Source organism: Pan paniscus, chromosome X, assembly GCF_029289425.2.
Source record: "Pan paniscus chromosome X, NHGRI_mPanPan1-v2.0_pri, whole genome shotgun sequence".
NCBI classification, from domain to species: domain Eukaryota; kingdom Metazoa; phylum Chordata; class Mammalia; order Primates; family Hominidae; genus Pan; species Pan paniscus.
In genome coordinates this window covers 71,333,394-71,403,158 of record NC_073272.2, presented here as the reverse complement: position 1 = coordinate 71,403,158, position 69,765 = coordinate 71,333,394, and the positions used below count along the sequence as shown (strand labels likewise).

The 69,765-nt window shown below is 48.8% G+C and overlaps 4 protein-coding genes across 5 annotated transcripts; 2 read left to right on the top strand and 2 right to left on the bottom strand.

Annotated features, from left to right (window-relative positions):
- Positions 1-9,288: 9,288 nt before the first annotated feature.
- LOC129393025 (uncharacterized) lies at positions 9,289-12,071 on the bottom strand. The gene is made up of 6 exons (XM_055106201.1): positions 12,025-12,071; positions 11,812-11,924; positions 10,707-11,260; positions 10,285-10,330; positions 9,683-9,750; positions 9,289-9,576 (listed from the first exon to the last, which is right to left on the bottom strand). The coding sequence occupies exons 1-6, from the start codon at positions 12,069-12,071 to the stop codon at positions 9,460-9,462; spliced, it is 945 nt and encodes a 314-aa protein (XP_054962176.1). The 3' UTR covers positions 9,289-9,459.
- On the top strand, positions 11,907-15,844 carry LOC129395386 (uncharacterized protein CXorf49). Its single transcript, XM_055106658.2, has 6 exons — positions 11,907-13,293; positions 13,867-14,023; positions 14,567-14,643; positions 14,926-14,971; positions 15,526-15,567; positions 15,674-15,844. Exons 1-5 carry the CDS (start codon positions 12,070-12,072, stop codon positions 15,564-15,566), a joined length of 1,545 nt encoding a protein of 514 aa, XP_054962633.1. The 5' UTR covers positions 11,907-12,069; the 3' UTR covers position 15,567; positions 15,674-15,844.
- A 41,646-nt stretch (positions 15,845-57,490) lies between these two features.
- On the bottom strand, positions 57,491-61,476 carry LOC100987917 (uncharacterized protein CXorf49). Its single transcript, XM_003820127.5, has 6 exons — positions 59,983-61,476; positions 59,307-59,463; positions 58,688-58,764; positions 58,365-58,410; positions 57,774-57,815; positions 57,491-57,668 (listed from the first exon to the last, which is right to left on the bottom strand). The coding sequence occupies exons 1-5, from the start codon at positions 61,216-61,218 to the stop codon at positions 57,775-57,777; spliced, it is 1,557 nt and encodes a 518-aa protein (XP_003820175.2). The 5' UTR covers positions 61,219-61,476; the 3' UTR covers positions 57,491-57,668; position 57,774.
- A 130-nt stretch (positions 61,477-61,606) lies between these two features.
- On the top strand, positions 61,607-66,020 carry LOC100988252 (uncharacterized protein CXorf49-like). Of its 2 annotated transcripts, XM_003820128.5 has the most exons (6): positions 61,607-63,469; positions 64,056-64,212; positions 64,752-64,828; positions 65,111-65,156; positions 65,702-65,743; positions 65,850-65,988. In XM_003820128.5, exons 1-5 carry the CDS (start codon positions 62,255-62,257, stop codon positions 65,740-65,742), a joined length of 1,536 nt encoding a protein of 511 aa, XP_003820176.1. In that variant the 5' UTR covers positions 61,607-62,254; the 3' UTR covers position 65,743; positions 65,850-65,988. The 2 variants fall into 2 exon arrangements, with proteins under 2 accessions (XP_003820176.1, XP_054962626.1); XM_055106651.2 differs by lacking the exon at positions 65,111-65,156 and having other exon boundaries at positions 65,850-66,020.
- Positions 66,021-69,765: the final 3,745 nt, after the last annotated feature.

Genomic DNA, 69,765 nt, shown 5'->3' with positions numbered 1-69,765 from the left:
GAGCTGTAGCTCCCATAATCCCCACGTGTTGTGGGAGGGATCCGGTGGGAGGTAATTGAATCATGGGGACGGATTTTTCCCGTGCTGTCCTCGTGATAGCGAATAAGTCTCATGAGACCTCATGGTTTTATAAAGGGCAGTTCCCCTGCACATGCTCTCTTTTCTGCCGCCATGGAACACACACCTCTGCTCTTCCTTCGCCTTCTGCCACGATTGTGAGGCCTCCCAAGGCATGTGGAACTGTGAGTCCATTAAACTTCTTTACTTTATAAATTACCCAGTCTCGGGTATGTCTTTATTAGCAGCAAGAGAACAGACCAGTACCTGGTGTAAGAAAGGGATCCAGTTGCAGTCTTCCATGTATGGCTAGCCAGTTATCTCAGCACCCTTTGCTGAACAGAGAATACCTTCCCCATTGCTTGCTTTTGTCAGGTCTGTCAAATATCAGAGAGTTGTAGGTGTGCGGCCTTATTTCTGGGCTCTCTATTCTGTTCCATTGGACTCCGTGTCTGCTTTTGTACCAGTACCATGCTGTTTTGGTTATTGTGGGCCCGTGGTATATTTTGAAGTCGGGTAGCGTGATGCCTCCAGCTTTGTTCTTTTTCGCTTAGGATTGCCTTGGCCACTCAGGCTCTTTTTCAGTTCCATATGAATTTTAAAATAGTTTTTCTGGTTCTGTGAAGAATGTCAATGATAACTTACTAGGAATCACATTGAATCTGCAAATTGCTTTGGGCAGTATGGCCAGTTTAATTATATTGATCTTCCTATCCATAAGCATGAATGTTTTTCCATTTGCTTGTGACATGTCTGATTTCCTTGAGCAGTGTTTTGTAGTTCTTCTTGCGGAGATCTTTCACCTCCCTGGTGTGGTGTATTCCCAGGTATCGTGTGTGTGTGTGTGTGTGTGTGTGTGGCAATTATGAATGGGACTGTGTTCCTGATTTGGCTCTCTGCTTGATTGTTGTTGGCATATAGGAATGTTAGTGATTTTTCCCATTGATTTGGTATCCTGAGACTTTGCTGAAGTTGTTTATCAGCTTAAGGAGCTTTGGGGCTGAGACTGTGGGGTTTTCTAGATTTAGGAACATGTCTTCTGCAGGCATACTGTAGTATTAAAAGAATGTAGGCCGGGCGCGGTGGCTCACGCCTGTAATCCCAGCTCTCAGGGAGGCAAGAGGCGGGAGGATAGCTTGAGCCCAGGAGTTCGAGACCTGCCTGGGCAATATAGCGAGACCCCGTTCTCCAGAAAAAGGAAAAAAAAAAAAAAGATAAAAGAATGTAGTATAGGACGTGGGACCAAAAATCATAGAGAAAACTGAGGAAAGAATGATCACAAAAGTAAATGTGTTGGTTTCCTCTTGAAGGAGGAATGAGGCTGAGATCAGGCAGAGACACCCCAGGAGCTTTGGGGAATGCTGGCGGTGTTCTCCTCTGTGACATGGGGGTGTTTCTGTAGAGATGCCCTTGATAATCACTATTAAACAACACACACATATTGTGAACTTCTCTCTATGTATGTTACATTTCAACATAAAGAGGGTCGAAATTGCTAATAACAAATAACACGCATTTGTAGTTAAACACTTCTCACAATCCACAGACCTGGAAATGACTGATTAGTTTTCTGTATGTGTAGTTTTCCAGTTTTAAGCATGTCCTACAAATGGAATCACACGTTATGTAGCGTTTCATATTTGGTGTCTTCAGCACAACAAAATACATATAAGACCGCTAGAGCTGCTACGTACTCTTTCTTGACCTCAGTACTCAATACGTGTTTTCATCACTTCACAATAGTTCATTCACAGTCGATTGGTTTTCTAAACTTGAATATATGTATAGTCTGCTTTATGTATATCATATGATATTTAACGTTATGTAATTTGTTTTATCTTCGTAATGGACTTTTCTTAAAAACAGATAGTATACCTAAGAATACCCAGTACATTTCCATTGTGAAAAAAAGAAAAAGGAATTCCATCATATGAATATACCACAATTAACTGATACAAACTATGAAGGTAAAAATTTGTGTTGTTTCCCCTTAGTGTTGTTGCCTTAATTTCTTTTTCTCAGGTCCTAAGTCGTCTGCCCCTGAGAATAAGTGGATGGGGAGGTGACAAATCTCCCGTGAGAAAAATGTACCAAGTGCATGGTGTTCCAACACATAATCACAAATTCTGAATGAAAACTTGCCACCCAAATATAAAATATTTACCAAAACATCGAAATTAATATCACAATTATGTAAGCATCATTCCTACGATGTTTGGTGAAATCTATGAGAATTTGAAATCAAGCTATCACTATCAATAAACTGATATTAGTACTCGCAAGGAGATCTGCTATAAATAGAGAAAATAAAATTTTGGTTATCCTTCTGGTTATAAAATACTTACCTGTTTAATGCAGTGTTACTTCCCTTAGCACTATTGTTTTGTCTGCTTATGGTGGCAGGCAACGTACAGAAAGAAAACATCACAGTTTATGTGCATAGTTTAATAAATGATTGTCCAGTGCACCTGTACGGGAACGCTCCCCTAGGTCCCAGAGAAGAACACCGCCAGCATCCCCCAGAGCCTCCTGGGGTGTCCCTGCCTGAGCTCAGCCCCACTCCTACTGCAAGGGGAAACCAACATCCTGACTTTTCTGATTGTCCTTTCCTTGCTCTTCTCTATGGTTTTATATCCTAAGTATGCATTCTTCAACAAGGTAGGTTAGTGTTGCCTGTCATTTGAAGTTATAGGAATGGAATCATTAAGCATGTCCGTGTTGTCCCTTGCTTCTTTCCCTCGATGTTATCTTTGTAAGATTCGCGCCTATTATTCCATGGAGGAGTACTTTGTACTTTTCCGTTGCTGAAATAGTATTCCATTGTATTAACATACCACAATGTATTCATTCCGTCCCATGAAAGTTGCGATTTTCATGGTTTCCCATATTTGGAACTGGATGATCACAAAAATACTACTCATAAACCCTTGTCGGCACCAGTAAAGGAGTCCTGAGAGGGACGTGTAGGCTGCTAAAAGCACATATTTAAAAGAGGATCGCAGACAATTAACGAGAAAACGTTCAAAAAAGAAGCCCAACGTAAGACCAAGGAAAGTAGAAGGAAGTCATCAAGGTAAAAGGAGAAACCAGTGAAAGCGAAAACAAGCATAAGGATCACAAAACCAGAAGCTGGGTGTTTGGAAGAGGAATGAAATTGGTAAAACTCTTGTGAGACTGGTCAAGAAAACAAGGGAGAAGGGCACCGCTATCAGGAAAGAAAAGGGAGAAATAAGCACAAACGATGTTACATCCGTTCTCGTGTTGCTATATAGAAATATCCAAGACCGAGTCATTTATAAAGAGAAGAGCTCATGGTTCTGCAGGCTGTACGGGAAGGGAAGCGTAGCGGCTTCTGCTTCTGGGAGGACTCAGGAAGCTTGCAATCACGGCCGAAGGTGAAACAGAAGCAGGTACCTGTTACATGATAGGAGCAGGAGCAGGAGCAAGAAAGAGAAAGGAGAGGTGTCACACACTTTTAATCGACCAGACTCATGACAACTCATTCGCAACCATGAGGACAGTACCAAGTGGATGCTGCTAAACCATTCCTGAGAAATCCAGCCCCATGATCCAGTCACCTCCGACCAGGCCCCACCTCCAACATTAGAAGTCACAGTTGGACACGAGACTTGGTGGGGACACGGTTCCAAGCCATATCATATGCAGACATCCAAAAGATAGAAAGAAGCTATTGTGGGGGAACTGGATATTCACACAGAGTGCCCATGCAGTAACAGCACATAGCTAATTAAATACAAAGAGAAGATGGCACCTTCACAATGGAGTAATCTGGAACAACGCCCTGGCCACATGGTCGGTCAAGATGAACATCGCCAGTCATGAGAGAAGCCTACATGGAGAATCTGCTGATGTCATGCACCGAGAAGGACGGCACGTCTGCTATGCAGTAGTCTTGCCAAAAATGTTAAACCTACCTGAATCTAATCACAAGGAAGCCATTCGACAAAGCCAAGTTCAAGGGCTTCCTGACAACAGCTGCAGTGATTTAAAGCACACTTTAAACATTGCTTTAAAGCACACTTTAAAGGACACTGAAGAGACTTGATGGGCCGGGAACCATGGCTCACGCCTGTAATCCCAACAGTTTGGGAGACCTAGGCGGGCGGATGGCTTGAGCTCAGGAGTTCCAGACGAGCCTGGGCAAGACAGTGAAACCCTGTCTCTACAAAAAATATGTTAAAAATTAGCCAGGCATGGTGGCACTCGCCTGTAGTCCAAGTTACTCAGGAGGCTGAGGCAGGAGGATGGCTTGAGCCTGGGAGGTCAAGGCTGCACTTAGCCAGGTTCACGACCCTGCAAGCCAGCCTGGGCGACAGAGGGAGACCCTGTCTCAAAAGAGACTTGACTACTAAATGCAAAGCATGATGTTTGGTTGGAAAGAAAATTTTGTTAGAAAGCAGCCGTGAGGGATACTATGTGACCATGGGGACAATCGGAAAATGTTTCATGTGATCATACAGTAGAAAATTGTGTGGTCTCAATGTTACATTTCCTGAGTGTCATGGTGGCATTAAGGTTTTGTGGGAGCCCATGCTTCCCTGTAGGCGATACATGCTGCAGTATTTACGGATGATGGATCTAAATGATTCCAATGGATCTCAAATGATTCCACAAAGCAACAACAACAAAAAAATACACGCACACGCTCAGAAAAAGATGGGGGCGCGGCATGGAGGGAGGGATGAAGCAAATGTGAGAAAATGGTAACAACTGGAGGATCCAGTAGAAGAATATACGTATGGGTGCTCCTTTGGCTTTCTGTGCAACTCTTCTGCGGCTTCCTAATTTTAACAAATGCAATCTGAGATGAAGGGGGATATTATGGACCACTTTATTACAGTCAGTTTGAAAACAAAGAAAAAGGTAACCAGTCGCTAGGAAACAAAATCCACCAAAACTAACACAAGAAGGAACAGCCAACCTGAACCGTTCCAGAATCATTACAGAAAGATATGAGTAGTCAAAGGCTTTCCACTAATAAACTCTAGGATTCCCCACCACATTCTGAAAAACATCCTAGGAATACCTGTCTTCCGTTTGACACGAACTCGTGCAGAAAATTGAAAAGGAGGAACAATCCTCCACTCACTGTATGAGCTTGGCATAACCTCGATACCAAATCCTGCAGGGACACTTAGAGAAATATTGCAGATCAATCACAGGCTCATGACATAGAAGTAAAAACTGGAACCAGAATCTTAGCACACGGAAGCCTACAGGATATAAAAAGGAAAATACCTAATATGGCATGACTAATATTGGCTTCATCCTAGAAATACAAACTTAATTTCTCTTCAGAAAATACAATGGTATAATTCTCCACATTAACAGATTTGGAGAGAGAAGCATGCTCTTCATAGTCACAAAAGGTATTGACTAAATGTCAATTTCCATTTGAGATGTATTGCTGACAATTTTTTTTTCTAAAAAGTCAGGACTATTGGGCTATAACTTACACAGAGGTCTGTGAGATCTCATAAATGCATATGGCTGTAAAAACACCAGCACAATATATATACATATAGAGCATCGCCATCCCCCGCTCCCCACCCCCCAGGTTCCCTTACGCCCTCTTGTAGTGAACTCCTGGTCTTAACCCTCAGACCCTGGCAACCATCAATCTGTTTTGTGTTCCTAGAGTTTTGCCTTTTCCAGAATGTCATATAAATGGAATCACACGGTACGTAGCATGTGCATTTGGCTTCCTTCAGAGAAAGACACTCGGACTGCGATTCCCTAAAGGTGCAATGTACAGTTTCATGACCTGGGTAATAGCTACCTGGCTTGATCACCTTATAACTGTTTGTCAAATGGCCAGCTTCTGAGTTCTCTCCGTGTGTGTGTGTGTGCGTGTATGTGAGACAGAGAGTGTATGGGTGTGTGCGTGCGTGGGGGGGTGTATTATGTTTCAAAAATGTAATTTTACATTTAACCGCCTCTAACTTTTATATCTTGATGATGGTTATTAAATGGCAATTATTAATCCTTTAAGAGACAGTGACTGATTGCTGGAAAAGTCAGTAGAGTCATTTCCTCTGTGGTGTGCAAAGTGGGAAGTAGTGATCAGGATGGGGCAAACAGGAGGGTTCCAAAACCCTGCCAACCTTCTGTTCCTCGCTCTGCATGGTAGTGACCTGGACTTCAACACTGCACAACCACATGGGCGCCGTTCACACTGGATCACGAGAACGGAGCACCCTGGAATCCCACAGATAGAGTTTGCACGGCCACCCTGGCGGCCACAGCCTACGCGGCCATACCTGGCAAACACAAGTGTTGGCCTCATCCTTCGAGGAAACGCATGATGAGAAAATGTGTGGGGAAAAGGAGGAGTTCTTGGGGTGGAGGTTGAGGACAGATGTGCATGAGGTTGTCCGAGTTCACCCAGGAGTGTGTTCCAGGCGGGCTGAAGTTCATGGCTGGTACTCACCATGACCACTATCATCCTATGATTGCCATCTCACATCCCCGTGTGCGGTGCCCTGGGCCTCCGCCACAGCCTGGAAGGCCACCCTTGGGGACTCTGGCTGGCGGGCGTGCTAGGAGACTCACACACCTTCGGCCCTAGCTGGAGTCTGAAGAGGAGATGCTCTTTTCTGCCAACAAAGTAAGAGGTCTCATATGGAAATGTACCTGTGGCAGTCCTGGCACCAGGTGTAGGTGGGATTCTGCACAGGGCTCCGCCACTGTGGCAGGCACGCAGCTCACCAGACCTCTGGAGCTCATCTGAGCTGAGTGGCAGGACAAGGCAGGAGGGGGTCTAAGGCTCTCCAGGCCAGACCCCACACTCCTCTTGGTGGGAGAGGAGGCTTGAGGGAAAAGCAAAAGGGGGCCACTGAATGAGGGGAAGGGCTCAACCTCCTCCTGTCCAATGGGACCCAGATGGATTCCTCTAATCCGAGGAGCCTCGGATTCTGCACTTACATCCCCTAGAACCAGAAGGCTCCGCCCGACCATGCGGTGTACCATGGGCCTAGGGTGTACATGTTACGGCCCCATTATTGTGCAGAAGGTGGTCTGAATATGGAACCGAGGGAGGCGGGGCTGGCAAAAGCCAGCAACTGAGGGATGGGTTCACGCCTTCCAGGACTCCGTCCACGGGCTTCTCCCCTTCCACACCCTGTGGACCATGGCCCATGCCCCCCGGGGCAGTGACTGGGGCTGGAGTTCTGCCCCCACCAGAACCTGCCTAGATGTCTCCGGTGGCAAAAACCCAAGCTGGAGAGTCCCTGACACATGTCTTCCCCCAGACACCAGCCCACTGTGTTATCCCCCCAAGAAACAACCACCTGTGTCAGGGTCAAAGCCTTGGCCCAAGGAGTCAAGCCCATCCTCTCCGGTGAGGGGTTAGATTCGGATGGGGTAGGTCCCCACCAGCGTTGGTTTCCAGTCTGAGGTCTGTGATTGACCCACCACGTGCGTGGTGGTCCCCCTCGCTGAGCTCACACCATGAGCCCAGCAGTGAGACACAGAGGGAGTATGGGGGAAGGCAGATACCGAGCCCAACCAGCTGTCCCAGGGCAGTCTCTCTTTCCCACTTTCCACCCTCTCTGTGCATATCCTGCCCATGTGTTGGTTAGCGGGCATCGTGGTGCCCTCCCATGGGAGCTCCCCATTTCCTAGATGAGGCACCAACCAGCGACTCTGAGGGATTATCACTGCACCCACACACGGGAGTGCTGAGACATCCCATCCATCCTGTGGAGGATCAGGAGCCTACTGTGGCACCTCCAGCATTCTGAGAGCCCCGACACCCGTCCCTGTGTTTGGGGATGTCCCCTTCGTCCCACTCCACAGCCTTCTAGGTGTTAGACTTGAACAACACCTCTTGTGAAAGGGTAGATCCCAGCCCTGCTTTAGCGAATTTGATCCTTCATGGATCCTTCACCACTGCTTCCACTCCATGAATCAGTCCATTCTCGCTCAAGGGACAGCACCCACAATTAATTTGATTCCCAAGCAGGTGCTAGCAGGGGCACACTCACACGTGCGCATGTGCGTGCGCACGCGCGCACACACACACACACACACACACACACACACACACACACGCTAACCTTGAATGGTATCTGCATTTCTATTGTTTTTGTCTGTTCGCAACACCCAGTCTCTTGGCAATGGGAGCTGGCAGAACCTACACACACCTCCTCACTGGAACCAGAATCTATGCCCGAATCTGGGGCCTGCCCAGCCCAGGATGCCGGCTGAAGGAACGAGGCGATCTCAACTGTCAGGGATGGTGAAGGCAGAAGAGAGAGCTCGAGGAAATCTCGTGTGACCTGGAGAGGCGGTCTGGAAGACTGACCAGGGACGCGAAAATATTACGTCCACAAAAACCTGCGGCCTTGGGGGTGGTGAAATGGTATTTCACAGGGACCATCGAAGACCAGCCAGGCCTAGCATCCACACTTGCCCTGGAAAGCAGCTGGCCATTTTCAAATCAAGGGTATGGAGTCCACTGGCTGCAGAAGGGGCTGCTGGCCACCTATAGAACACCAAGGATATGGAAGCCACTTTCTGTGTAGGTGCCTGCGAACAGTTTCCACCAGGTTGGCCAACAGGCGCCAGAACAGACTCGGTGCCCCCACCTCCAACCAACAGACTATCTTGCCCTTTTCTTCTGCACTCCATCTACCTTCCCTTTGACTTAGCCAGCCACCGGGATGTGGCTTCTGCCTCCACAAGGCTACTGAAACTAAAGAGGGAGACCTAACGGGATTTGATAACTGAGGTTCAAAGGTGAGGGCTAAGACGAACTGAGGATGTCACGCAGGTTACTGGCCCAGATGACCTGACCGTGTGCATGGTGGCACCGGAGGGAAATAATGGCTCCAGAAAGAGGACTGAGCTCCGTCGTGTTCCTCAACAGCACGGAAATAACCATGCAGGAACGGCCACCGGGGTCAAGCCACGGGGGAGAGCAAGGATGCTCATGATGGAAAGGACAGTGACAGGACAAACAGGGACAGTGAACTGCAGGAGGAAAGGTTGCTCAAAGGACCAGGGTGCTCAAAGGAGGCCATCAGTTCCTGCTGAAGGGGAGAGAGAATAGCACTGAAGAAGGGGACCTGTGAGACCCCAAAGTGGGAGGAGAAGAGGAGGGAGCATGAGCAGGGCGTGTACAGGAAAAGCAGGAAATGCTGCTGTGGCCGGGCAGGCCTCCCACAGCACCTAGACCCAGGGCACTATGGTGAGCCCGAGTGCAGGGCTGCTGCTCAGAGGCCGGCCCAGGCGCCCCGCAGGGAGAGGGCCCACCACAGAGCGCCAGGGGAACTGTTCTTCCAGCGCCAGGGAACGGAGCAACACCCGGCACACCCCAACACTCCCAACAATCGCAGAGAGGGCAGACCACAGACCACAGAATATGAGAACGACTTTATTTCACACTGCTTTGAACTGCGTTGGGAAGGGGGCAAATGCAGCGGAAGAGAAAAAGCCCTGGCTAAGGAGGATAAGGAGGAAACTCGCTTGGCTGCAGCTCCGGACGCTGGCTCCAACCTGTGAAACAGAGCAGGCTCAGGGACTGGCTCCCAGCCAGGGCCAGCCCACAGCCCTCCTAAGCTACCGGGATTGTGGGAAGGGGCACGGTGTGTGCAACACTCACTTCAAAGGTCCTGGAACTTGTCATTGAAGAACTGCATGGCCGCTGAAACAGAGAGGCAGAACCGGGCACTCCAGACCCAAGGAAACAGAAACTCACCCCCTGCCCCCGTGGGGAACCACCTAGCCCTGCAACCAGAAACCCCCACCAGCCCTGGGACTGACTCATCCACCCGTCACCTGAATTAAATGTGGAAATGCCTTCCAAGCGGAAAAGTGGTTCTCAGGTGCTGGGCCATGCCAGAACCGTTCATTCAGAACGTGTTTCAAAGACAGATAAGCCAGCCAGCAAGCAAACACCATACAAGCCATACCAGGCAGCAGTTAAAGGGAAAACACATGCGGTATCTCTAACCCTCCTAAGAGAAGGAGAGTTCTGGGACTCGTGGACTAAGTGTACACGGAGTTCAGACGACACATTGCTGTCTGTGCGCACCCCTAGCTGGAAAGGCACAGAAGGCTCCAGGGCCAGGCTTTCCTTGGTTCTCTTCCCCAAAGGAAAGTCAGTTCCAGTGACGCCGCCTGTACCTACAGCCCACCCCCGCCCCCCGCACCCGCAGAAAGACACCGCTGTCCATCCCTGCCCCAGCCAGGGCTCCATCATACCTAGCTGCTGTGTAAGGTCCTCAATTTCCCTCTGCAGCCGGATGCACTAGACCAGCAGACACCGGAGGAAGATAAATGCTTAGTCAATTCTGGCCTCCTCTCTCCTCGTCTTCCCTGTCTCCCCCAGCCCTTAGTAGCCCCCATAGCCTGCAGCCCAGTGGTGAGGTGGGTTGGCATGAAACCCTCAATGTAAAAGAGGCACCCTCTCTCCGTGGGATGCAGAAGGTGGTGACGGGGCGGGGCGGGGGGACACAGAAATCAGTTTAACCTGGACACGGATCCCACCATCTAACGTGGACTTCTATTTCTAGGAGCCACACAAAGCATTACCCGAGGACAACCCTGGGCTCCCAGGGGCCGGCGGAGGCCTGCTGCCATTCTCCAGGGCTGGGGCCCAGCACGCCTCTCCCACTGGGACCGACCTCCAGGTCCGCCCAGTTGTCAGCCGACCCTTCGGCAGGGGCACCTTCTGGACGCTGGGCCGGTGGCACGATGGTGGCTGGTTCGTTAGCCAGGGAGGACGAGTAGTCCACATCGTCCCCTTGGTCGTCGACTGGGGTGCCAGGCCGGCCTTCCCGGCCCCAGAGCACCACCTTTCCCGGCTCTATCAATTCGCTCTCAGACTCGAAGCTGAAGCCCTCCGGATCTGTGAACCTGCTCTCGCCCTCGCGGCTGCCTGGCGCCCCCAAATCGAGGCCGTGGCCCTGGCCCCGTGGGGCTCCGGGGCTGGCCATGCGGGAGCCAGCCTGCTTGCCACCCTCCAGGCCGAAACTGGCCCCACAAACGGCTACCTTGTCGGAGGAGCTCATGGCGCCGGGCTGCGGGGAGACGGTCGTCCTGGTAACGGCAGAACGGGAGAGCCGAGTCCTGCCAAGCCCGGCGGAGCGGGCCACGCGACAGGAACAGTGAGGCCTTCGGGACACCGCTGCCCTCACCCCGGGTGGAAGTACCAGATGTCCCCGACAGCGCGTGGCTTCTGCGCGTGCACTTGACGCCAGTGCCGCGACTTCTCATTGGTCCCCCTCTACCAACCAGCGCGCCCTTTGTTGGCAGAGGCCTCTGGGCTTTAACCAATCGGAACACAGGCTCTTGGTTTGCCCCGACACCCGTCATTTGACTGGGTGGCTGTGCTCTGGTCTGGTCTTGGGGCCAGGGGGCACTGGAGCTCTCGATCCACCTCCTTCTTGCTCTCCTGCTGCCTCTGGCTGGGAACCTACTTTCCAATGAGACCTCCTCTGTGCACCGGGTGCTTTGCGTGCATCACGACATTTACTCTCCCAAGCTGATGAGCTGGGGGAAGGTCTCCCCTTAATCCCCACCTTACAGATGGGACACTGGGGCTCAGAGACGTGGCTCTCCTTGGAAAGTAGGTGCCCGGCCAGAGGCAGAAGGACAGGAAGAAAGAGGTGATCGAGAGCTACGGTGCCCCCTGGCCCCAAGACCCGACCAGAGCGCAGCCACCCAGTCAAATGACGGGCATGGAGGCAAACCAAGAGCCTGTGTCCCGATTGGTTAAAGCTCAGGCACCTCGCCCCACAAAGGGCGTGCTGGTTGGCAGACGGGGACCAATGAGAAGGCTCGGCGCCGGCGTCAAGGGCGCGAGGAAGCCACTCGCTGTCCTGGACATCTGGTACTTCCACCTGGGGCGAGGGCGGTGGTGTCCCGAAGGCCTCACTGTTTCTGTCACGTGGCCCGCTCAGCTGGGCTTGGCTGGGCTCAGCTCTCCGCTCCCGCCGTTACCAGGACGACCGTCTCCCCGCAGCCCAGGCTGCCCGGACTGGCGCCATGAGCTCCCCCGACAAGGTGTCCGTTTGTGGGGCCAGTTTCGACCTGGAGGGTGGCAAAAAGGCTGGCTCCCACACGGCCAGCCCCGGAGCCCCAGGGGCCCACAGCCACGGCCTCGATTTGGGGGTGCCGGGCAGCGGCGATGGCGAGAGCAAGAGCGGGTTCACAGATCCGGAGGGCTTCAGCTTCGAGTCTGAGAGCGAATTGATAGAGCAAGGAAGGGTGGTGCTCTGGGGCCGGGAAGGCCGGCCAGGCACCCCGGTGGATGACCAAGGGGACGTTGTGGACTACTCATTCTACCTGGCTGACGAACCAGCCGCCATCGTGCCGCCGCCCAGCGTCCAGGGACACCCGTTCCCAGAAGGTGCCGCTGCCGAAGGGTCGGCTGAGAATTGGGCAGATGCGGAGGTCGGTCCCAGTGGGAGAGACGTGCTGGGCTACAGCCCTGGAAAATGGCAGCAGGCCTCTGCCGGCCGTCTCCACCTCTGCGGTCCTGGGCCAGTGCGGGCCTGGAAGAACCCGGAAAGGGGCTCGAAGAGCAGATGGAGCCTCCGCGTGGATCCCCAGCAGCCCTCTGCGAAAGGCCCCACCAGGCTGTCTACCCACGACTCTGATTCCGCAGATGAGAGCAGCGACTTACCACTGATGAAGGTAGGCATTTGCTGCAACGAAGGAAGCCAGGCCAAGCCCGGCAGCCCCAAGAAGCGAGCAGACACATCCAGACAGGCAAGCTTCCACTGCAAGGAGAGTTACCTGCCTGTGCCGGGCCGTTTCCTGACCTCTGCTCCCCGCGGACTCACTCCAGTCGCAGAGAGGCCGGCTGTGGGAGAGCTGGAGGACTCTCCCCAGAAGAAAATGCAGAGCAGGGCCTGGGGAAAGGTGGAGGTCAGGCCCAGCTGCTCAGGAGCTGCCGCTGCAGGGGCCCTGCCCCAGGGCCTTTCGAGGAGGAAGATGGCCGGGGGGAGGAAGTCCCTAGGGGGTGCCTCTCAACTGGCCCCGGGGAGAGGCTTTCCTGCCTGCGGAGAGAGACTCTCAGCCGCTCCCCCGGAGCCGGCCACCTTCCCGCCATTCTCTGGTGTGCGGCCACAGGGGATGTCCAAGAAACCCCAAAAGCCTAAGCACAGCAGCCCTGGGAAGAAACCAGCAGGGAGGAAGACCAGGGAGTCCCAGGCTGCGGCCAGAGAAGATAATGACCCAAATAGAGATGAGGTCCCAAGAGCCCAAGTGAGTAGGCCCTTCTCGCCCTCCTCTCCCTCTTTACCCTCCTCCCCCCACACCTCCTCTCTTCCAGCACACACCTGTTTACCCATGCCTCCTCTGTCCCTTGCTCGAGGGTTGTCATCGGGAGCCCAGGGACACTAGAATGCCCGATGGGTGTCTTCGTCATAAGGGCACACGTTAAAGGGAGCACTTCTTGTGTGATGGCCATGCCTCTGGACACTCTGCAGGGGTCCTGCCTCCGCCCGCAGAGAGGAGCTGGGGTGGAAGGCAGGGCTGGCAGCTGGTTTGGATCGGGTGATGCCTTAAAGTGTGGGCTGCAAAGCTGGGGCATCTAGGCTCATCAACTTCCTGATTCCTCCTTCCCTAGCTGTTGCCCGACCCACCTGGCAGGCGGCCCGGGCTATCTCAGTATCCCCAGTGTTTTCCCTGGCTGGCCTCTGCCTCCTGGCCTGAGGCTGACAGGGAGAAAGTGCTAATGAGATTAGGCTCAGGAGTCTCCACCTTACCACAACCCCTCCCCACGTGTACTCACCGCCGGCCCCCATCGCCAGCCCGACTCAGAAGTTTCTGTTTTAGCTTCCCACCCACAGGCCAGGACTGCCTCGCCTGTCTGTGCGTCGTGGAGAATTCAGCAGTAGCGACCCCAACATCAGAGGTCCCCAACTTCCGGGAACTTCAGAGCCCTCGGCCTACAGCCCGGGAGGCCTCGTGCCCAGACGCCATGCACCCTCCGGTGAGTCTTGCGGGTTTGATAGGGGTGGAGGGGAGAGGGGTCGGGAGGGAAACCTCTGGCCCTGTCGCTTCTGGGGGCTCAGCCTTATTCCCAGACTTCCCTGCCCACCCAGGCAGCTGTCCCACGGGGAAACAGGGTGTTGACCGGGCTGGCTTTAAGCCACATCGTCCTCTCTGAGTGGGGTTTGTGTGGTGGGGGGCGATTTGGAGCAGCGCCCCAAACTCCCAACTCTGGAAGGAGACTTTCGGCAGTACTGAGCCCTTTTCTGTTAAGTCCTGCTCAGCCACACTGGCCCTCCCAGGGCCTGGCTGTGGCTGCCGCACTGCTGGAGTCCAACCTGGAGTCACAATGCTAGGGGGCCACAGGTGCACATGAGCTTACACTGGGGAACAGTGAAGGCAGTCCCAGAGCGGGGTTGGAGTTGCTGGGCAGAGCAGGGGCAACGTGTACCAGCAGAGGGTGATGCTGCCTCACATTAGACACCACTAGGCCCTTTCCACCTCACTGGGAGGCTTGGAAGCTGGATTTTGTGTTCTCTTTCAGGTAACCAGCAGCCGCCTGTCCATCCCCCAAGACCGGAAAGGCAGCAGCAGCCCCCGGGAGCCCAGGGCTGTCTTCGGGTAATGCTTTGTGTGGCTCCTAGAAATAGAGGTCCACAGTAGATGGTGGGATCCGTGTCCAGGTTAAACTGATTTCTGCGTCCGCCCCCTCCCTCCCCACCGCACTCCACACATCTCCACCTTCTGCACCCCACGGAGAGAGGGTGCCTCGTTTCCATTGAGGGTTCCCTGCCAACCCACCTCGCCACTGGGCTGCAGGCTATGGGGGCTGCAGGGAGGCTGGGGAGAGAGGAGGACAGAATTGACTAACCATTTATCTTCCTGCGGTGTCTGCTGGTCTAGTGCATCTGGCTGCAGAGGGAAATTGAGGACCTTACACAGCAGCTAGGTACGAGGGAGCCCTGGCTGGGGCAGGAATGGACAGCGGTGTCTTTCTGCAGGTGTTGGGGGCGGTGGTGGGCTGCAGGTACGGGCAGCATCACTGGGACTGACTTTCCTCTGCGGAGGAGAATCAAGCAGACCTGGCCCTGGAGCCTTCTGTGCCTTTCCAGCTAGGGGTGTGCACAGACAGCAATGTGTCGTCTGAACTCCGTGTACACTTAGTCCACGAGTCCCAGAACTCTCCTTCTCTTAGGGCGGTTAGAGATACCACCTGTGTTTCCCCTTTAACTACTGCCTGGTATGGCTTGTATGGTGTTTGCTTGCTGGCTGGCTTATCTGTCTTTGAAATACGTTCTGTACGGTACTGGGATGGCCCAGCACCTGAGAACCACTTTCCCGCTTAGAAGGCATTTCCACATTTAATTCAGGTGACGGGTGGGTGAGTCAGTCCCAGGGCTGGTGGGGTTTCTGGTTGCAGGGCTAGGTGGTTCCCCACCGGGGCAGGGCGTGGGTTTCTGTTTCCCTGGGTCTGGAGTGTCCATTTCTGCCTCTCTCTTTCAGCGGCCATGCAGTTCCTCACTGACAAGTTCCAGGACCTTTGAAGTGAGTGTTGCACACACCGTGCCCCTTTCCACAATCATGGTACCTTAGGAGGGCTGTGGGCTGGCCCTGGCTGAGGGCCCGTCCCTGAGCCTACTCTGTTTCACAGGTTGGAGCCAGCATCTTCCTACAAGATGAACAGCTGCCACCTTTGGAGCTCCGGAGCTGCAGCCAAGCGGGTTCCCTCCATATCCTGTTCAGCCAGGGCTTCCTCTCTTCCGCTGCATTTGCCCCCTTCCCAACGCAGTTCAAAGCAATTTGAAATAAAGTCGTTCTCATATTCTGTGGTCTGTGGTCTGCCCTCTCTGCGATTGTTGGGAGTGTTGGGGTTTGCAGCGTGTTGCCCGGTTCACTGGCGGTTGAAGAACAGTTCCCCTGGGGCTCTGTGGTGGGCCCTCTCCCTGCGGGGCACCTGGGCCGGCCTCTGAGCAGCAGCCCTGCACTCGGGCTCACCACAGTGCCCTGGGTCTAGGTGTGTGGGGGCCCTGCCCGGCCACAGCGGCATTTCCTGCCTTTCTCCTACACGCCTTGCTCACGGTCCCTCCTCTTCTCCTCCCACTTTGGGGTCTCACAGTTCCCCTTCTTCAGCGCTATTCTCCCTCCCCTTCAGCAGGAACTGATGGCCTCCTTCCAGAACCCGTCTCTCTCACCTTTCCTCCTGCGGTTCACTGTTTCTGTTCTGCCCTCTCACCATCCTTTCCATCGTGAGCATCCTTGCTCTCCCCAGTGGCTTGATGCCGGTGGCCTTTCCTGCATGGTTATTTCCATGCTGTTGAGGAACAAGACGGAGCTCATCCTCCCCGCCCCTCAGGGGCCCAGTCCTCTTTCTTGAGCCGTTATGTCCCTCCGGTGCCACCATGCACAGGGTCAGGTCATCTGGGGCAAAAACCCGCTTGGCATCCTCAGTTCCTCTTAGCCCTCACCTTTGAACCTTAGTTACCAAATTCTGTCAGATCTCCTCCTTAGCTTCAGTAGCCAGGTGGAGACAGAAACCACATCCTGGTGGGAAGCTGAGCCAAAGGGAAGATACCTGGAGTGCGGAAGAAAAGGGCAAGACAGTCTCTCGGTTGGAGGTGGGGGCACTGAGTCTGTTCTGGTGCCTGCGGGCCAACCTGGTGGAAACCGCCCGCCGGTAGCTACGCGGAAGGCGGCTTCCACATCCTTGGTGTCCTATACGCAGCCAACAGCCCCTTCTGCAGCCGGTGGGCTCCACACCATTGATTTGAAAATGGCCAGCTGGTTTCCAGGGCAAGTGTGGATGCTAGGCCTGGCTGTTCTTGGATGGTTCCCGTGAAATACCGTTTCACCACCCCCAAGGCCAACAGGTTTTTGTGGACGTGATTATTTCTGTGTCCCTGGTCAGTCTTCCCGACCGCCTCTCGAGGTCACACGAGATTTCCTAGAGCTCCCTGTTCTGCCTTCACCCTCCCTGACAGTTGGGATCGCCCGCTTCCTTCAGCCAGAATCCTGGGCTGGGCAGGTCCCAGATTTGGGCACAGATTCCGATTCCAGTGAGGAGGTGTGTGTAGGTTCTGCCAGCTCCCATCGCCGAGAGACAGGGTGTCGAACAAGGACAGGAGAAATACAGATACCATTCAAGGTTAGCGTGTGTATGTGTGTGTGCACGCCCCTGCAAGCACCCGCTTGGGAATCAAATTAATCGGGGGTGCTCTCCGTTGAGGGAGAATGGGCTCATTCACGGAGTGGAAGCAGTGGTGAAGGATCCATGAAGGATCGAATTCGCTAAAGCGGGGCTGGGATCTACCCTTTCACAGGAGGTGTTGTTCAATTCTAACACCTAGAAGGCTGTGGAGTGGGACGAAGGGGACATCCCCAAACACAGGGACAGGTGTTGGGGCTCTCAGAATGCTGGAGGTGCCACAGTAGGCTCCCGATCCTCCGCGGGATGGATGGGATGTCTCAGCACTCCCATGTGTGGGTGCAGTGGTAATACCTCAGAGTCGCTGGTTGGTGCCTCATCTACAAGTGGGGAGCTCCCGTGGGAGGGTGCCACGACACCCGCTAACCAACACATGGACGGGCAGGATGCCCACAGAGAGGGTGGAAAGTGGGAAAGAGGGACTGCCCTGGGACAGCTGGTCGGGCCCGGTGTCTGCCTTCCCCCATACTCCCTGTGCGTCTCCCTGTGGGCCCATGGTGTGAGCTCAGTGAGGGGGACCATCACGCACGTGGTGGGCCAATCACAGGCCTCAGACGTGGAAACGAACGCTGGTGGGGACCTACCCCATCGGAATCCAACACCTTCCCTGAGAGGGTTGGCTTGATTCCTCGGGCCAAGGCTTTGACCCTGACACAGGTGGTTGTTTCTTGGGGGGATAACACAGTGGGCTGGTGTCTGGGGGAAGACGTGTGTCAGGGACTCTCCAGCTTGGGTTTTTGCCACCGGAGACATCTAGGCAGGTTCTGGTGGCGTGAGAACTCTAGCCCCAGGCACTGCCCCGGGGGGCATGGGCCATGGTCAACAGGGTGTGGAAGGGGAGAAGCCCGTGGACGGAGTCGTGGAAGGCATGAACCCATCTCCCGGTGGCTGCATTTGCCAGCCCCGCCTCTCAGCACACCACCTCGGTTCCATATTCAGACCACCTCCTGCACAATAATGAGGCTGTAACATGTACACCCCAGGCCATGGGCGGGTGGAGCCTTCCAGTTCTAGGGGAAATAGGTGCAGAATCCGAGACTCCTCGGATTAGAGGAATCCACCTGGGCCCCAGTGGAGAGGAGGAGGTCGAGCCCTTCCCCTCATTCAGTGTCCCGCTTTGTCTTTTCCTTCAATCCTGCTCTCCCACCAAGAGGAATGTGGGGTCCGGCCTGGAGAGCCTTAGACCCCCTCCTGCCTTGTCCTGCCACTCAGCTCAGACGGGCTCCGGAGGTCTGCCGAGCTGAGTGCCTGCCCTTGATGCAGCCACAGTGGCGGAGCCCTGAGCAGAATCCCACCTACACCCGGTGCCAGGGCTGCCACAGGTACATTTCCAGATGAGACCTCTTACTCTGTGGGCAGAAAAGAGCATCTCCTCTTCAGACTCCAGCTAGAGCCGAAGGTGTGTGAGTCTCTGCACACGCCCACCAGCCAGAGTCCCCTAGGGTGGCCTTCCAGGCTGTGGCGGAGGCCCAGGGCATCGCACACAGGGATGTGAGATGGCAATCATAGGATGATAGTGGTCATGGTGAGTACCAGCCATGAACTTCAGCCCGCCTGGAACACACTCCTGGGTGAACTCGGACAACCTCACGCACATCTGTCCTCAACCTCCACCCCAAGAACTCCTCCTTTTCCCCACACATTTTCTCATCATGCGTTTCCTCGAAGGATGAGGCCAACACCAGTGTTTGCCAGGTACGGCCGCGTAGGCTGTGGCCGCCAGGGTGGCCACATCTATCTGTGGGATTCCAGGGTGCTCTGTTCTTGTGATCCAGCGTGAACGGCGCCCATGTGGTTGTGCAATGTTGAAGTCCAGGTCACTACCATGCAGAGCGAGGAACAGAAGGTTGGCAGGGTTTTGGAACCCTCCTGTTTGCCCCATCCTGATCACTACCTCCCGCTTTGCACACCCCAGAGGAAATGACTCTGCTGGCTTTTACAATAATCACTCACTTCCTTTTAAGTATTAATAATTGTCATTTAATAACCCTCACCAACATATAAAAGTTAGAGGCAGTTAAATGTAAAATTATATGTTTGAAACATGATACACACACACACACACACACACATACACTGTCACATACGCACGCGCGCGCGCACACACACACGCGCGCGCACACACACACGCACACACACACACACACACGGGGATAACTCAGAAGCCCGCCATCTGACAAACAGTTATAAGGTGATCAAGCCAGGTAACTACTACCCAGGTCATGAAACTGTACATTGCACCTTTAGAGAATCGCAGTCCGAGTGTCTTTCTCTGAAGGAAGCCAAATGCACATACTACATACCGTGTGATTCCATTTATATGACATTCTGGAAAAGGCAAAACTCTAGGAACACAAAACAGATTGATGGTTGCCAGGGTCTGAGGGTTAAGACGAGGAGTTCAGTACAAGAGGGCGTAAGGGAACCTGGGGGGGGAGGGGGGCGGGGGATGGCGATGCTCTATATCTATATATATTGTGCTGGTGTTTTTACAGCCATATGCATTTACGAGATCTCACAGACCTCTGTGTAAGTTATAGCCCAATAGTCCTGACTTTTTAGAAAAAAAAAATTGTCAGCAATACATCTCAAATGGAAATTGACATTTAGTCAATACCTTTTGTGACTACGAAGAGCATGTTTGTCTCCCCGAATCTGTTAATGTGGGGAATTATACCACTGTATTTTCTGAAGAGAAATTAAGTTCGTATTTCTGGGATGAAGCCAATATTAGTCATGCCATATTAGGTATTTTCCTTTTTATATCCTGTAGGCTTCCGTGTGCTAAGATTCTGCTTCCAATTTTTACTTCTATGTCATGAGCATGTGATTGACCTGCAATGTTTCTCTAGGTGTCCTTGAAGGATTTGGTATTGAGGTTATGCCAAGCTCATGCAGTGAGTGGAGGAGTGTTCCTCCCTTTCAATTTTCTTTTCTTTTTTTTTTTTTTTTTGAGACGGAGTCTCGCTCTGTCGACCAGGCTGGAGTGCAGTGGCACGATCTCGGCTCACTGCAAGCTCCGCGTCCCAGGTTCATGCCATTCTCCTGCCTCAGCCTCCCAAGCAGCTGGGACTACAGGCGCCTGCCACCACGCCCGGCTAATTTTTTTTTTTTTTTTAATTTTTGGTAGAGATGGGGTTTCACCGTGTTAGCCAGGATGGTCTCGATCTCCTGACCTCGTGATCCACCCGCCTCGGCCTCCCAAAGTGCTGGGATTACAGGCGTGAGCCACCATGCCTGGCCCCTCCCTTTCAATTTTCTGCACGAGTTTGTGTAAAATGGAAGATATGTATTCCTAGGATGTTTGTCAGAATGTGGTGGTGAATCCTGGAGTTCATTCGTGGAAAGCCTTTGACTACTGATATCTTTCTGTAATGATTCTGGAACGGTTCAGCTTGGCTGTGCCTTCTTGTGTCAGTTTTGGCGGGTTTGGTTTCCTAGCAATTGGTGACCTTTTTCACTGTTTTCAAACTGACTGGAATAAAATGGTCCATAATACCCCCTTCATCCCAGATTGCATTTGTTTAAATTTTGGAGTCACAGGAGAGTTACTTGCAGGGAAAGCACAAGGAGCATCCATACGTATATTCTTCAACTGCATCCTCCAGTTGTTACCACTTTCTCACATCTGCTTCAGCCCTCCCTCCATCCTGCACCCCTGTCTTTCTCTAAGCGTGTGTGCGTGCTTGTATTTTTGTTTTATTGTTTTGTGGAATCATTTGAGATCCATTGGAATCATTTAGATCCATCATCCGTAAATACTGCAGCATGTATCGCCTACAGGGAAGCATGGGCTCCCACAAAACCTTGGTGCCACCATGACACTCAAGAAATGTAACATTGAGACCACACAATTTTCTACTGTATGATCACATGAAACATTTTCCGATTGTCCCCATGGTCCCATAGTATCCCTCATAGCTGCTTTCTAACAAAATTCTCTTTCCAACCAAACATCATGCTTTGCATTTAGTTGTCAAGCCTCTTCTGAGACAGGGTCTCCCTCTGTCGCCCACGCTGGCATGTAGTGTCAGGCGAACCCGGCTCACTGTAGCCTCGACCTCCAGGCTCAAGCCATCCTCCCACCTCAGCCTCCTGAGTAGCTTGGACCACAGGCAAGCGCCAACCGCTCACCTAGGTCTCCCAAATTGATGGGATTACGGGCGTGAGCCATGAGCCATGGTTCCCGGCCCATCAAGTCTCTTCAGTGTCCTTTAAAGTGTGCTTTTTTTTTTTTTTTTTTTTTTTTTGAGATGGAGTCTCCCTCTGTTGCCCAGGCTGGAGCACAGTGGCACGATCTCGGCTCACTGCAAGCTCCACCTCCCGGGTTCACGCCATTCTCCTGCCTCAGCCTCCCGAGTAGCTGGGACTACAGGCGCCCGCCACCACGCCCGGCTAATTTTTTGTATTTTTTAGTAGAGACAGGGTTTCACCGTCTTAACCAGGATGGTCTCCATCTCCTGACCTCGTGATCCGCCCACCTTAAAGTGTGCTTTAAACCAGTGCAGTCGTTGTCAGGAAGCCCTTGAACGTGGGTTTGTCGAATGGCTTCCTTGTGATTAGATTCAGGTAGGTTTAACATTTTTGGCAGGACTACTGCATAGCAGACATGCTGTTCTTCTCAGTGCATGACATCAGCAGATTCTCCATGTCGGTTTGTCTCATGACTGGCGATGTTCATCTTGACCATGTGCTCAGGGCGCTGTTCCAGATTACCCCATTGTGAAAGTGCCATCTTCTCTTTGTATTTAATTAGCTATGCGCTGTTACTGCATGGGCACTCTGTGTGAATATCCAGTTCCCCCACAATAGCTTCTTTCTATCTTTTGGATGTCTGCATATGATATGGCTTGGAACCGTGTCCCCACCAAGTCTTCTGTCAAACTGTAACTTCTAATGCTGGAGGTGGGGCCTGGTGGGAGCTGACTGGATCATTGGGCTGGATTTCTCAGGAATGGTTTAGCAGCATCCACTTGGTACTGTCCCTGTGGTCGCGAGTGAGTTGTCATGAGTCTGGTCGTTTAAAAGTGTGTGACACCTCCCCCTGTTCTCTCTGTCTTGCTCCTGCTCCTACCATGTAACAAGTACCTGCTCCTGTTTTGCCTTCTGCCATGATTGCAAGTTTCCTGAGTCCTCCTAGAAGCAGAAGCCGCTATGCTACCAGTACAGCCTGCAGAACCATGAGCTCTTCTCTTTATAAATGACTCGGTCTTGGATATTTCTATATAGCAACACGAGAACGGACGTAACATCGTTTGTGCTTATTTCTCCCTTTTCTTTCCTGATAGCGGTGCCCTTCTCCCTTGTTTTCTTGACCAGTCTCACAAGAGGTTTACCAATTTCATTCTTCTTCCAAACACCCAACTTCTGGTTTTGTGATCCTTATGCTTGTTTCCACTTTCACTGATTTCTGCTTTTACCTTGATGACTTCCTTCTACTTTCCTTGGTCTTATGTTGGGCTTCTTTTTCGAACGTTTTCTCTTTAATTGTCTGCAATCCTCTTTTAAATATGTGCTTTTAGCAGCCTACACGTCCCTCTCAGGACTCCTTTACTGGTGCCGACAAGGGTTTATGAGTAGTATTTTTGTAATCATCCAGTCCCAAATATGGGAAACCATGAAAATCACAACTTCCATGGGACGGAATGAATACATTGTGGTATGTTAATACAATGGAATACTATTTCAGCAACGGAAAAGTACAAAGTACTCCTCCATGGAATAATAGGCGCGAATCTTACAAAGATAACATCGAGGGAAAGAAGCAAGGGACAACACGGACATGCTTAATGATTCCATTCCTATAACTTCAAATGACAGGCAACACTAACCTACCTTGTTGAAGAATGCATACTTAGGATATAAAACCATAGAGAAGAGCAAGGAAAGGACAATCAGAAAAGTCAGGATGTTGGTTTCCCCTTGCAGTAGGAGTGGGGCTGAGCTCAGGCAGGGACACCCCAGGAGGCTCTGGGGGATGCTGGCGGTGTTCTTCTCTGGGACCTAGGGGAGCGTTCCCGTACAGGTGCACTGGACAATCATTTATTAAACTATGCACATAAACTGTGATGTTTTCTTTCTGTACGTTGCCTGCCACCATAAGCAGACAAAACAATAGTGCTAAGGGAAGTAACACTGCATTAAACAGGTAAGTATTTTATAACCAGAAGGATAACCAAAATTTTATTTTCTCTATTTATAGCAGATCTCCTTGCGAGTACTAATATCAGTTTATTGATAGTGATAGCTTGATTTCAAATTCTCATAGATTTCACCAAACATCGTAGGAACGATGCTTACATAATTGTGATATTAATTTCGATGTTTTGGTAAATATTTTATATTTGGGTGGCAAGTTTTCATTCAGAATTTGTGATTATGTGTTGGAACACCATGCACTTGGTACATTTTTCTCACGGGAGATTTGTCACCTCCCCATCCACTTATTCTCAGGGGCAGACGACTTAGGACCTGAGAAAAAGAAATTAAGGCAACAACATTAAGGGGCAGCAACGCAAATTTTTACCTTCATAGTTTATATCAGTTAATTGTGGTATACTCACATGATGGAATACCTTTTTTTTTTTTTTTTTTTTTGCAATGGAAATGTACGGGGTATTCTTAGGGATACTGTCCATTTTTAAGAAAAGTCCATTACCAAGATATAACAAATTACATAAAGTTAACTATCATATGATATTTATAAAGCATACTACACATATATACAAGTTTAGAAAACCAATCGACTGTGAATGAACTACTGTGAAGTGAGGAAAACACGTATTGAGTACTGAGGTCAAGAAAGAGTACATTGCAGTTCTAGAGGTCTTATATGTATTTCATTGTGCTAAAGACACCAAATATGAAACTCTACATAATGTCTGATTCCATTTGTAGAACGTTCTTAAAACTGGAAAACTACACATACAGAAAACTAATCAGTCATTTCCAGGTCTGTGGATTGTGAGAAGTGTTTAACTACAAATGTGTGTTATTTGTTATTAGCAATTTTGCCCCTCTTTATTTTGAAATGTAACATACATAGAGAGAACTTCACAATATGTGTGTGTTGTTTAATAAGTGATTATCAAGGGCACCTCTACAGAAACACCCCCATGTCACAGAGGAGAACACCGCCAGCATTCCCCAAAGCTCCTGGGGTGTCTCTGCCTGATCTCAGCCTCATTCCTCCTTCAAGAGGAAACCAACACATTTACATATGTGATCCTTCTTTCCTCTTTTTTCTCTACGTTTTTCTGTCCTATGTCCTATATTACATTCTTTTAATACTACAGTATGCCTGCAGACGACATGTTCCTAAATCTAGAAAACCACACAGTCTCAGCCCCAAAGCTCCTTAAGCTGATAATCAACTTCAGCAAAGTCTCAGGATACCAAATCAATGTGAAAAATCGCTAACATTCGTATACACCAACAACAGTCAAGCAGAGAGCCAAATCGGGAACACAGTCCCATTCATAATTGCTACGCACACCAAGATACCCAGGAATACACCACACCAGGGAGGTGAAAGATCTCTACAAGAAGAACTACAAAATACTGCTCAAGGAAATCAGAGACGTGACAAACAAATGGAAAAACATTTCTGCTCATGAATAGGAAGAATCAATATCATTAAAGTGGCCATAGTGCCCAAAGCAATTTGCAGATTCAATGCGATTCCTATTAAGTTACCTTTGGCATTCTTCACAGTGCGAGGAAACCTATTTTAAAATTCATATGGAACTGAAAAAGAGTCTGAATGGCCAAGGCAATTCTAAGTGAAAAAGAACAAAGCTGGAGGCATCACGCTACCCGACTTCAAACTATACCGCAGGCCTACACTAACCAAAACAGCATGGTACTGGTACAAAAACAGACATGGAGACCAATGGAACACAATAGAGAACCCAGAAATGAGGCCCCACACCTACAGCTATCTGGTCTTTGACAAACCTGACGAAAGCAAGCAATGGGGAAAGGATTCCCTATTCAGCAAACGGTGCTGGGATAACTGGCTAGCCATATATGGAAGACTGAAACTGAACCCCTTTCTTACACCAGGTACTAGTCCGTTCTCTTGCTGCTAATAAAGACATACCCGAGACTGGGTAATTTATAAAGAAAAGAAGTTTAATGGACTCACAGTTCCACATGCCTTGGGAGGCCTCACAATCATGGCAGAAGGCGAAGGAGGAGCAAAGGATGTGCGTTACATGGCGACAGGGAAGACAGCATGTGCAGGGGAACTGCCCTTTATAAAACCATGAGATCTCATGAGACTTATTCGCTATCATGAGAACAGCACAGGAAAAATCCACCCCCATGACTCAATTACCGCCCACCGGATCCCTCCCACAACACGTGGGGATTATGGGAGCTACAGTTCAAGAGGAGATTTGGGTGGGAACACAGCCAAACTATATCACACCATACACAAAAGTTAACTCAACATGGATTACAGACTTAAATGTAAAACCCCAAGCTATAAAAACCCTGAAAGGCAACCCAGGCAATCATTTTCTGGACAAGGAATGGGCAAAGATTTCATGACGAAGACACCAAGAGCAATTACAACAAAAGCAAAAATTGACAAATGGGATCTAATTAAACTAAAGAGCTCTGCACACTAAAGGAAACTACCAACAGAGTGAACAGACAACCTACAGAATAAGAGAAAACTTGTGCAGACTATGGATCTGACAAAGGTCTAATATCTAGCATCTGTAAGGAACTTAAACAAGTTTACAAGGAAAAAACCAAACAACCCCATTAAAAAGTGGGCAAAGGACATGAACAGTCACTTTTCAAAACAAGACATACATGCGGCCAACAATCCTGTGAAAGAAAGCTGAACATCACTGACCATTAGAGAAATGCAAATCAAAACCACAATGAGATACCATCTCACGCCAGTCAGAATGGCTATTACTACAAAGTAAAAAAATAATGGATACTGGCGAGGTTGCAGAGAAAAAGGAACACTTATACACTGTTGGTGAGAGTGTAAATTAGTTTAACCATTGTGGAAGACAGTGTGGTGATTCCTCGAAGACCTAAAGACAGAAATACCATTCGGCCCAGCAATCTCATCGCTGAGCATATACCCAAAGGAATATAATATATCATTCTGTTATCAAGACACGTGCACGTGTATATTCATTGCAGCACTATTCACAATAGCAAAGACATGGAATCAACCTAAATGCCCATCAATGGTAGACTGGATAAAGAAAATGTGGTACATATACACCACGGGATACTATGCGGCCATAAAAAAGAATGAGATCAGGTCCTTTGCAGGAACATGGTTGGATCTGGAGACCATTATCCTTAGCAAACTAATGCAGGAACAGAAAACCAAATATCGCATATTCCCACTTACAAGTGGGAGCTAAACCATGAGAACACGGGGACACAAAGAGGGGAACAACACACACTGGGGCCTATTGGACGGTGGAGGGTGGGAGGATGGAGAGGAGCAGGAAAAATAACGAATGGGTACTAGGCTTAATCACTGGGTGACGAAACAATTTCTACAAGAAACCCCCACGACACAAGTTTACCTATGTAACAAACCTGTACATGTACCTCTGAACTTAAAATAAAAGTTCAATTCAAGAAATAAGAATAATATGGTTTGGTGTTGACTGTTATGTACTTTTATATTAGTGGAATCAGAAAATATGTTCATATTTCTTGCTTCTTGTGTTTAATGTCAGGAGTTTGGTTTTGGATATTTAAATTTGAGATGCCTATTAGGTATCCACGTGGAGAAGTTGAGTAGACAAAGGTCTGGATCTGGGCTGAAGAAATACATATGAGAGTCATCGTAGTATCGATTTTTTTTTTCAGGGCCCGTCGCAGAGCTTATAGCTTGCAGTGAACGCCAAGAATGAGTTCTCAGACAAATCCAGCTGAGGGGGGCCGGGGGCAGCTCTTCTAAGAGACTCCGCCCCAGCATCTGTCCGCCAAGTATTCATTGAAAGGGCTTGTTAAACCACAAACATCCACTAGATGGCCTTTTTGAGGTCGGGTCATGAGACACCTGTGGCCTGGTAAAAGCACTCAAACCGCATTCTCCGGAGGCTGTTTTCAGCGTTCCTTATCACACCACACACTCCACTCCCCGTCCTGTTTTCAGGGTCAAGGAGTTTCATTCTCATGCACAAATAACATACACACAGTGCCTCAGTATGTTTCCACGCCCCGACCTCAAACGCCTTGTACATAAGCTTGAATATGCTGTCGTGCACCCCCCCATATTCCCCCCTTCTTTAATTCTTATAGCGTGCTGGTCATCCAATGCAAGGTAAGCTTCCATGATTCTTCCCTGGTCATAGATGCGTCGGGTGGCAGCACAGAGCCATCTGCAAGTGCCTAGCAAACAGATACAAAAAAGAATAAGTACAGCGGCCATCACCCAAATGCGTATGTTTAACCCAGACAACCAAGTGTTCGGGTTTAACCATTGAAAGCCTTCTTGTAATTGCTGAAGGATACTTGTTTGTAATTGCTGCGACCATTCTTCAAGGTGTTTCTTTAATTCACACTCAAGAATGGAAATTTGAGAAGACAAATGGTCGTGATAAGCCCCTTGCAGATATGCTTTCACTCTCTCCCAAGCATATTGGGAGCTATTATATGGCAGAGGCGTGACACAGATAGAATTATATTGCCAATCAACAATGTAAATTTTGAGGGGTAATGAATGCCTGCTGCTGATTCCCCAGTTATTCAACAGCGGCTTCAAGAGACCGGGCGAGACAGAATGGTTTTATCTATATTTACCTGTTCTTGAAATTAACGGGTTACATTATACACCATGTGGTTCACCACTGAGGCTGTGTGAATAGATTCTGTCAGAGAAACAGCTGCAGTAGCAGCAGTTGCTAATATAATAATAGCTGAGACTAAAAAGGCAATTAAAGTGGCCAGGAATTTTTTTTTTTTTTTTCCGAGTATGAGATAGTGATTTTCTAAATAGCTGCAGGGTGGAATCTCCTTTTCAGCTCCAGGTTAAATTTACAGGCAGCCACAATTCTGCACGCCATTTTAAGATCATGACATAGGTTATATCCAACTGTGTAATGTTTCGATGGACAAGCATGCAGCATACCAACTACTGGAAGAGACTTTAATACTATAAAAAGATTGATTCTGCTCTATGTTAGGAACACCTTGCCCAAACAAAAGTATATAAGGGTGCGTGGTACAAATCAGGACTGTGTCAGTAACATTATTATGCAAAGAGAGGGTATGGTTGCCACCGCCAGTAATATACTCACCATGTGAAAGAACCCGTTCAAAAAAAGGAAATCCTAATCTCCAAATTTGGGTATGAGCAGGGCTTAAAGCTTGTTTCCCTCTCACTTGTAATACTGGTCCTGAAAGCCCATACTCTGACTAGGTAATAGAACTACTGGAGGGACTCCCAAATCCAATAGTCTGATTTGCAGACATAAGATTACCACGGGGACCCCAATCAAGTAAGGTGCCATTATCAAACAGAGGCCCTTGACGTGGAGCAGGCTGTCTGCACGGCGACCACTGGACGGCCTCAAACTTTTATCGCCAGTCCCTACTCGGACGGCATATAGGAAGATCAGGCACTTGTGTAGCTTCATTAGAGACCTCAGTAAGATTAGTGGTAATAGTAGAAATAAAGGTCAAGTTTGCAAGCTTAGCATCCCTTTTAGGCTGATAGTAAAGATACTCCTGAGGGATGAGAGTAACACACTTATCATGTGCTATTGTGGAAAAACAAAGAGGGGGATTACTAGACAGTAAAATCAAGGAGTAATTAAGTTGAATCCATCCCAAATTTTCAGTTACGGGGTAAGACAGAGGCATCCATCGGCCTCCTGCCCAAGAAGTATCATTAGATGACAAAGGCGGGTCAGCATCCCACCATGTAATAACATTAAAAACAGGGGGATTTAGAACATGACTCCAATAAACATGTCCTTAAGCTGATCCCACTTAGCAAAGGACAAGAATTACCCGCCACTCCAACATCCATGTCTGTCTTACTTTCTCAGAAGTTTCCCCAATTACCACCAGATATGTAAGAAACCGATTGTCTGCAGTTGCAGGGGCTTCCACGGCGGCAAGCTGGATAGATGCTTGTTGATTCAATTTCTTTAGCTGTCCCCAGGTGATGTCAGGTGCCTTCCGAGTCATCACCATCATTGTTGGTTGGTTCTCCAACGACTAGTCCTGTTCTCTAGAAGAGAGCCCCATATTCCCCCCCGCCCTTTTTAAATTAAGATATACTTTAAGAGTTTGATGAGCTCGTTTAACAATGGCCTGACTGGTTGAGTTATAAGGAATATCAGTTTTATGTTGCATGTGCCAAAGTTGCAATGCATATGTAAATCGAGCACTAAGATAGGAAGGTCCGTTATTAGTTTTTATAGTGTGTGGAAGGCTTAGAGTTATCATAGATTTAAACAAATGAGCGATTGCGTCTTTAGTTTTTTCTCCTGTCTGGGAGGTAGCATGTATTAGGCCTGTATATGTGTCCACGGTAACATGGAGAAATTTAAAACGTCCAAAGGGTGGATACCGAGTGACATTAGTTTGCCAGATAGCATTAGGCACCAGACCTCGTAGGTTGGCACCAAGCCCTAAGGAAAAGGGGGAAAGAGAATGCTGTTGGCAATTAGGACAAGTTTTAATAATCATGCAAGCTTGAGTAAGTGTCAAATGAAGCTGTTGTTTAAGACTGCGGGCGTTCCGATGAAAAAACAACATGATCAGCTTGAGCTTGCAAAAAAGCAGGAGAATTTGCAAAGCACATCTGTGGTCGTACCAGAGCGTCAGCTCAAGCATTCCCTTCTGATAAGGACCAGGTAGCCCAGAATGACGGCGAATATGTGTGATGTAAAGAGGGTGATGACAGGCACAGAGGAGCTCTTGCGCTGCAAGAAACAAAGCTAATAGGGGTTTATTAGTAATGCCCTTCACATGTGCAAGATCTAAATGAGTAATACTATACACCACATAAGCGGAATCACTAACGATATTTATGTCTTGGTGAGGAAAAGTTTGTAAGGCCAATATCAGGGCACCTAATTCCGCCTGTTGCATAGTTTTTAAAATGCTCCTGGATTTTGTACTGCCAGTTCTGCATGGCATCTTGCCACACTATAGCTGCTTTTTCAGTTTTTGGGGTTTTTTTTAACCATCTGTAAAGACAGTGGTGGCATGAAGTAAAGGCTCAGAGACAACAATACATACAAATTAAACAGGTACAGTTTGTAAAAAGTTCAGGAGCTTAGAGGCTGGTAAATGAAAGCTGATATTACCAATAAAGACAGCCATTGCTACTTGCCAATCAAGATCACAAGCTAAGAGAGTGTGAAATTGTTCCTTGCTTAAAGGTAGGAAAAGAGTAGCAGGGTCTTATCCTGACAGCTGGACGCAACGTTGGCGTCCTTTTATGAGAAGAGAAGCTATTATATCTGTAGTCTTTTGTATAAGTTTAGAGGGATTATGAGACAGGTACATAACATATAAAATACCGAAATGGCAAAAGATAAAGCCTACCTGTTAAACTAAGGCATGGAAAGGATGGATATTTTAAGTGATTTTTACTGTATTTTGGCCCTTGAAAGTCATTAGAAAGTGACTGCAAGTCGCCAGGATAATAAACCTGCATTGAGTTAGCTTAAGTGTGTTAAAAAGAAAAGAAAAGAAAAAAAGCTTTTTAAAATGTCCTTTGGTGTTAGTCATTTTCCCGCATCAGCCTTTAGCTGGAATGTCTTAGAAGTGAGCTTGGGAAAGTAGGGCTGTGGCCAGTTTCTTTCTATTCGTTCTGGGCCCCTTAGGCAGCTTCTCTTTTTAATAGCCTGCCACTTGTTGCTGTCCTTACCCTGAGAGGAAGGCAGGAAGAGTACAAGTGGCAGTAAGAGGCCAGAGAATGACCGGGTGGTAAACTGTGTGTGGAAGTGCGGAGGCTGGAGGCAAGAAGGTAACAGGCTGGGAGAAAAACACTCCCCTTATCTTCTAGGCCACCTATGCCTGCAGCCAACCCTGTTAGGTGAGGTACTGAAAATATACTGGGCTTTTTATTATTTTTACCACCCCCAAGCAGAGAGGCTCAGGGGAGGAGCAGACATGCAGCACAGGGTCTGCTTTGAAGTTTCTTAACCACAGTGTTTTTAAACATTTTGTAAAAAAGCAAAACAAACATTCCTTACTGCTGCGTCTATCTTCTGAAGATGACAGCAGCTGGCAGAGCTCGTCCCCCTCAGTCTAGTTAGCATTTAATATATGGCTATGGGAGAGCGCCCCTTATTAGTGGGCTCCTCCTCCAGGGCTCTGTACTCCGGGCTGCTCCACACTCCTTTGCCCACCTTAGGCTAGTAAGGTCCGGGTGCACATGGACTATTTCTTAGCCCTTTCCCTAGGGGGCCAGGGAAGACAAGGAATTGCTCGTCAACTGAGACATGTGAGGGGTGGCAGGGAAGGGCAGAAGTAGGAAAAGCAGCCAGCACGGCAAGCAGCAGGCCACTTCCTGGGCACAGTTACTAAGGCACGTGACCATGGTGAGGCGGATCCTCAGGACTGGGCTGGAGCTGCCTGCAGCCACCCGGGGACTCGGTCTGTGCCTTTTGGCCTTCCCTCCGTCACCACAAACCCAGAAAGGGGCAACCTGCCCAGGCTGCCAGTGACCAAGTGTGCACTCCATGGCATCTCAGCAACTCTCCTGCCCCAGGCCTCTGTGGGCAGCAAGAAAGCTAGAGCTATCTGGGATAAAACCCAGGAGGCAGCATGCAACTTCCCCTTTTACTCCAGTGAAACAGAAAAAAGACAAGGCCAGAAAGGCTGATGCTGGAAGTAGCAAATGGGAACTCGCATATTAGGAAGACAATCATAATCAGCCACTTTCCTTCCCTCCTGGACGCACCCCTCCAGCAGGGAAGTTAGTCGAGGAGACGCAGCCACCCAATCATACAGATCATACAGATGTTCGCTGACCGGGGGTCTTATCTAAGAGCCGTCCCTTGGGCGGCCTCCAATCTCCTTAAGGGGGATGGAAGGCGCTGTTGGCTGAACAGGGCCAACAAATGCAGGTCCTTTTAAGGGTGGAGGAAAGAAGGGCAATGGCTTTTCTACAGGGGGAGGAAAAGGCTCCCGTCCGTCCTTATCCTCACTAAAAAAAAAAAAAAAAAAAAAAAAAAAAAAAAAAAAATCCTCCTTATGCCCTACAGAAGGGAATGAAGTAGAGAGAGGAGCACCCCCACCCCCCAACCACTGTTCTGGTTCCTGTTTGTCCTCACTAGAAAAAAACCTCTTCCTTATTCCCCATAGAAGGGAACGAAGTGGGGAGAGGAATCTCTCCCTTCAAATCTTCTGAATTCTTTTCAGGTGGAGATAATGGGCGATCTAACCACGATCTGGCAGATAAAGAGGATACAACGCAGAGCGTACCAGCGCCCAGGTGGTCAAAATAGTAACATTAGTAAAATGACCCTGCTCATATCCTCTTTTCAGGCAGCGACCTACCTGCTCTCATAACCCTAAATCTAAGGTTCCTTGATCAGGAAACCAAGGGCATTTCTGCCAAATTAAAAGCATAAGCTTGTGTAGAGCTCCAGGCTCTACAGTGCACTGGATAGCCTTAAGTAGCTGTTGCACTGTTTTAAAAAATACTTTCTGTTCTTTGGTCATTTCCTGACCCATGATAACCCAACCCGCGATAGTTTACGCATGGGTCCCGTCCTCCTGATGGGAGTCAGGAGCTCTCCTCCTTCACGCGTAACTTCAAGGCGATCACGTCGGGGTCACCACTTGCAGAGCTTATAGCTTGCAGTGAACGCCAAGAATGAGTTCTCAGACAAATCCAGCTGACGGGGGCCGGGGGCAGCTCTTCTAAGAGACTCCGCCCCAGCATCTGTCCGCCAAGTATTCATTGAAAGGGCTTGTTAGACCACAAACATCCACTAGATGGCCTTTTTGAGGTCGGGTCATGAGACACCTGTGGCCTGGTAAAAGCACTCAAACCGCATTCTCCGGAGGCTGTTTTCAGCGTTCCTTATCACACCACACACTCCACTCCCCGTCCTGTTTTCAGGGTCAAAGAGTTTCATTCTCATGCACAAATAACATAAACACGGTGCCTCAGTATGTTTCCATGCCCCGACCTCAAACGCCTTGTACATAAGCTTGAATATGTTGCCGTGCACCCCCGACACCCACTCCAGAGACAGAAATTACACCACTTTTCTATTGAGTTGTGTTAGAATACACGTAACATAAAATTTACCATCTTAAGCGTTTTTCAGTTTTGGGTTCAGTAGTGTTAAGTATATTTGCATTGCTGTGCAGCCAATCTCCAGCATGTCTTCAACTGCAAAACTGAAATGTATACCCATTAAACAACTCCTCATTTTCCCCTGCCCCGCAGCCTCTGGAAACCACCATTCTACCTTCCGTTTCTGAGTTTGAATATTTTAGATCCCGTATATAGGCGGAATCATGTAGTATTTGTCCTTTTGTGACTGGCTCGTTTCATAGCATAAGGTCCTAAAATTTTATCCACGTTGTAGCCTGTATCAGAACTCCGTCCTTTTACAGCTCAAATCGTAATTCATTGTAAGGGCCAAATAGTGGACCATATTTAGTTTCTGTATTCATCCATCAGTGGACACTTGGGTTGCTTCCATCTCTTGGCTCTCATGAATAATGCTGCTATGAGCAGGGATGTACAAATATCTCTGAGACTCTGATTTCTATTTTTTCGATATAGACACAGAATGGAATTACTGGATCATATGGTAATTCTCTTTTTAGTTTTCTGAGTAACCGCCATACTGTTTTCCACAGCAGCTGTGCCATTTTACATTCCCACCAACAGTGCACAAAGGTTCCAGTTTCTGCACATCTTCACCAGTATCACATCAGTTTTATTGAACAAATGGAATTTATTTCATTTCTTTGTATTTTATTTTTGTTTATTTGTAATGACACAATCGTATACATTTGTAGTGTACAACATGATGCTTTGAAATACGTATACATTGCGCAATGGCTAAATTAGGCTAACTACAATATGTATGAACTCACATACCTTTCATCTTCTGTGGTGAGAACTCTTAAAATCTACCCTCTTACCAATTTTCAAGTATACATTATTATTAACTATAGTCACCATGTCTACAATAGATCTCTTGAACTTAGACTTCTTGTCTAAATGAAGTTTTGTATCCTCTGACCAATATCTCCCCAATCCTTCCCAGCCCCAGACCCTGGTAACCACCATTCTATTCTCTGTTTCTAAAAAGTTTGAATTTTTAAGATCCCACACCCCAGTGAGACCATACAGTGTTTGTCTTGCCGTGCCTGCCTTATTTCACTCGACATAACGTACTCCAGATTCACTCATGTTGCCACAAATGACAGGATTTCCTTTTATTTTTTAAAAAATGCTCAATACCATTCTATTGTGTGTACATATACACATGTGCTTTACCCATTCATCCGTTGATGAGCTCTTGGTTTGACTTCACGTCTTGGCTGTTGTGAACAGTGCTGCAATGTATATGCAAGTGCAGATATTTTTGACATACTCATTTCATTTTCTTTGGCCATCTATCCAGTAGTGGGATTACTAAATCAAATGATAGTGCTATGGATAATTTTTTAATTTTAAGTTTAATGGATACATAAGATTTGCACATATTTATGATGTACCTGTGATATTTTGTCACGTGCATAGAATGTGTAATGATCAGTTCAGGATATTTGGGGTAACCATCACCTGGAATATTTTTCATTCCTAGTATTGGGGGTATTTCAAGTCCTCTCTTCTATTTTGAAATATACAATACATTGCTGTTAACTGTAGTCATCCTACTCTGCTATTGAACATTAGAAATTATTCCTTTTTTTTTTTTTTTTTTTTTTTTTGAGACAGGCTCTCACTCTGTCGCCCCAGGCTGGAGTGCAGCGGCGCGATCAAAGCTTACTGCAGCCTCAACCTCCTAGGCTTAAGCGATCCTCCCACCTCAGCCTCCTGAGTAGCTGGGACAACAGGCACATGCCACCATGCAGGGCTACTTTTTTTTTTTTTTTTTTTTTTTCATAGAGACAGGGTTTCGCTATATTGTCCAGGCTGGTCTGCAACTCCTGTGCTCATGCTAACTGCCCACCTCGGCCTCCCAAACTGCTGGGATTACAGGTGTCAGCCACCATGCCCAGCCTAGAACTTATTCCTTTTTAACTGTATGTTTATGCCTGTCAACCAATCTCTCTTCTTCCAAACCCCCCTTCCTCCAATCCACACACACTTCCCAGCCTCTCATATCTATCACTCTATTCTCTGCCTCTAGGAGATCAACTTTTTTCCCTCCCATATATGAGTGAGAACATATGGTATTTGTCTTTCTGTGCCTGGCTTATTTCACCTAACATAATGACCTCCGGTTCCATCCATGTTGCTGCAAATGAAAGGATTTCATTCTTTTTGTGGCTGAATTGTATTTCCTGTGTACATATGCCACATTTTCTTTATCCATTCATCCACTGATGGACACTTAGGTTGATTCCATGTCTTGGCTATTGTGATGAGTGCTGCAATAAACATGGGGGTGTAGGTATCCCTTTGATATACCGATTTTGTTTCTTTTGGATAAATACCCGGTAGTGGGATTGCTGGATAGTTCTATCTGTAGTGTTTTGAAAAGTCTCCATACTGTTTTCCACAGTGGCTGTACTAATTTACATTCCCACCAACAGTGTATAAGGGTTCCCTTTTCTTCGCATCCTCGCCAACACTTGTTCCCTTTTATCTTTCTGATAATAGCCATTTTAACAGGTGTGAAGTGATAGCTCATTGTGACATTTCCCCGATGATAAGTGATGTCGAGCATTTTCATACAACTGTTGGCCATTTGTATGTCGTCTTTGGAGAAATGTCTATTCAGATCCTTTGTACGTTTTAAAATCAGGTGATTTGTTTTCTTGTTATTGAGTTGAGTTCCTTATGTATTTTGGATATTAACTCCTTATCAGATGTATAGTTTGTGAATATTTTCTCCCATTCTGTAGGTTGCCTCTTCACTCTGTTGATTGTTTCCTTTGCTGTGCAGAAGCCTTTCAGTTTGACATAATCCCATTTCTCTATTCTTTCTTTGGTTGCTCATGCTTTTGGGGTCATAGCGGAAAAATTATTTCCCAGATGAATGCCATGGATGATTCCCCCTATGTTTTCTTCTGGTAGTTTTACAGTTTCAGGTCTTACATTTAAATCCGGAGTCCAATTTGCCTTGATTTTTGTGTATGATAGGAGACAAGGGTCCCATTTCATTCTTCTGTATGTGGATATTCCGTTTTCCCAACACCATTTATTGAGGAGACAGTCCTTTCCCTATGTGTGTTCTTGGCATCTTTGTTGAAAATCACTTGACCATAAATGCATTAATTCTTTCTAGTCTATTATATTTGTCTATTTGTATGCCAGTACCATGCTGTTTTGATTACTCTAGCTTTTATTATATTTTGAGATCAGGTTGTGATTCCTCCAGCTTTGTTCGTTTCGCTCAAGATTGCTTTAGGTAACTGGAGTCTTTTGTGGTTCGCTGCGAATTTCAGGATTGCTTTTTCTATGTATGTAAAACTAGCGTTGGAATTTGGTAGGGATTGCATCGAATCTGTTAATTGCTTTGAGTAGTATGGACATTTTAACAATACTGATTCTTCCAATCCTTGATCATGGGTTAGCTTTCCATTTATTTGTGGCTTCCTCAATTGCTTTCATCAATGTCTTATAGTTTTCAGTGTACAGATCTTTTACCTCCTTGATTGAACTTATTCCTAAGTATTTTATGTTGTTTTTGAGAACTGTTTTAAATGGTATTGTTTTCTTGATTTATTTTCAGATAGTTTGTTATTAGTGTATAGAAATGCTACTGATTTGTACATGTTGATTTTGTTTTTTGCAACTTTCCTTAAAATTCATTTGAATTTTAAGGTTTTCTGTAAAATATTTTAAGACTTTGTATATGTACAATCATGTAATCTGCAGAGAGAGGTAATTTAATTTCTTTTTTCTTTTCTTTTCTTTTTTGAGATAGGGTCTCATTTTGTCACCCAGGCTGGAGTGCAGTGGTGCGATCTCAGCTCACCGCAGCCTCGACTTCCTGGGTTCGAGCGAGTCTCGTGCCTCAGGCCCAGATGTAGCTGGTCGCCACCACGCCCAGCTAGCTTTCGTATTTTTGGTAGAGACAGGGTTTCGCCGTGTTGCCCAGGCTGGTCTCGAACTCCTGGCCTCATGTGATCCACCTGCCTCGGTCTCCCAAAGTGTTAGGATTACAAGCATGAGCCACCACACACAGCACACTTGTTACTTTCTGCTTTGTGTGCCTTTCATCTTTTTTCTCTGGCCTAAGATTTTTGACTAAAAGTTGTAGTACTACGTTGCATAGCAGTGGTGAAAGGGAGCATCTTTGTCTTGCTCCTGATGTAGGTAGTATTGAAACCAGGGTCTTCCATCAGCTGTGGCAAGAATGTAGTTAAAGAAAAGAATCAGACCAGAAATTGAGCCCCGGGGCTCTATATTTTTAAGAATCTGGGGTAAGGGAGCTTCCACATAGCTGAACACATGGAAGTTCCTGGAGGGAGGTGCACCTGTGCCCTATGCATCTCTTTCATCTGGCTGTTCGTCTGTATCCTTTCTCATGTTCTTCATAATAAATGGGTAACATATTTATTAATCAGTGATAAAACCCAACACGATACACTAACATGATTTTGTGCACTTAGAGGAGAAATATTTCCTAGTTAAGTAGGAAATTGTGCAAAAGGCCTCTGGAAGACCTTCATTCTAAACTGTTTTGTAGGGAAACATTTCATTTAGAAGTCTGGACATTCTTTCTTCCGTTTGCTGTGATCTGCATTCGCTGAGTAGAACTCGTATTGATCATCGGGACCCCGTTTATTCCAGGATTCTGAGGTATTCTTTCTGTCCCAACTAACTTTTGGGTTAAACAGTGTCAGATGCAAGACATGCAGCCCTGCTCTAGTGCCTCCTGCTCAAATAGATACAAATACAGAGATGTCGAACTCAAATGCTTTCTGGCCTGACCAAAGAGCTTCTGGAGCATGTGTGAAGCCTGGAAGGAGAGAAGAACAAATATTTCAGGCCCAGGTCCAAGTAGGTCAATGCAGCATTTGATTTTTGGAGGAGACTTGGGTAATACAGAATTGAGTTAATCATAATCCTTATTTCATAACATGCTACCCGTGATTGATACGAGGCCCTATTTGTTTATTTTAAAATGCAATGTGCCCCCATTTACCTATTACCCGATCCAATAACTAGACTATCAGTAGAAACCTGTATATCTACCTCTGAGCTCCCCTCACTGTAACCTCCTGAATCCCTTCACTTCCACCAGAGGCAACCCCAGCCTGAATTGTGTACTTGGCATTCCTTTGATTTTTATTGCAAATAAGTATATATATAAAACAATATACCCTTTTTCTGTTTTTGAGACAGGGTCTCACTCTGATTGTTCGGTCTGAAGTGCAGTAGCATGATTTTGGCTCACTGCAGGCTCGACCTCCCTGGCTCAGGTGATTCTCCCACCTCAGTCTCCCGAGTACCTAGGAGTACAAGCGCGCGCCGTGATGTCTGGCTAATTTTTTGGAGAGACGGGGTTTAGCCATGTTGCACAGGCTGGTCTCAAACTCCTGGACTCAAGCACTCCACCCACCTCTGCCTCCCAAAGTGCTGGGATTACAGGCGTGAGCCACTGTGCTCGGCCATTATACTCTTCAGTTTTGCTTGATTTTGGACCTGATGAAAAGGGTGTCACACGGTATGTAGTCTTGTGGGAATTACTTTTTTCATACTTATACTAACATTATCCATTGTTGACTATGGAACTGCAGTTCACCCATTTGCCTTGCTACATAGTATATCATGGTGTGCATATACCACAGTTTAGGCATTCTCTTGTTCATGAGCATTTGCATTGGTCCCAGGTTTTTGCTACCGTGGCCAGTGCTGCTGTGAAATTCTTGTCCAGTGGACGTTGATAGGAATTGCTGAGTTAGCAATGATCTACTTCATATATTGATGCCACATTGTTTTCCAAACTGGTTGTGTTCGTTTATATTCCCAACATGTTGCAAGCTGTATGAGATCCCACTGCTCTGCGTTATCTCTAACCTTTGATGTTGCTAGGTTTCTTATTCTTTGCCAATCAAATGGGTACAAGATTTATCTTGAGGTCATGTTTAGCATTTCCCTGACTACTGATGAGCTGAGCATATCTTCATGTGTTTATTGGCCTCATAGGTTCCTTCTTCTATGGAATTCCTGTTGATGATTTTTGCCTATTTTCTTACTGGGTTGTTTGTCTTTCTTATTGATTTCTACAAGTTCTCAAAATATATTATTGATACCAATCTTTTGTCAATTGTATATAGGATAAAGATCTTCTTCCAGCTTGTACCATGTATTTCCACTTTTATATGACGTCTTTTAAAAATTGAGGTATTACCTACATACAGCAAATCACAGAAACATAAGTCTACAATTTTATCACAGTTATACACCCATGTAACCGCCATCCAGATCAAAATATAGAACATTTTCAGCATCCTCCCATCCCCAGAAAGAGAATTTTGAGAGAAAATGAGCAACCAGTAAAGACTGAGGAGTGATCACTGATATGGGAATAAGCCCTATGTCTTCTCCTGGTAATGGCAGATGAGATAATTCAGATAAACCCTGTGTGTTGGCCATCTGTTAGTTGGCCATCTGGTTTAACTCCATCTACAGCCTCCCTCCCTCTCTCTGGTGACTGGGCTGATATCACATAGTTCAATGCCCCAACCCTCTAGTCATATGATTGGTCTTTCTGGTCTGGCCAGCCTCCATTTGGAGTCATCTCATCACACAAACTATCTAGGGGCCTCCCATGATTCACCTCATTAGCATAAACCATGAAGTGTGGTCCATGGGACCCATCAGGAATGACACTATCACTCAGGAAATTGCAAGGGATTAGAGGTTATCTCCCAGGACTCAGGGACAAAGTCCAAGCATCCCATTCTTTATTACACATTAAGTGCACAGAAAAATGCACATTGTAGAAAAAATTCATCTTGTTGGGATCTTTCCAGATCCTGGGAATATAGAAATATACTGCTATGGTTTGGATATGATTCGTCTGTCCCCGCCAAAACCTATGGGGAAATTGGATCCCCAGTGTGGTGGTGTTGGAAGGTGGGGCCTTGTGGGAGGTGTTCGGGTCATGGAGACAGATCCCTCATGAAGAGCTTGCTGCCGTTCTGGAGGTAGTGAGTGAGTACTGGCTCTGGTGAGACTGGATTAGTGCCCATGACGGTAGGTTTGTCATAAAGCCAGCATGCCACTCGGTTTTTCCCTCTTTGCACGTGTCTGCTTCCCCTTTGGCCTTTTCCACTATGTTTTGGCCTAGCAGGTGGCTGTCACCAGAAGCTGAGGAGTTACGGGTGCCATGCCCCTCCTACTTCCCAGCTTGCTGAATCATGAGCTAAATCAACCTCTTTTATTTTTAAATTATCCAGTCTCAGGCGTTCTGTTACAGCAACACAAAACAGACTAAGACACATGCTAACAATGGCCCAAAAGAGGCAGAGATGGTATAATGTTGGTGCAAAAGTAATTGCAGTTTTTGTCGTTACTTTTAATAGCAAAAACTTCTGCACCAACCCAATACCACAAACAACTCAATTCAAGAACTTACATGAAATGGACTAAATCTCTAAATCTTTTGAAGACACGAATTATCAAGACTCACCCAATATGAAATAACTTGAGTAGTCCTATAAAGACATTGAACTTTGGGAGGCCAAGCTGGGAGAATCGCCTGAGCCCAGAAGACCGAGACCAGCCTGGGCAATAAAGTGAGACCCTAGCTCTACAAAAAAATTTATATATAAAACGAAATGGAATTCATAGTAAAATACCTTCCAAAGAAGATATTCCAACCCACGTGGTTTCACTGGCAAATTCCACCAAACATTCAAAGAAGAATTAATACCGATTCTACAATATCTCTTCCCAAAAATAGAACAGTAGAGACTTCTTGTCAACACATTTTATGAGGCCAGGATCACCCTGATACCAAAACCACCCAAAGACTGTATAAAAGAAGCAAGCAAGCAAGAAACGACAGACCACCAACTCTCACGAACATAAATGCAAAAATCATCACAAAATATTAGCAAATTGAATCCAGCAATGTCTAAAAAATATATAGCTCAACCATGTGAGGCTTGTCCCAGGAATGCAGGGCTTATTGAATGTTAAAAACAAACAATAAATTTATTCCATTATATTAATGGTCAATAAAAGAAAGAAATACATGATCATATGAATTGATGTAGAAAAAGCCTTTGGCAAAATTCAATATCCATTCAAGACATAAACTCTCAGCAAACTAAGAATAGAAAAGACCTTCCTCAGCTTGATAAAGGGAATCTGCAAGAAAACCCACAGCTAATATCGTAGTTAATAGTGAACACCTGAATGTTTTCCTCCTAAGTTCATGAACAATACAAGGATGTCTACTCTTGCCACTTCTATTCAACATCACACTTAGAAGTCCTTCCTATTGTAATAATTCAAGAAATAGAATTAAAAGACTTTCAGATAGGAAAAGAAGAAATAAAACTGCCTGGTATTCACATACGACATTATTATCTATGCCGAGAATTCCATGGAATCTACAAAAAAAAATTCCTAGAACTCATAAGTGAGTTTACTAAAGGTAAAGTGTATTTGCTCAACACACAAAAATCAACTGTATTTCTATATAAAGTAAGTATAGAAATAGAAACAAAACATTTAAAAACCAGTGACATTTACAATAACTGCAACAATGAAATACCTCGGCATGAATCAAAGAAATTCTACGTTCTGAAAATTACACAATGCTAATGAAAGAAATCCAGGAAGGCCTAAATGAATGGAATACACATGAGTGTACTGTGTTTACGAATGGAAACACTCAATAAATATATGAGTTCTCCTTGAACTGATCTATATATTTAACGCAATACAATTAAAGTGATAGGATTTTTTGTAGACATACACAACATGGTTCTAAAATTTATACTAAAAATCAAAAGAACTACAATCATTAAAACAATTTCAGGCATGGTGCAGTGGCTCACGCCTGTAATCTCAGCACTTTGGGAGGTCCAGGCGGGCGGATCATGAGGTCAAGAGATCGAGACCATCCTGGCCAACATGGTGAAACCCTGTATCTACTAAAAATACAAAACTTAGCTGGGTGTGATGGTGTGCGCCTGTAGTCCCAGCTACTCGGGAGGCTGAGGCAGGAGAATTGCTTGAACCTGGGAGGTGGAGGTTGCAGTGAGCCGACATCGTGCTACTGCACTCCAGCCTGGGTGACAGAGCAAGACTCCACCTCAAAAAAATAAAATAAAATAAAATAAAAAAGAATAAAGTTGAAGGAATCACTTTACCTACTTTTTTTTTTTTTTTTTTTTTTTTTTTTTTTTTTGAGACAGAGTCTCATTCTGTTCCCAGGCTGGAGTGCAGTGACACAATCATGGCTCACTGCAGCCTTTAACTCCCAGACTTAAATGATCTTCCCGCCTCAGCGTGCTGAGTAGCTGGGACTACAGGTGTGCACCACCACACCTGACGAATATTTTTATTTTTTTGTAGAGATGGGGTCTCACTATGTTTCCCAGGTCTCGCTATGTTGCCCAAGCTCGTCTTGGGCTCCTGAGCTCAAGTGGTCCTCCTGCTTTGGCCTCCCAAATCTGACTTCTAAGACTCACCAGAGTACTACACTAATTACGACAAGGGTGTTATTAGCAACGGGGTAGATATAAGTCAGCAGAAAAGACAGAGATTCCAGAAACAGACCCTAGATGTATCGCCAATACATTTTTAAATTTATTTTTTGAGGAGAAATTTTTATAGCATTAACCTTTCAGAATGAACAGTCCAGCAGCATTCAGTGTTTTCATAATGTTGTGCAAGTACTGCCTCCATCTAGTTTGGAACATTTTCATCACTTCCAAAGAAATTCGCATGCTCATTAAGAAACTACTTCCCATCCTCTTCCTCCTGGGCTCAGGCACCCACTAAGTTAGTTTCTGACTTTATGGGTTTACCTATTCTGGATATTTCATATGAATCAAATAATATAATATGTGACCTTCGTGTCTCTCTCACTCTCTCTCTTCTTTTTTTTTTTTTTTCCTTGAGACACGGTCTCCCTGTCTCACTCAGGCTGGAGTGCAATGGTGGAAACAAGGCTCACTGCAGCCTCAACCCCCTGGGCTCATGGGATCCTCCCACCTCAGCCTCCCGAGTAGCTGGGACTACAGGCACGCACCACCACGTCTGGCTAATTATTTTTCGTATTTATTGTGGAGACGGCATTTCGCCATGTTGCCCAGGCTGGTCTCGAACTCTTGGCCTCAAGTGATCCACCCATCTCAGCCTCCCAAAGTGCTAGGATTACAGGCGTGAGCCACTGCACCCGGCCTTGGCTTCTTTCCTTAGCATGATGTTTTCAAGGCCCATCCACGTTGTAGCATCTATCAGTATTTCATTCCTTGTTATGGCTGAATAATATTTCACTGTATGCATAGACCACAGCTTGTTTATCCATTCATCAGTTGATGGATATTTGGGTTATTCCCACCTTTTGACTTTTGAAATAATGCTGCTACGAACGTGCATGTACAAGTATGTCTTTGAGCACCTGTTTTCAGTTCTTTTGACTATATACCTATGAGAGTAATTCTCAAGTCACATGTTAATTCTATGTTTAACCTTTTAGGAACCACCAAAATGTTTTCCACAGTGGCTGAATTATTTTACATTCCCATCAGCCATGTATGAAAGTTCTAATTTCTCCACATCCTATTCAACAATTCTTATTGCCCATCTTGAAAAAAGTATGACCATCCCGGTAGACGTGGAATAGTACCTTATTGTTTTGATTTGCATTTTCCTAATAGCTAATGATGTTGAGTATCTTTACATGCATTTCTTAACTATTTGTGTATCTCCATTGGAGACATGTCTATTAAATCCTTTGCTTATTTCAAAAATGGGGTTGCCTTTTCTTGACGGGTTTTTTGTAAGTTTTAATATATTCCGGATGTTACATGATCAGATACATGATTGGCAAAGGTTTTTCTCCCATTCTGTTATCTTTTCACTTTCTTGACAATGTCCACTGATCCACAAAAGTTTTCAATTTCAGTGAAGCCCCATTTATCATTTTTAGTTTTGTTGCCTGTGCTTTGGGTGTCATACTCTAAGAATCTAATGCCAAATACAAAGACATGACTTACCCCTGTGTTTTATTCTAAAAGTATTAATTTTAACACTTACATTTATGTTTTTGATTCATTTTGAGTTAATTTTTGTATATGGTATATGGTATGAAGTAGGGGTCCAACTTCATTCTTTGGCATGTGGATAACCAGTTATCCTAGCACCATTTCTTTAAGAAACGATTCTTTCCCCCATCGAATGGCCTTGGCGCTCTTGTTGTAAATCAATTTAGCATAGGCTGACCCCCACAGACTCAGGCTCCAGGCTTGTCCTTGCAGTCCCAGGCTCCAGGTCACCCACGCACCCTGTCTTCAGCTCCACCCCAGTGCCGGTCCAGCCCCCACAGTCTCGGGCTCCAGGCCCACCTCATCACCAGGCAGGCCCTGGTTTTCCCAGGCTCCAGACTGGTCCCATGGCCAGGCCGCTCCCTCAGCCCTAGACTCTGGGTACACCCATGAACCAAGCCTGCGTTGGGGCAAGGCTAGCCTCACAGCCCCAGGCTCTGGGCTGGCACCCATGGAATGAGCCACCAGCCCTGCCATGGGGCCAAGGTGGCCCTACAGCCTTAGATTCCAAGCCAGCCTCCAGAGCCCCAGACTCCAGGCTGACACATGCAGACATCACCTGCAGACCAGTCCCTACAGCCCCAGACTTCAGGCCTGGACATGTGGACCCAGCTTCCAGATCCTCCTCAGTGTCAGGACAACCCCTGTGACCCTCGACCTGGTCTGCTTCAATGATAGGCCGGCTTCTGTAGTTTCAGACTTCAGGCTGGCACCCACAGACCTAGTCTCTGTACCCACTCCAGCCCCAGGCTGACCCCTGTGACCTCAAGCACCAGGCCAGAACCTACAAAGCCAGCTTCCAGGCCAGCCCCCAAGGATTAAAGGCTCCAGGCTTGCCCAGTGCCACACTAGCACCTTTGGCCTCAGACCCCAGGCTGGCCCTCTCAGACTCAGGCTCCAGGCCCATGCCAGGCGCCAGACAGGCTAAGAGGAAGTCTGACCCACATGGCCTCGGGCTTCAGGCCCACGCCAGGGCAAGACTGGCCCCAATAGCCAGGTTGGTCCCCATGGCACCAGGACCCAGGCCCAAATCCATGAACTCAGGTTCCAGCTCCACCCTACCTGCTCACCAAGCCAGCTTTCCCAAGAAATCCAGCAGCAAGTCTATCCATGCACCATGCCAGATGGTCTTCCCAGAATCTCTGGATGGACTGAACCGTGAAGGGCTTTCCCAGCCAGAGCCAGTCATCAAGCACTGGAGCAAGTCCCCACTTCTTTTTTGGTTTTTCTTTTTGCTTTTTTTTTTTTTTTTTTTTTCCTAATGGAGCTATTGTTGTTTATTCCTAACCGCAGCTATTGTTGCTCCGGTTGGAGTGCAAGGGCACAATCTCAGCTCACTATAACCTCCGCCTCCCGGGTTCCAGTGATTCTCCTGCTTCAGACTCCTGAGTAGCTGGGACTACAGGCGCCCACGACCATGCCCAGCTAACTTTTTGTATTTTTAGTAGAGACGAGGTTTCACCATGTTGGCCAGGCTGGTCCCGAGCTCCTGACCTCAAGTGATCCACCCACCTCTGCCCCCCAAAGTGCTGGGATTACAGGCATGAACCACCGCGCCCGGCCCAAGTCCCTACTTCTTTAAATGCACAGATGCCAATGTACAGCCACAAAGGTCACAATCAATCAGGGAAACATGACACTACCAAAGGAACAAAGTAAAGCTTCACTGATCAACCCTAAAGAAGAGAGATTTAGAAACTTTCTAAGAAGGAATTAAAAATAATCTTCCTAAAGTAGTTCACTGCATTACAAGGAATGCTAGAGGGAATTCTTCAAGCTGAGAGAAAACGATCTGGTTTTTGAGTTTGTTTGTTATTTGGGTTTTGGTTTTTGTATGTTTCTTTGTTTGTTTTGAGACAGGATATCACTCTGTCACCTGGACTGGAGTGCAGTGGTGTGATCGTGGCTCACTGCAACCTCGACTTCCCAGGCTCAAGTAAACCTCCTACATGAGCCTCCCAAGAAGCTGGGACTGCAGGCATGCACTGCCATGCCCAGCTAATTTTTTTGTTTGTTTCTATTTTGTGTGGAGACAGTGTTTCACTATGTTGCCCAGGCTGGTCTCCAACTCCTGAGCTCAAGTGATCAGCCTGCCTCAGCCTCCCAAAGTGCTGGGACTACACGCACGAGCCATCGCACCTGGCCAAGAAAAGGATGTTAATTGGTAATAAGAAAATATGAAAGAAGAAAATTTATGAGTAAAATAAGTACATGTTCAAACCCAGAATACTCATTGTAATGACGATGTATAAATCACTTATATCTTTAGTATGAAGGTTAAAAGACAAAACTACTTGTGAAAGTATAGCTACAAAAATGTGTTAAGGGATATGGAATTTAAAAAAGATGTAAATAGTGACATCAAAAACATAAAATATACGGGGAGTTAAGGAGCATAATTGTAGTTTTGTGTGTAATCAAAGTTAAGTTGTTATCAGCTCAGAATAGTCTGTTATAACCATAAGATATTTTATGTAAGCCTCATGGTATTCATAAAACAGAAATCTATAGTAGATACACGAAAGATAAAAAGTGAAGAATCGCAGCATATCACTATTGAAAACCACTTGATCATGAAGGCAGACAGCAAAAGAAGAAAGGAACAAGGAATCCACAAAACAACCAGAAACAATGAGCAAAGAGGCAACAGTAAGTCCTTGCCTATCAAGAATTAACTTGAATGTAAATGGATTAAATTCTCCAAAGACATAGCAAGTCTAAATGGGAAAAAAAAAAAAAAAAGGCGAAAGCATATGATGCTTATGAGAGACCCACTGCACCTTTAGGACACACATAGACTAAAAGTGAAGGGATGGAAAAACACATGTCATTCAAATAGGAAACAAAGGAGAGCAGGTGTGGCCATATTTGTATGAGACAAAATAGACTTTAAGTCAAAAACTACAAAATGAGACAAAGAAAGTCATTATATGATAATACAGGGGTCGATTCATCAAGAGTCTATAATAATTATAAACACATACACACCTAACTTTAGAGCATCTAAATATGTAAAGCAAATAATCATACATCTGAAGGGAGAAATACACTGCAATACAACAGTAGGAGGAGGCTTCACTATCCCATTGTCAACAATGGAAATTCAGAGAGAAAACTGGTAAGGAAACAGTGGGTTTGAACACGATGAAACAAACGGGCCTAACAGACATATACGGAATGTTCCATCTTACAGCAGCAGAAGACACATTCTTCTCAAGTGCACACTGAACATTCTCCAGGATAGATTATATGTTAGGCCACAAAACAAGTCAACACATTTAAGAAGATTGAAATCATATCAAATATCTTTTCTGACCACAATGCTATGAATTTAGAAATCAATAATAGGAGGAATTTTAGAAAACTCACAAATACAAATGAAACAACATGTTCCCAAACAACCAACTGATCCAAGAACAACTTAAAAGGGAAATTAAAAACTATCTTGAGACAAATGAAAATGGACTCACAACATACCAAGACATGAGAAATGCAGGAAAAACACAATTTTAAGGGGAAGTTTACAGCAGTAATTGCTCACCTCAAAAAACAACAAAGATTTCAAATAACAACCAAATGTTACACCTCAAGGAACGAGAAAAAGAAGAGAGTTTATGCCCAAAGATAGTAGAAGGAAGGTAATAATAAACATCAGAGCACAAATAAATAAAATGGAGACTTGGAAAACAATAGAAAATAGCAACAAATGTGGGATGGTTTTTTTAAAAATATCAACAAAATTGACAAATGCTTAGCTAAATTAAGAAAAAAAGAGGAAAGACTAACTAAAAACAGAAATGAAATCAGAGACATTACAACCAATGCTACAGAAATTAAAAGGATTATAAGAGACTATTATGAACAATTGTATGCCAACAAATTGGATAACCCAGAATAAATGAATAAATGTCTTTTATCCATACAACATACCAAGACTGAATTATAAAGAAATAAAAAATCTGAACAGACAAAAACTGGGTGAAGAGATTGAATCAGTAATGCAAAGTCACCCATCAAAGGAAAGCCCAGGACCTGATGGCTTTCTGTTGAATTCTACCAAACATTTAGAGTAGGATTAAGATCAATCCTTCTCAAACTCATCCAATAAACTGAAGAAGAAGGAATACTTCCAAACTCATTTTACAAGGCCAGCATTACCCTAGCACCAAAGCCAGACGAGGACACTACAAGAAAATTATAGGCCCATATCCCTGATGAACATAGAACCAAAAATCCTCAACAAAGTACTAGCAAACCAAATTTCATAGCACATTAATTTTTTATGTTTTTCTGCTGTTTAATTAAAGGATGACCCACCATGACCCAATGCCTATGGGACTTGCACTGTACTCACTGCTGCCCTGTCACAGCAGAAAGCAAAACTGGTCTGAAGTTGGCTGATGCCCACAGAGGGAGCATTTAGACCAGCCGTAGCCAGAGGGAATTTACACATCACAGAAGTCAGAACTTGGGTTTTGGGAAGCCTCGCCACTGCAAGATCAGGGGTTATAAATAAACTTGAAAGGTGGTCTAGGCCACAAGGTCTGCAACTCCTAGTGCTGTGCTGGGCTCAGAGCCAGAGGACATGGGGAGCACACGACCTAGTGAGACACCAGCCAAGGTCGCTGAGGGAATACATGTACCATGGCTTTCCCAACCCCAGCAGCACAGCTTGCAACTCCAGGAGAGATGCCTTCTTTCACTTGAGGAGAGGAGAGGGAAGTGTAAAGAAGACTTTGTCTTGCATCTTGGATATAAACTTGGCTGCAGAAGGATAGGGCACTGGGCAGAGTCCTGAGGCCCCCATTTCAGGGTCTAGCTTGTGGATGACATTTCTAGACACACCCTGGGCCAGAAGCGAATCTGCTGCCTTGAAGGGAAGGACTCAGCCCTGACAGGATTCATCACCTGCTGACTAAAGGGCCCTTGGGCCCTGAGGAACCTGCAATGATACCCAGGTAGTTTACCATGGGCCCTGGGTGAGACTCTAAGACATGCTGGCTTCAGGGGAGACCCAGGGCATTCCCAGCTGTGGTGGCTATGGGCAGAGACAGTTTCTCTGGGAGAATAGCAGAAGGAAGAGTATAGGGGACTTTGCCGTGCACCGTAGGCGCCAGCTTGGCCACAGTGAGGCAGAGCAGCAAGTGAGGGGTTGGGGTACCTGAGTCCTGGCCCTGGCTCTTGCATAGGACTTTTGGACCTCCCCTGGGCCAGAGGAGAGCCCATTACCATGAAGAGTGAGTCCCAGGCCTAGCAGTATTCACCACAAGCTGACTGAGAAGCCCTTCAGCCTTAAGTGAACACAGGCAGTAGCCTGGCAATAGTCTCTGTGGGCCTGCAGTGGTGGTGGCCACAGCGAGAGGCTTCTCTGCCTGTGGAATGGGCACGGAAGGGTGGGAAGGACTTTGTATTGTGGTTTGAATGCCAGCTTAGTTGCAATAGTGTAGAGCACAAGGTAAATTTCTAAAATTTTTGACTCTGGTCCCTGTCTCCCGGAGGCATCTCTAGGCCAACCTGGGGTCTGGGGGAACTAGCCACCCTGAAGGGAAGGACAAAGGCCTGGCTGGCTTTGTTACCTGCTTATTGTAGAGTCCTCCAGCCTTGAGTGAACATAGGCAGTAGTCAGGTATTGGTTACAGCCAGGTAATGGGCAAGACCAGTGCTGTGTTGGCTTCAGGCCTGATTCAGCAAGGCCCCAGTGGTGGCCACAGGGGGGATTGTGTCACCCCACCTGCAGCTCCAGGTGTCTCAGCACAGAGAGATAGCAAGAGGAAGAGAGAGCAAGATAGAATGAGAGCAAGAGGGAGAGCGAGAGCGAGAAATGGGGGTGGGGGTGAGAGAGAGAGAGACAGAGAGACAGCAAGAGAGAGAGAGAAAGAGAGAGAGAGACAGAGAGAGACAGAGAGAGAGAGAGAGAGAGACTGAGACCTTGTTTGTTTTGGAGAAATAAGGGAAGAAAACAAGAGTCTCTGTCTGGTAACTCAGAGAATTCTTCTGGGTCTTATCCAAGACCACCGAGGCAGTACCTCTACAAGTCTGCAAAAGCCACAGTGTTACTAGGCTTGGGATACCCCTAATGCAGATACAACTTAGATTACAACACCCAGCTCCCTTTGAATATCTGGAAAGCCTTCTGAAGAAAGATGGTACAAACAAGCCCAGACTGCAAAGACTACAATAAATACCTAACTCTTCAATGCCCAGGCGCCGATGAACAACCACAAGCATCAAGACCATCCAGGTAAACATGACCTCACCAAATGAACTAAAGAAGGCACCAGGGTCCAGGCCTGGAGAATAAAGATATGTGACCTTTGAGACAAGTAATTCAAAATAGCTGTTTTGAGGCAAGTGAAAGAAATTCAAAATAACACACAGAGGGAATTCAGAAATCTATCGGATAAATTTAACAATGGCATTGAAGTAGTTAAAAGGAATCAAGCTGAAATTGTGAAGTTGAGGAATGCAATTGGGAGGGTGGAGCAAGAAGTTGGAATGGAAGCCTCCATTGGTTGTTCCCCCTGCAGGAACACCAAATTTTAACAATGAACTACACACAAAAAAACATTGTGTAAAAAAATTAATAACTATGGGAACTCTTCAAGTCATAGAGAGTACAATAAGCATAAAGAGAAACAACAAAAGTTAAAAAGTGGGCAGATGAAGTTAAAGTGTTAAATTTTCATAAGTTATCTTTTCACTTGTTTGTTTGTGTATACAATCAGTGCTAAGTTGTCATCAGTTTAAAATAATGGGTTATAAAATAGTATCTGGAAGCCTCATGGTAACCTCAAGTGGAAAAACATAAAATGGATACATAAAAAATAAAAAGCAAGAAATTAAATTTTACCACCAGAGAAAATCATCTTCTCTAAAAGGAAGACAGGAGGAAAAGAAGCAGGAAAAGAACATTACAAAACAACCAGAAAGGAAATAACAAATTGGAAGGAGCAAGTCCTTACTCACTGATAGTAACATTGAATGTAAATGAGCTAAACTCTCCAATCAAATGACATAAAGTAGCTGAATAAATATTTTTAAAAGACCCAATTATCTGTTTCCTTTAAGAAACACACATCACCTATAAAGACAAACATAGATGGAAAATAAAGGGAAGGAAAGAAATATTCTATGCCAATGTAAACCAAAAAAGAGAACCAGTAGCTATACTTATGTCAGACAAAATAGATTTCAAGACAAAGACTATAAGAAGAGATAAAGAAGGTCATCATATAATGATAAAGGGGTCAATTGAGCAAGAGGATGTAACAATTATAAACATATATGCACCCATCACTGGAGCACCCATATGTAGAAAGCAAATATTACCAGAGCTAAAGAGAGGGAGAGACCCCGATACAATAATAGCTGGAGACTTCAACATTTCACTTTCAGCATTAGAGTTGATTTCCAGGCATGAAATCAACAAAGAAACATCAGACTTAATCTGCACTATAGAACAAACGGATCTAATACATATTTACAAAACATTTCATCCAATGGCTGCAGAATGCACATTCTTTTCCTCAGCACACAGATCATTCTTAAGGACAGACCATGTGAGGTCACAAGTTTTTTTGTTTGTTTGTTTATTTTTATTTTATTTATTTTATTTTTTTTTGAGATGGAGTCTTGCACTGTCACCCGGGCTCCCAGGCTAGAGTGCAGTGGTGCAATCTCAGCTCACTGCAACCTCTGCCTCCTGGGTTCAAACAATTCTCCTGCCTCAGCCTCCCAAGTAGCTGGGATTATAGCCACGTGCCACCACGCCCAGCTAATTTTTTTTTATTTTTAGTAGAGACAGGGTTTCACCATGTTGGCCAGGCTAGTCTCGAACTCCTGACCTTGTGATTCGCTCACCTCGGCCTCCCAAAGTGCTGGGATTACAGGGGTGAGCCACCGCGCCTGGCTATTTATTTTTGAGACTGAGTCTCCACTGTTGCCCAGGCTAGAGTTCAGTGGCATGATCTCGGCTCCCTGCAACCTCTGCCTCCCGGGTTCAAGTGATTCTCTTGCCTCAGCCTCCTGTGTAACTGGGACTGCAGGCATGTGCCACCATGCCCGGCTAATTTTGTTTTGTTTTGTTTTTTTAGTATTTATTGATCATTCTTGGGTGTTTCTCAGAGAGGGGGAAGTGGCAGGGTCATAGGATAATAGTGGAGAGAAGGTCAGCAGATAAACACGAGAACAAAGGTCTCTGGTTTTCCTAGGCAGAGGTCCCTGTGGCCTTTGGCCCTGTTTGTGTCCCTGGGTACTTGAGATTAGGGAGTGGTGATGACTCTTAACGAGCATGCTGCCTTCAAGCATCTGTTTAACAAAGCACATCTTGCACCGCCCTTAATCCATTTAACCCTGAGTGGACACAGCATATGTTTCAGAGAGCACCGGGTTGGGGGTAAGGTTATAGATTAACAGCATCCCAAGGCAGAAGAATTTTTTCTTAGTACAGAACAAAATGGAGTCTCCTATGTCTACTTCTTTCTACACAGACACAGTAACAATCTGATCTCTCTTTCTTTTCCCCACATTTCCCCCTTTTCTTTTTGACAAAACTGCCGTCGTCATCATGGCCCATTCTCGATGGTCGCTGTCTCTTCGGAGCTGTTGGGTACACTTCCCAGATGGGGCGGCCTGGCAGAGGTGCTCCTCACTTCCCAGATGGGGCGGCCGGGCATAGGCGCTCCTCACATCCCAGACGATGGGCGGCCAGGCAGAGACACTCCTCACTTCCTAGATGGGGTGGCAGCCGGGCAGAGGCGCTCCTCACATCCCAGACAATGGGCAGCCAGGCAGAGATGCTGCTCACTTCCTAGATGGGGTGGGCGGGCAGAGGCTGTAATCTTAGCACTTTGGGAGGCCAAGGCAGGCGGCTGGGAGGTGGAGATTGTAGCGAGCCGAGATCACGCCACTGCACTCCAGCCTGGGCAACATTGAGCATTGAGTGAGCGAGACTCCGTCTGCAATCCCAGCACCTCGGGAGGCCGAGGCGGGCAGATCACCCGAGGCCAGAAGCTGGAGACCAGCCCGGTCAACAGGGCAAAACCCCGTCTCCACCAAAAACACAAAAACCAGTCAGGAGTGGCGGCGCGTGCCCGGAATCCCAGGCACTCGGCAGGCCGAGGCAAGAGAATCACCAGAGCCCGAGGCAGGGAGGTTGCAGCGAGCCGAGATCATGGCAGTACAGTCCAGGCTCCGCAAGAGAGGGAGACGGTAGAAAGAGGGAGACAGAGAGCGAGAGGGAGAGGGAGAGGGAGAGGGAGAGCCAGAGGGAGAGGGAGAGGGAGAGGTCACAAGTTTTAAAACATTCAAAAAATTCCAATAATATTAGACATCTTCTCTGACCACAATGGAATAAAACTAGAGATCAATAACTACAGACATTTTAGAAACTATAAAACTTTAAAAATTTCTTAAAATGAATGACGATGGAAACAAAACATACCCAGACCTATGGGATACAGCCAAAGCAGTACAAAGAGAGAAGTGTATATCTAAAAGTACCCACATCAAAAAAGAACAAAAAATAATCAAGAAGAGCTAATACTAATCCTACTCAAACTATTCTGAAAAACAGAGGAAGAGGGAATACTTCCAAACTCATTCTACCAGGCCAGTATAAGCCTGATACCAAAAACCAGACAAAGATACATTTAAAAAAAAAAAAAAAGGAAGCTACAAGCCAATTTCCCTGATGAATATTGATGCAAAAACCTTCAGCAAATACTAGCAAACCGAATTCAACAATACGTTGATAATTTGACTTCTTTCTTTCTAATTTGGAGGCCTTTTATCTCTTTCTCTTGTCTGATTGTTCTAGCTATGACTTCCAGTACCATGGTGAACAAAAGTGGTGAACAAGGGCACCTTGTTGTGTTCCAAGTCTTAGAGGAAAGGCATTCAGTCATCATCATGACCAAGTGCGATATATCCCAGGGATCCGAGGACGGTTCAACATATGCAAATCAATCAATGTGATACACCATATCAACAGAATGAAGGATAACAACCATATGATCATTTCAATTAATGCTGAAAAAACCATTTGATAAAATTCAGAATTCCTTCATGGCGAAAGCCCTCACAAAACTGGGTATAGAAGGACATACAGACCCACAGCTAGTATCATACTGAATGGGGAAGAACTGAAAGCTGGGGAAAGGGAGAAGCTTGGAGTGGCTCAGTCTAAGTCTGAAAGTCTCAAAACCAGGGAAGCCGACAGTTCATTCTATTTAAATATCTTTTTTTGGACCCATTAATTATCCCCACCTCTCCCTCACCCCTCACTACCCTTTCCAGCCTCTGGTAATTATCTTTCTGCTTGTTTGCAGATGACATGATCTTGTATTTGCAAAAACCTAAAGACTCCACCAATAAACTCTTCAAACTGATGAGCAAATTCAGGCAAGTTGCAGGATAGAAAATCAACACACATAAATCTAGCATTTCTACATGCCAACAGTGAACACTCTGAAAAAAAAATCGATAAAGTAATCTCATTCACAACAGCCAGAAATAAAATAAAATACCTAAAGGATTCATTATTTATTCTAGTCTTCTCTGTCTGGCTTGTTTGGATTTTTATGTTTGCTTACAGATTTTGTGTAATTTACCTGTTGAATGTCATTTTTTTCTGCTAGGCCACTACCATCTTTACAGCATTAGATGGTGCCTTAAGCCCAACTTTACCTTGTCTCAAGCAAATGATCAGAGTGCTGCCCATCCAGAATGAGGGAGGTCCCAAAGGTGATATCTTGCCAGTATGGAAGAGCTAGCTGGCTAAGGGTCTGTGCCCACGGGGCTCGTGGAACATCCCACTAACAGTGTGGTGCTGCTAAATAGCCACTCTGATTTGGCATCTCCTTTGGCTGAGTTACACAGCAGAGGTTCCAGGGCTGAGGATGATAGTTCTGCCTCCCCATTTTGTCTCTGGCTGTCCTCAGGGACATTTCTCCCCTCAGGCACTCACGATGCTTCCCATGGGTTGAGTCAGGAACAGGTCTCCTGCCAGGGAACCCAAGATGGTGCGGAAGCTGACCATTCACCTCAATATCACTTCTTCCAGTGTAGAAACCATGACTTGGCCAGCACGGTTGCTCACGCCTGTAATCCTAGCACTTTGGGAGGTCGAGGCCGGCGGATCACCTGAGGTCAGGGTTTCAAGACCAGCCTGGTCAACATGGTGAAACCCCATCTCTACTAAAAATACAAACATTAGCCAGGAGTGGTGGTGCACACCTGTAACCCCAGCAACTTGGGAGACTGAGACAGGAGAATCGCTTGAACCCAGGAGGCGGAGGTTGCAGTGAGCCAAAACTGTGCCATTGCACTCCAGCCTGGGCAACAGAGTGAGACTCCGTCTCAAAAAAAAAAAAAAAAAAACAAGCAAATCAAAAAAAACACAGACGTCTCCACACATATACCAATCTTGAATGGTATCTGCATTTCTCCTGTCTTTGTCTGTTCAACACTCAGGCTGTTGGCTTTCAGACCTGGCAGAACCTACATCACTGGAACCAGAATCTGTCTGTGTCTCACACCCATCCAGCCCTGGATTCAGGCTGAAGGAAGGAGGCAATCCCAACTGTCAGGGAGGGTGAAGGCAGAACAGGAAGCTCAAGGAAATCTCATGTGACCTCAAGAGGTGGTCTGAAAGACTGAACAGGCACACAGAAATATCACGTCTACAAAAACCTGCAGCTTTGGGGATGGTGGAACAGTATTTGACGGGGACCATCCAAGAACAGCCAGGCCTAGCATCCACACTTGCCCTGGAAGGCAACTGGCCATTTTCAAATCAAGGATATGAAGCCAACCAGCTGCAGAAGGGGCTGTTGGCTGCCTACAGGACATCAAGGAGATGGAAGCCACCTTCCATGTAGCTGCCAGTGGGAAGTGTGGGAAGTTTTTTTTGTTTTTGTTTTTGTTTTAGACGGAGTCTTGCTCTGTCACCAGGCTGGAGTGCAGCGGCGCAATCTCGACTGCAACCTCTGCCTCCCGTGTTCAAGTGATTCTCCTGCCTCAGCCTCCCGAGTACCTGGGACTACAGGCGCCCAGCAGGCAGTTTTCACCAGGTTGGCCCACAGGCACCAGAACAGGCTCAATGCCCCCACCTCCAACCAAGAGACTACCCCGCCCTTTTCAGCGCTCCCTGTGCCTTCCCTTTTGCTCGGCCACCCACCGGGATGTGGCATCTGCTTCCATCTGGCTACTGAAACTAAGGAGGGAGACCTGATGGGATGTGGCAACAGAGGTTCAAAGATGAGGGCTAATAGAGGAACTGAGGATGTCGCGCGGGTTTCTGGCCAAGATGAACTGACCATACGCGTGGTGGCACCAGAGGGACATAATGGCTCCAGAAAGAGGACTGGGCCCGAGTGGAAGGATGAGCTCCGTCATGCTCCTCAACAGCATGGAAATAACCATACAGGAGAGGCCACCAACATCAAGCCACAGGGAGAGTAAGGATGCTCATGACGGAAAGGACAGTGACATGGCAGAACTGTGACAGTGAACCACAGGAGGAAAGGCAAGAGAGACTGGGGTTCTGAAAGGAGGCACTCAGTTCCTCCTGAAGGTGAGGGAGAGTAGTGCTGAACAACGGGACCTGTGAGACCCCAAAGTAGGATGAGAAGAGGAGGGAACATGAGCAGGGTGTGTTGGGAAAAGGCAGAAAATGCTCCTGTGGCAGGGCAGGGCCCCCACAGCACCTACACCCAGGCACTATGGTGACTGCAGGGCTGCTGCTCAGAGGCCGGCCCAGGTACCCTACAGGGAGAGGGTCCACCACAGAGCGTTCTTCAAGCGCCAGGGAACACAGCAACACCCCGCACCCCCCAGCACTCCCAACAATCGCAGAGAGGGCAGACCACAGACCACAGAATATGAGAACAACTTTATTTCACACTGCTTTGAACTGTGTTGGGAAGGGGGCAAATGCAGCGGAAGAGAGGAAGCCCTGGCTGAACAGGATATGGAGGGAACCCGCTTAGCTGCAGCTCCGGAGCTCCAAAGGTAGCAGCTGCTCATCTTGTAGGAAGATGCTGGCTCCAACCTGTGAAACAGAGCAGCTCAGGGACGGGCCCCCAGCCAGGGCGAGCCCACAGCCCTTCTAAGCTACTGGGACTGTGGAAAGGGACATGACGTGTGCAACACTCACTTCACAGGTCCTGGAACTTGTCAGTGAGGAACTGCATGGCCGCTGAAACAGAGAGACAGAACTGGGCACTCCAGACCCAGGGAAACAGAAACCCACGCCCTGCCCCCGTGGGGAACAACCTAGCCCTGCAACCAGAAACCCCACCAGCCCTGGGACTGACTCATCCACCCGTCACCTGAATTAAATGTGGAAATACCTTCTAAGCGGGAAAGTGGTTCTCAGGTGTTGGGCCATCCCAGAACCATTCAGAACATGTTTCAAAGACAGATAAGCCAGCCAGCAAGCAAACACCATACAAGCAGTACCAGGCAGCAGTTAAAGGAAAACACATAAGGTATCTCTAACCGTCCTAAGAGAAGATCTCTGGGACTTGTAGACAAAGTGTACACGGAGTTCAGACGACACATTGCTGTCTGTGCACACCCCTAGCTGAAAAGGCACAGAAGGCTCCAGGGCCAGGCCTGCTTGGTTCTCTTCCCCAGAGGAAGTCAGTCCCAGTGACACCACCTATACCTGCAGTCCACCCCCACCACCGGCACCTGCAGAACGACACCGCTGTCCATCCCTGCCCCAGCCAGTGCTCCATCATACCTAGTTGGTCTCTAAGGTCTTCAATTTCCCTCTGCAGCAAGATGCACTAGCCCAGGAGACACCAGTGGAAAAGAAATGGTTAGTCAATTCTGGCTTCCTTTCTCCCCGTTCTCCCTCTCTCCCCTAGCCCTTATAGCCCCCATAGCCTGCAGCCCAGTGGTGAGGTGGATTGGCACAAAACCCTCAATGGAAAGGAGGCACTCACTCTGCATGGGGTATGGTAGGCAGAGGGGATTGGGGAGACACCGAAATTAGTTTAACCTGGACATGGATCCCACCATCTAGTGTGGACCTCTATTTCTAGGAGCCACACAAAGCATTACCCGAGGACAGCCCTGGGCTCCCGGGGGCTGCTGCTGCCTTTCCGGTCTTGGGGGATGGACAGGTGGCTGCCAGTCACCTGAAAGAGAACACAAAATCCAGCTTCCAAGCCTCCCAGTGAGGTGGAAAGGGCGTAGCAGGGTCTAAAGTGAGGCACCATCACCCTCTGCTGGCAACATGTTGCCCCTGCTCTGCCTAGCATCTCCAACCCTCCCTCTGGGACTGTCTTCCCTGTTCTCCCTCGTGAGCCCATCTGCACCTGTGGCCCCCTAGCATTGTGACTCCAGGTTGGACTCCAGCAGTGCGGCAGCCACAGCCAGGCCCTGGGAGGGCCGGTATGGCTGAGCAGGACTTAACAGAAAAGGGCACAGTACTGCCGAAAGTCTCCTTCCAGAGTTGGAATGTGGGGCACTGCTCCAAATCGCCCCCCACCACACAAACCCCACTCAGAGAGGACAATGTGGCTTAAAGCCAGCCCCGTCGACACCCCATTTCCTGTGGGACAGCTACCTGGGTGGGCAGGGAAGCCTGGGAGCACAGCTAAGCCCCCAGAAGCGACAGAGCCAGAGGTTTCCCTCCCTACCCCTCTCCCCTCCACCCCATCAAACCCGCAAGACTCACCGGAGGGTGCATGGCATCTGGGCACCAGGCGTCTCAAGGTAAAGGCCGAGGGCTGTGAGGTTCCTAGTACTTGGGGAGCTCTGATGTTGGGATCACCACTGCTGTATTCTCCACGACGCATGGACAGAGAAATCAGCTCTGGCTTCTGTGTGGGAAGCTAAAACAGAAATTTCTGAGTCAGGCTGGCAGTGGGGACGGGCGGTGAGTACACATGGGGAGGGGTTGTGTTAAGGTGGAGACCCCAGACTAATCTTATTAACACTTTCTCCCTCAGTCCACCCCAAGACAGGAGGGCTTGCTTAACAGCTAGGGAAGGAGGAATTGGGAAGTTGATGAGTCTAGATGCCCAAGCTTTGCGCCCTGATCCAAACCAGCTGCCAGCCCTGCCTTCCATCCCAGCTCCTCTCTCAGGGAGGAGGCAGGACAACTGCAGAGTGTCCAGAGCCAGGCCTGGCACACACCAAGTGCTCCCTTTAATGTGTGCTCCTAAGAGGAGGACCCCAATCGGGCATCCTAGTGTCCCTGGGCTCCCAATGACAACCTGTGAGCAAGGGATAGAGAGGGCATGGGCAAAGAGGAGTGTGCTGGAAGAGAGGTGGGTGGGGGGAGACAGAGGAGAAAGAGGAAGAGGAGAGCAAGGAGGAGAAGGAGGAGTGCGCGAAGAGAACCTACTCACTTGGGCCCTTGGGACCTCATCTCTATTTGGGTCATTATCTTCTCTGGCCGCAGCCTGGGACTCCCTGGTCTTCCTTCCTGCAGGTTTCTTCCCAGGGCTGCTGTGCTTGGGCTCCTTGGGTCTCACGGACTTCCCCAGGAGCCCCATGCCAGACACTGGTGGGAAGCTAGCCGGATCAGGTGGAACTGCTGAAAGTCTCTGCCCCCAGGCAGGAAAGGCTCCCCGCAGGGCCAGTTCTGGTGCACCCTCTAGGGATTTCTTCTCCTGGGCCACCTTCCTTCCCAGAGTGCCCCGGGGTAGGGGCCCTCTAACGGCAGCTCCTGAGCAGCTGGGCCTGACCCCCCTCTTTCCCCACACCATACTCTGCATTTTCTTCAAGGAAGGCACGTCCAGCTCTCCCACAGCCGGCCTCTCCACGACTGGGGTGAGTCTGCGGGGAGGAGAGGTCAGGAGAGGTCCCTGAACCTGAAGGTAACTCTCCCTGCGGTGGAAACTGGGGCGTCTGCAAGTGTCTCCTGGCTTCTTGGGGCTTCCGGGCTTGGCCTGGCTTCCTTCTTTGGTGCTAATGATCACCCTAATCACCGGTAAGTCGCTGCTCTCATCTGCGGAATCAGAGTCGTCAGTATTCAGCCCGGCGGGGCCTTCCGCGGAGGGCTGCTGGGGATCCACTTGGACGCTCAATCTGCTCTTCGAGCCCCTTTCTGGGTTCTCCCAGGCCGGTCCTGGCCCAGGAACACTGAGGTGGAGAGGGCGGGCAGAGGCCTGCTGCCATTCTCCAGGGCTGGGGCTCAGCGCACCTCTCCAACTGGGACCGACCTCCAGGTCCGCCCAGATGTCAGTGGACCCTTTGGCAGCGGCGCCTTCTGGGGACGGGTGTCCCTGGACGCTGGATGGCGGCATGATGGTGGCTGGCTCATCAGCCAGGTAGAAAGAGTAGTCCACACCACCCGCTTGGTCGTCGACCGGGGTGCCAGGCCGGCCTTCCTGGCCCCAGAGCACCACCCTTCCCTGCTCTATCAATTCGCTCTCAGGCTCGAAGCTGAAGCTCTCGGGATCTGTGAACCCGCTCTCGCCCTTGCCCTTGCCCTTGCCACTGCGCTGCCCCCCCAAATTGAGGTCTCGGCCGTGGCCGTCACCCCGTGGGGCTCCCGGGCTGGCGGTGTGGGCGCCGGCCTGCTCGCCACCCTCTGGGCCTAAACCAGCCCTGCAAACGGACACTTCATCTGTGGAGCTCATGGCGCCCGCCAGTCTAGACAGCCAGGCTGTGGGGAGACAGTCGTCCTGGTAACAGTGGGAGAGGAGAGCCGAGCCCAGCCAAGCCCAGCCGAGGGGGCCACTCTCAGCTTTGAGCCTGAGAGCGAATTGATACAGCAGGGAAGGGTGGTGCTCTGGGGCCACAGGAACAGCAAGGCCTTTGGGACACCGCCACCCTCACCACAGTCTGCTCACGAGATGTCACTGACAGCGCGTGGCTTCCGGGCTCCCTCAATGCCTGCGTCCCGCCTTCTCATTGTTCCATGCCTTCTCATTGGTCTGCCCATCGCCAATCAGCGTGCCCCTTGTTGGGCGTGGCTTCTGGGCTTTACCCAATTGGGAGGCAGACTCTTGGATTGCCCGGACGCCCATAGTTTGGCTGGGTGGTTGTACTTGGGTCAGGTCTTGGGGCCAGGGCCCACTGGAGCTCTCCATCCACCTCTTTCTTCCTGTCCTGCTGCCTCTGGCCAGGCACCTACTTTCCAATGACAGCCACGTCTCTGAGCCCCAGTGTCCCATTGTAAGGCGGAAGTCAAGGGGAGAGCTGCCCCCAGCTCATCAGCTTGGGAGAATAAATGTCCTGATGCACGAGAAGCACCTGGCACACAGAGGAGCTATCATTAAAAAGTAGGTGCCCGGCCAGAGGGAGCAAGACAGAAAGAAAGAAGTGGATCGAGAGCTCCAGTGCACCCTGGCCCCAAGACCCGACCAGAGTGCATCCACCCAGTCAAATGGCGGGCAGCGGCACAAACCAAGAGCCTGTGTCCCTATTGGTTAAAGCCCAGAGGCTTCACCCAACAAAGGGGGCGCTGGTTGGTGGAGGGGGGACCAATGAGAAGGCTTGACACGGGTGTCGAAGGCGCGCGGAAGCCACCCGCTATCGGGAACACGGTACTTCCACCTGCCGTGAGGGCCACGGTGTCCTGAAGGCCTTGTTGTTCCTGTCCCCTGGCCTGCTTGGCTGGGCTTGGTTGGGCTCGACCGTCTCCCCATAGGCCAGGGTGCCTGAACTGGCGCCATGAGCTCCCCCGATGAGGTGTCCGTTTGGGGGGCCGGTTTCGACCTGGAGGGTGGCGAGCAGGCTGGCACCTGCACAGTCAGCCCCGGAGCCCCACAGGGCCACAGCCGAGGCCTCGATCTGGGGGCACCGCACAGCAGCAAGGGCGAGAGCAGGTTCACAGATCCCGAGGGCTTCAGCTTCGAGTCTGAGAGCGAATTGATAGAGCAGGGAAGGGTGGTGCTCTGGGGCCAGGAAGGCCGGCCTAGCACCCTGGTCGACGACCAAGGGGACGGTGTGGACTACTCGTCCTACCTGGTTGATGAGACAGCCGCCATCGTGCCACCGTCCAGCATCCAGGGACACCCGTTCCCTGAAGGCGCCACTACTGAAGGGTCCGCTGAAAACTGGGTGGACCTGGAGGTCGGTCCCAGTGGGAGAGGCATGCTGAGCCCCAGCCCTGGAGAATGGCAGCAGGCCTCTGCCGGCCCTCTCCACCTCAGTGTTCCTGAACCAGGCCGGGCCTGGAAGAACCCAGAAAGGGGCTCGAAGAGCAGATGGAGCGTCCGCGTGGACCCCCAGCAGCCCTCTGTAATAGGCCCCACCAGGATGTCTACCCACGACTCTGATTCCTCCAATGAGACCAGTGACTTACCACTGATGAGGATGGGCATTCGCCACAAAGAAGGAAGCCAAGCCAAGTTCGGCAGCCACAAGAAGCCAGCAGACACATCCAGACACTCAAGCTTCCACTGCAAGGAGAGTTACTTGCCCGTGCCAGGCCGTTTCCTGACCTCTGCTCCCCGCGGACTCACTCCAGTCGTGGAGAGGCCGGCTGTGGGAGAGCTGGAGGACTCTCCCGGGAAGAAAATGCTGAGCAGGGCCTTGGGAAAGGTGGAGGCCAGGCCCAGCTGCTCAGGAGCTGCCACTGCAGGGGCCCTGCCCTGGGGCCCTTCTAAGAGGAAGATGGCCCAGGAGAAGTCTCTAGGGGGTGCCTCTCAACTGGCCCTATGGAGACCCTTTCCTGCCTGCGGAGAGAGACTCTCAGCCACTCCCCCAGGGCTGGCCACCTCCCAGCCATTGCCTGGTGTGCGGCCGCAGGGGATGTCCAAGAAACCCCAAAAGCCTAAGCACAGCAGCCCTGGGAAGAAACCAGCAGGAAGGAAGACCAGGGAGTCCCAGGCTGTGGCCAGAGAAGATAATGACCCAAATAGAGATGAGGTCCCAAGGGCCCAAGTAAGTAGGCCCTTCTCGCCCTCCTCTCCCTCTTCATCCTCCTCCTCCTCTGGTCTCCCCCCAGCCTCCTCTCTTCCAGCACACACCTGTTTACCCATGCCCCCTATGTCCCTTGCTCAAGGGTTGTTATCGGAAGGCCAGGGACACTAGAATGCCCAATCAGGGTCTTCGTTGTAGGGGCACACGTTAAAGGGAGTACTTGGTGTGTGACAGGCAAACCTCCGGACACTCTGCAGGGGTCCTGCCTCCTCCCCCAGAGAGGAGCTGGGATGGAAGGCAGGGCTGGCAGCTGGTTAGGTTGGGGTGATCCCTTAAAGTGTGGGCCGCAAACCTGGGGCATCTAGGCTCATCAACTTCCCGACTCCTCCTTACTTAGCTGTTGCCCGAGCCACCTGGAAGGGGGCCCAGGCTATCTCACTATCCCCAGTGTTTTCCCTGGCTGGGCTCTGCCTCCTGGCCTGGGGCTGACTGAGGGAGAAAGTGCTAATGAGATTAGGCTCTGGAGTCTCCATCTTACCACAACCCCTCCCATATGTACTCACTGCCCGCCCCCACCGCCAGCCCGACTCAGAAATTTCTGTTTTAGCTTCCCACACACAGGCCAGGACTGCCTCGCCTATCCATGCATCGTGGAGAATTCAGCAATAGCGACCCCAACATCAGAGCTCCCCAAGTTCCGGGGACTTCAGAGCCCTCTGCCTACAGCCTGGGAGGCCTCGTGCCCAGACGCCATGCACCCTCTGGTGAGTCTTGCGGGTTTGATAGGAGTGGAGGGGAGAGGGGTCGGGAGGGAAACCTCTGGCTCTGTCGCTTCTGGGGGCTCAGCCTTGTTCCCAGGCTTCCCTGCCCACCCAGGCAGGTATCCCATGGGAAATGGGGTGTCGACAGGGCTGGCTTTAAGCCACATCATCCTCTCTGAGTGGGGTTTGTGTGGTGGGGGCGATTTGGAGCAGCGCTCCAAACTCCAACTCTGGAAGACTTTCGGCAGTACTGAGCCCTTTTCTGTTAAGTCCTGCTCAGCCACACTGGCCCTCCGAGGGCCTGGCTGTGGCTGCCCCACTGCTGGTGTCCAACCCGGAGTCACAACGCTAGGGGGCCACAGGTGCAGATGGGCTCATACTGGGGAACAGGGAAGACAGTCACAGAGGAAGGGTTGGAGATGCTGGGCAGAGCAGGGGCAACATGTTGCCAGCAGAGGGTGATGGTGCCTCACTTTAGACCCTGCTAGGCCTTTTCCACCTCACTGGGCGGCTTGGAAGCTGGATTTTGTGTTCTCTTTCAGGTGACTGGCAGCCACCTGTCCGTCCCCCAAGACTGGAAAGGCAGCAGCAGCCCCCGAGAGCCCAGGGCTGTCCTCGGGTAATGTTTTGTGTGGCTCCTAGAAATCCAGGTCCACACTAGATGGTGGAATCTGTGTCTAGGTTAAACTGATAGCTGCATACCCCCTGACCCCCGCCTCCACCTTCTGCACCCCAGGGAGAGAGGGTGCCTCCTTTCCATTGAGGATTCTGTGCCAACCCACCTCGCCACTGGGCTGCAGGCTATGGGGGCTACTAAGGGCTGGGGGAGACAGGGAGGACAGGGAGAGAGGAGGCCAGAATTGGCAAACCATTTATCTTCCTCTGGTGTCTCCTGGACTAGTGCATCCGGTTGCAGAGGGAAATTGAGGACCTTAGAGACCAACTAGGTATGAGGGAGCCCTGGCTGGGGCAGGGATGGACAGCGGTGTCTTTCTGCAGGTGCCGGGGGCAGGGTGGACTGTAGGTACAGGCGGCATCACTGGGACTGACTTTCCTTTGGGGAAGAGAACCAAGCAGGCCTGGCCCTGGAGCCTTCTGTGCCTTTCCAGCTAGGGGTGTGCACAGACAGCAATGTGTTGTCTGAACTCCATGTACACTTAGTCCACGAGTCCCAGAACTCTCCTCTTACGACGGTTAGAGATACCTCATGTGTTTTCCCTACAAGCCTGGTAGGGCTTGTATGGTGTTTGCTTGCTGGCTGGCTTATCTGTCTTTGAAACACGTTCTGAACGGTTCTGGGATGCCCCAGCACCTGAGATCCACTTTCCTGCTTAGAAGGCATTTCTACATTGAATTCAGGTGACGCGTGGGTGAGTCAGTCCCAGGGCTGGTGGGGTTTCTGGTTGCAGGGCTAGGTGGTTCCCCACCGGGGCAGGGCGTGGGTTTCTGTTTCCCTGGGTCTGGAGTGTCCATTTCTGCCTCTCTCTTTCAGCGGCCATGCAGTTCCTCACTGACAAGTTCCAGGACCTTTGAAGTGAGTGTTGCACACACCATGCCCCTTTCCACAATCATGGTACCTTAGGAGGGCTGTGGGCTGGCCCTGGCTGAGGGCCCGTCCCTGAGCCTACTCTGTTTCACAGGTTGGAGCCAGCATCTTCCTACAAGATGAACAGCTGCCACCTTTGGAGCTCCGGAGCTGCAGCCAAGCGGGTTCCCTCCATATCCTGTTCAGCCAGGGCTTCCTCTCTTCCGCTGCATTTGCCCCCTTCCCAACGCAGTTCAAAGCAATTTGAAATAAAGTCGTTCTCATATTCTGTGGTCTGTGGTCTGCCATCTCTGTGATTGTTGGGAGTGTTGGGGTGTGCCGGGTGTTGCTCCGTTCCCTGGTGCTGGAAGAACAGTTCCCCTGGCGCTCTGTGGTGGGCCCTCTCCCTGCGGGGCGCCTGGGCCCGCCTCTGAGCAGCAGCCCTGCACTCGGGCTCACCATAGTGCCCTGGGTCTAGGTGCTGCGGGGGCCCTGCCCAGCCACAGCAGCATTTCCTGCCTTTCTCCTACACGCCCTGCTCATGGTCCCTCCTCTTCTCCTCCCACTTTGGGGTGTCACAGGTCCCCTTCTTCAGTGCTTTTCTCCCTCTCCTTCAGCAGGAACTGATGGACTCCTTCTAGAACCCCTGTCTCTCTCACCTTTCCTCTTGCGGTTCACTGTCCCAGTTCTGCCCTGTCACCGTTCTTTCCTTCGTAAGCATCTTTGCCCTCCCAGTGGCTTCATGTAGGTGGCCTTTCCTGCACGATTATTTCTGTGCTGTTGAGGAACACAATGGAGCCCAGTCCTCTTTCTGGAGCTGTTATGTCCCTCCGGTGCCACCATGCACATGGTCAGGTCATCTGGGCCAGTAACCTGCGTGGCATCCTCAGTTCCTCTTAGCCCTCACCTTTGAACCTCAGTTACCAAATCCGGTCAGGTCTCCTCCTTAGTTTTAGTAGCCAGGTGGAGGCAGAAGCCACCTCCTGGTGGGTGGCGGAGCCAAAGGGAAGGTACAGGGAACGCTGAAGAAAAGGGCGGGTTCATCTCTTGGTTGGAGGCCGGGGCACTGAGTCTGTTCTGGTGCCTGCGGGCCAACCTGGTAGAAACTGCGGGCTGGGAGCTACATGGAAGGTGGCTTCCACATCCTTGGCGTCGTATAGGCAGCCAACAGCCCCTTCTGCAGCTGGTCGGCTCCATACCCTTGATTTGAAAATGGCCAGCTGCTTTCCAGGGCAAGTGTCAATGCTAGGCCTGGCTGTTCTTGGATGGTCCCCATGAAATATCATTTCACCACCCCCAAGGCCGCAGGTTTTTGTGGATGTGATATTTCCATGTCCCTGCTCAGTCTTCCAGATTGCCTCTCAAGGTCACATGAGATTTCCTCGAGCTCCCTGTTCTGCCTTCACCCTCCCCGACAGTTGGGATCGCCCGCTACCTTCAGCCGGAATCCTCGACTGGGTGGGCCCCAGATTCGGGCACAGATTCCGATTCCAGTGAGGAGGTGTGTGTAGGTTCTCCCTGCTCCCATCGCCAAGAGACTGGGTGTTGAATAGACAAAGACAATAGAAATGCAGATACCATTCAAGGTTAGTGTGTGTGTGTGTGTGTGTGTGTGTGTGTGTGTGTGTGTGCGCGCGCGCCTGCATGAGCATGCCCCTGCATGCATCTGCTTGGGAATCAAATTAATTGAGGGTGCTCTCCCTTGAGCAAGAAAGAGATGATTCACAGAGTGGAGGCAGTGGTGAAGGATCCGTGAAGGATCAAATGTGCAAAAGCAGGGCTGAGATCTACCTCTGACAAGAGGTGTTGTTCAATTCTAACACCTAGGAGGGCACAGACTGGGACAAATGGGACATCCCCAAACACAGGGATGGGTGTCGGGCTCTCAGAATGCTGGAGGCACCACAGTAGGCTCCTGATCCTCCGCAGGATGGATGGGATGTCTCAGCACTCCCGTGTGTGGGTGCAGTGATAATGCCTCAGAGTTGCTGGTTGGTGTTTCATCTAGGAAGCGGGGATCTCCCATGGGAGGGTGCTGTGACTTGACATGGGCAGGGTGGGAACAGTGCAGGTGGAAAGCCAGAAAGAGGGACTGCCCTGGGACAGCTAGTCAGGCTCGGTACCTGCCTTCCCACACACTCTCACTGTGTCTCACTGCCGGGATGGGGTGGGACCATCACGCACATGGAGGGCCAATCACAGGCCTCAGAGACGTAAACAAATGGTGGTGGGGACCTACCCCATCCGCATCAAACCCCTAGCCTGAGAGGGTTGGCTTGATTCCTTGGGCCAAGGCTTTGACCCTGACACAGGTGTTTGTTTCTTGGGGGGATAACACAGTGGGCTGGTGTCTGGGGGAAGACGTGTGTCAGGGACTCTCCAGCTTGGGTTTTTGCCACCGGAGACATCTAGGCAGGTTCTGGTGGGGTGAGAACTCCACCCCTATCACTGCCCTGGGGGGCATGGGCCGTGGTCGACAGAGTGTGGAAGGGGAGAAGCCCGTGGACAGAGTGATGGAAGGCGTGAACCCATCCCCCGGTGGCTGGATTTGCAAGCCCCGCCTCTCAGCACACCACCTCGGTTTCATATTCAGACCACCTCCCACACAATACTGAGGCTGTAACATGTATACCCCAGGCCATGGTCAGGCGGAGCCTTTCAGTTCTAGGGGATATAAGTGCAGAATCCGAGGTTCCTCGGATTAGCGCAATCCATCTGGGCCCCAGTGGAGAGGAAGAGGTTGAGCACCTCCCCTTATTCAGTGACCCCCTTTTGCTTTTCCCTCAAGCCTGCTCTCCCACCAAGAGGATTGTGGGGTCTGGGCTGGAGAGCCTTAGACCCTCTCCTGCCTTGTCCTGCCACTCAGCTCAGACGGGCTCCGGAGGTCTGCCGAGCTGAGTGCCTGCCCTTGATGCAGCCACAGTGGCGGAGCCCTGAGCAGAATCCCACCTACACCCGGTGCCAGGGCTGCCACAGGTACATTTCCAGATGAGACCTCTTACTCTGTGGGCAGAAAAGAGCATCTCCTCTTCAGACTCCAGCTAGAGCCGAAGGTGTGTGAGTCTCTGCACACGCCCACCAGCCAGAGTCCCCTAGGGTGGCCTTCCAGGCTGTGGCGGAGGCCCAGGGCACCGCACACGGGGATGTGAGATGGCAATCATAGGATGATAGTGGTCATGGTGAGTACCAGCCATGAACTTCAGCCTGCCTGGAACACACTCCTGGGTGAACTCGGACAACCTCACGCACATCTGTCCTCAACCTCCACCCCAAGAACTCCTCTTTTCCCCACACATTTTCTCATCATGCGTTTCCTCGAAGGATGAGGCCAACACCAGTGTTTGCCAGGTACGGCCGCGTAGGCTGTGGCTGCCAGGGTGGCCGTGCAAACTCTATCTGTGGGATTCCAGGGTGCCCCGTTCTCATGATCCAGCGTGAACGGCGCCCATGTGGTTGTGCAGTGTTGAAGTCCAGGTCACTACCATGCAGAGCGAGGAACAGAAGGTTGGCAGGGTTTTGGAACCCTCCTGTTTGCCCCAACCCGATCACTACCTCCCCCTTTGCACACCCCAGAGGTAATCACTGTGCTGACTTTTCCAGTAATCACTCACTTTCTTTTACAGGGCTAATAATTCCCAGTTAATAACCCTCACCAAGATATAAAAGTTAGAGGCAGCTAAATGTAAAATTATATGTTTGAAACATAATACACACACACACACACATACTCTCTCTCACACACACCCACGCATACACACACACTTACAGAGAGAACTCAGAAGCCGGCCCTCTGACAAACTGTTGTAAGGTGATCAAGCCAGGTAACTACTACTGAGGTTATGAAACTGTACATTGCACCTTCAGAGAATTGTGATCAGAATGTCTTTCTCTGAAGGAAGCCAAATGCACATGCATATACCGTGTGATTCCATTTATATGACATTCTGGAAAAGGCAAATCTGTAGCAACAGAAAACAGATTGGTGGTTGCCAAGGTCTGAGGGTTAAGACTAGGAGTTCACTACCAGAGGG

Excerpts from the sequence above, each read along its gene's own strand:
- LOC129395386 (XM_055106658.2), top strand. The coding sequence starts at position 12,070 with ATGAGCTCCCCCGACAAGGTGTCCGTTTGTGGGGCCAGTTTCGACCTG. Across the intron at positions 13,294-13,866 it reads ATGAGGTCCCAAGAGCCCAA|CTTCCCACCCACAGGCCAGG; the intron begins GTGAGTAGGCCC and ends TTTCTGTTTTAG. Across the intron at positions 14,972-15,525 it reads GGACCTTACACAGCAGCTAG|CGGCCATGCAGTTCCTCACT; the intron begins GTACGAGGGAGC and ends TCTCTCTTTCAG.
- LOC129393025 (XM_055106201.1), bottom strand. The coding sequence starts at position 12,071 with ATGGCGCCAGTCCGGGCAGCCTGGGCTGCGGGGAGACGGTCGTCCTG. Across the intron at positions 11,925-12,024 it reads GCGGGGAGACGGTCGTCCTG|GTGGAAGTACCAGATGTCCA; the intron begins GTAACGGCGGGA and ends CCCTCGCCCCAG. Across the intron at positions 9,577-9,682 it reads CAAGTTCCAGGACCTTTGAA|GTTGGAGCCAGCGTCCGGAG; the intron begins GTGAGTGTTGCA and ends TCTGTTTCACAG.
- LOC100987917 (XM_003820127.5), bottom strand. The coding sequence starts at position 61,218 with ATGAGCTCCACAGATGAAGTGTCCGTTTGCAGGGCTGGTTTAGGCCCA. Across the intron at positions 59,464-59,982 it reads ATGAGGTCCCAAGGGCCCAA|CTTCCCACACAGAAGCCAGA; the intron begins GTGAGTAGGTTC and ends TTTCTGTTTTAG. Across the intron at positions 57,816-58,364 it reads AGACCTTAGAGACCAACTAG|CGGCCATGCAGTTCCTCACT; the intron begins GTATGATGGAGC and ends TCTCTGTTTCAG.
- LOC100988252 (XM_055106651.2), top strand. The coding sequence starts at position 62,255 with ATGAGCTCCCCCGATGAGGTGTCCGTTTGGGGGGCCGGTTTCGACCTG. Across the intron at positions 63,470-64,055 it reads ATGAGGTCCCAAGGGCCCAA|CTTCCCACACACAGGCCAGG; the intron begins GTAAGTAGGCCC and ends TTTCTGTTTTAG. Across the intron at positions 65,744-65,849 it reads CAAGTTCCAGGACCTTTGAA|GTTGGAGCCAGCATCTTCCT; the intron begins GTGAGTGTTGCA and ends TCTGTTTCACAG.